This window comes from Urtica dioica, chromosome 3 (genome assembly GCF_054948205.1).
Source record: "Urtica dioica subsp. dioica isolate 48M chromosome 3, U.dioica_male_clone48M_v1_H2, whole genome shotgun sequence".
NCBI lineage: Eukaryota > Viridiplantae > Streptophyta > Magnoliopsida > Rosales > Urticaceae > Urtica > Urtica dioica.
The window spans coordinates 7,054,785-7,126,873 of record NC_142758.1 but is presented as its reverse complement, the minus strand read 5'-3'; the positions used below and the strand labels follow the sequence as shown (position 1 = coordinate 7,126,873).

The window sequence follows — 72,089 nt, the reverse complement described above, 5'->3', positions numbered from 1 at the left end:
TTTCGAGTGATTTAGTGATAGAAACTATCGTGGTTGCTCGAGTTGCCGAGAAAAGAAAGAGAGACGTGCTGCGAGGGGAGACGAGCGTTGCAAACTTTCCAAAAGCTTCTTCAAAGTTCAAGCTTCAAGAAAGGTTAGTAAACTTCTTAGCTCATATTATTTTTTAATTACATGTACTTGCTCTTTGTCTAGGTTAGTAAAAAACCGTTTTTACTTGAAAAGAAAATTTTTAAAATTCCGCCGCTTTGCGAAGCGTTAAACTTTTTCTTAAGCCCTAGATCGTTTCCAACAGCAAGCATATCGACACTCGCTTCCACTTCATCCGTAAGTGTGTGGAGAAGGATCAGATCGTCGTTAAACACGTCCGCACTGAAGAGCAGAGAGCTGACATTCTAACAAGGCATTAGCAAGAGTCAAGTTCAGTGAAATGCGTGCACTGTTAGGTGTCAAAGAACTCAACAGTAATCAAGTCTAGATTAGGGGGGAATTTGTTATATTTAATCAAGACTTGGTATGTTGCTTTACTTAATTATTGCGTTTTGACCGTTTATTATGATGTTGTGGGTAGTCAAATAACGTTGGAGTATTTGTAGGATCGTAGACTTGGTGATAAGTAGATGAGTAATTATAGGATCCGAGCTTATTACGTTTTGTTATAAAAGGCACACCAAGTGTTTGTGTAATTGCCCAACTCCGGAAGAAATAAAAAAAAATGACAAATTTAGTCCCTCAACTATGTAGCTTTTAACGACTTGCACCCCGAACAAAAAAAACGGAGAAATCAATCCTCTGTGTGAGTCATTACTATGAATTTGGTCATTCTGTTAAAGTGGGCGTCAAAAATGCCGGAATTGGACCACGTGTATATCACGTGTTGGGCATGAAATGGTTAATTATTGTTTTGCCCTTCGTACTTATCAAATAAAATCCCCAAAACGAGTAAGTTAGGGTTGAAACGAATAAAATCCCAAATCGAGTTAGTGCTGAAACGAAGATGGCGATTTGAAGTTTCTTTTGTTTGTTTAGGGCTGAAGACGAAGATAGAATCCCAAGTAGAAGATGGAATCTAGTAACATATCAGCAAGAAAATCGCGCACACAAGTGAGCTACGTCGGCGAGTCGACAAGTGTGCGGCGACGAGCTCCGGAGTGTTGTTGCGGGCTTAGTGGGGTGGAACGCACGTCATGGACGATAGATAATCCGGGTCGAAGATTTTTTGGATGCCCTGAGTTTAAGGTACGTCTAATTTTTCAAATAAGAAGTTAAATTTCTTTAAAATAATCGGTTAAGAAAATCCTGGTTGTACCAGAACAAGGACATGCCAGGATGTGGATTTCATGAGTGGCTGGACCCCCCAATGTGCTCAAGATCTAAGGCGATAATACCTGGATTGTTGAAGAGGATTAATGCGTTTGATGGAACGATGTCGGAGTCGATCACTGAAGAAATTCGCGACACCGAACGCATGGCAATAAATGCGTCAACCGATTTGAAACATATAAAATTGATGCTATGTGTTGTATTAGTTATTGTTTTTGTACTGTTGGTCAGGTAGAAGATGGTGTGATTTACAATCATGGTTTTGTTGTGTGTTATTGTATTAGTTGTACTTTTGGTCGGGTAGAAGATGGTGTTGATTTACAAATTGTTGTAAACTCTTTTGTGAACCTTGATTGTGAACTAAATGAAGTAGTTTATTGGACTTGTGAAGTGTATTTGTGAAAGCAATGACAATGACAATTCTTACAAAATTGGACGTTGACACTTGAGACACCATAAATGAGAATATGGTCTTTGATTGTGTCTAAGTTTAGAATACATAATAGTTACATAATACACATTACCGTGCAAAGTACATACCGAAAATTCCAAAATGAGAATATGATCCTTGATTGTGTCTAAACATGGCTACAGGTGAACCGAGCAAAATACATATTACTGTGCAAAGCATCGAGTACATAATAGTTACAATGTATTAGCCTTTTTACAAAACAACCTTGTCCATAAGCAAAGCAGTAAACCAAAAGTGTTACAAAATGAAGACGTCAGACAGGCTTGATCTTAGTCCTTGATTGTGTCTAAGTGTTTCTGAATAAAACCCGGGGTTGCATCACGTCCTTCCTTGTGCTTTGAGTCCTAAATCTAGGGCTTCTCTGTACAAAACAAAATAAGTATATTATCTTCTACACTTCTATCTTCTAACTTGGCAGTAAATTAAGTGTACCAATTTATACCCTTAATGGCTGCATAGGCTGCGATGTTTGTGTATGCTGTGATGCTGGAGGTGGTTGTGTAGACTGTGCTCCTGGAGGTGGTTGTGTAGACTGTGCTCCTGGAGGTGGTTGTGTGTTTTGTGATGCTCGAGATGGTCTTCCATGCCTCTGTTTGACTCAACAAACGTGTACCATTCAGAATACATTACATGAAAATGTGTCATACATAATAAACTGAAATGAACCTTACCTGGTTTTCTTGCTCCCGTCTGAAACATGTTTTGATATTGTGCCCGTCTTGACCACACTTAGAGCACTTTGAGATGACATATTTCCTTGTCATTTATGTTGCTCGCCTAGGACACTACCAGAAATATGGGATACAACTACAGTTTTTTTTTAACTCCAGTTTAGCCTTTTAATGGAGTCTTTCAATACAGACTACGGTCACCTTTTTTTAGGCCTATATTAGACTCCAGTCGAATATAAAACTGTAGAGAATGGTCTATTTTTCTCTACAGCTAATATAAAAAAGTAGTGGTAATACTCAAAAAATTAAAAATGATCAAAATTTCACCATTTTTAAATGGAGGGAAATTTCCCACAAAATTTTGGCACATTTACACTACAGTCAAAGATAAAGAAGGAGTTGTAATACTTAAAATATAAAAAATTAACAAAATTTTAGTATTTGAGTATAAGTGGGAAATTTCCCGTAACAAAATTGGTTTCCCACCAATATGAAAATTAAGAAGAAATGACTAAGTATTCTTTCCCTCTCTCTCATCTTCGTATATCTCTCTCTCTCCTTCTCTAAAAAAAATGTTTCTCTCTCTCCATCTCTTCGTATACACTCACCTCCGATCTACAGAACTACAATCCTCACCTCCGACCTCCCCTCTCAAATACCTCATTCAGTCCTCCAAATCCTAACCAAGAAATATGAATCACAAACATTACATTCAGATGCTCTCTCTCATCTCGTATCTCTCTTTCACCCAGAGTCGCTGGCAACCATCGTCTCCTCTTCGGCGCGCCTTCGCCATCTTGTCGCTTGACCGGAGAAGGTGATGAAGATGATAATATTATTTCCTCTAATTTTTCGATTTTCTCCTAGAAAATCTAGGGTTTGATTTTCTGTTTCTCTTTTACTTTCGATTTCAAAGTTCCAGCGAGTGTTTCCGCCGAGAAGAAGGGGTGATTCGCGTGGTCAGGTGAGGATTCAAATATTTTTTTTTCCTAATTCTCTATGAAATTAGGGTTTTAAAACTCCGGAATTGGGGCTTTTGTTCCTCTGTTGTACTCCGTGGATTTCGTGTTAATTTGAGACTCGAATTGGCTTGTTTTTGGTACTAATTATGTTATTTCCAATTATCTTTATAAAATTTTGTTACTCAGTTGCTGTGATATTTATGGAAAGTCCTTTACGATGATGTGCACACTGAAGAGTCCAGTTTTGCTGAAGGTTCGGGAGGAGATCAGGTACTTAATTGTAATTCTTCTTCTACTTTAACGTAATTTTTGGTTTCTAGGGTGATTAGAGTTTTTACTTGAATCAGAATACAGAGAAGAGTATTTTGAGACTATTACTTCCCTCGTTCGGTCATGTAGAAGGTTCTTGCACGTGAAATATGGTCCGAGTTTAGGTCAGTTCTTTAAGGGCTTAATTTCCCTGTTTTGTGCATCTCCAAGAACTAGGTTATTGAATCTGAGTTCTCTTTGATTCAATAAAAGTATCTAGATCTATAAATTTACAGCAACGGGTTCTTAGCCTTTTGCATCTTTCTACCCATCTCTTACACACACACACACACACACACACACACACACACACACACACACACACACACACACACACACACACACACACACACACACATATGTAGGCTTTCTTGCAATACTTAGATAAGCATATTTTAAATTGTTACAGTAGTGATGATGGTTTGATTCAATTTTTTGGATAATATTTTTATGATGTGCGTGTGTGTGTTGCCTAACTCTGCGGGTGTGTGTTTATGTGATGTGCGTGTGTGTGTTGCCTAACTCTGCGGGTGTGTGTATTAGTTTTTTTTTTTTTTCAGACCCTTTGTCCCGCGATCGAGCCACTGTCCCGCGATCGAGCCACTGTCCCTGCTACCAAGCGCAAGGAAGCTGCTCAGAAGTCTGGTTTGGTCATGCAATGAGAAAGTCTGGTCAGTTAAGGACGCCGTTCAAAGGACAGATCAGTTGTTTGTGGTAATTTTCAACATGGTTATTACTTTTTATTATTGGTGGTGGCAATCTGTTGTGGTAAAATAGGACAGATCAGTTGTAGTAAAACAGGGATGAGCATCTTAGACCTTAATCTGTCCGAGAATAAGCAGCGGGGTAAAGTGGCTATTTGGCCTCATAATGTTCTTTTGCGAGGTGACAGATCTGACTCACAAGAATTCAACCTGGTTTAGAGCAGCAGGTTCTTATTCTAAGGTTATTATTTTTACTTAGTTCATTGCACATTTTCATCTGTCTGATGTCGGAAAAATAATTCAATTATTCGTAGTTAAACTTTACTTGTTCTCCAATTTAATAGCGCTTGCTATACAATTCAGTTGTTTCTTTGGAAAAGTTGTTGGTATAACTTGATGATATAATTCTCGTAGCTAGTATATCTGATACGTGGATCAGGTCGCCCAGATTTTGCAGTACCACTCGGGCCTTGGCGCACCCCTCCTAAAAAAAAATTATTTTCGTAGCTAGTTCTCAACCGATGAGAGCAACTATGCTGTGCGCATGGTATATCTCATGTTTTGCGTTTCAAAGTTGGTCTATTTACTTTCTTCTCTGTATTTCTTCTGCAATGGAGTGGTCATAGCTGAAGGAATTCTGAGTGATAACCATGTCTTTCATAATGGTATGTCTTGAAACTTTTACAATTTTATCATGTGTGGATGAATTAATGCACGTTTTTTTAGTGATGTGGTACTGTTATGTTGAAACTGGACATTGTCAAATGTATTTTTAATAATGAATGATTTATTTTGACTCTGTACTCTATATATTATGTTATTGTTAAGAAGACTAAACGGTATTTTTATTTATTATAAATATTCTATCCTTTGTAAATGAGGTCATTCAGTTTCTTTTGTTAATCTTGTTTGTTGAAAAGGACATTGTAGAATGTATCATCTGTCAACAACTCAGGTGTTTAATACTTTATGTAACTGATTAAAAAGAAAGAAGAATGATATAATTATTTTTTCTTCCCAAAGAATTTCGTCTGATCGTTATGCACTTGAAATTGGGTTTATTTTTAGAAGAATAAATCTATGATGTCAAGTGAAACATCAATGTAATTAGGGATTCAGGTTTGAAGAACACCCTATTTTTGTTGTTGTTTATCATATCCATGTACCTTTAAGGGGATATGATCTTGTCCATAATGTTGGGGCATTTTTTGGGTTCCCTGTGTAAATAGGTCTATGCCGATAGTAGTGGCTGATGTTTCGTTTGTGGTTTGTTTTCTGGGGTTCGCGTGCTGGATTGACGTTGGATCCTAAGGATAGGCATCTATCAACTCATCTTTATGTGTAAATCAGGCTGTTGCCTCTTAATATAATAAAGTTATTGTTTCAAAAAAAGAAAAAAGAAAAGTGTAACATCCATTTTTTGTCTGTCTTTAAAATTATTCAAGTATCTTTCAAATAGTATCCATCTGTATAGATACAATGATAAAAACACTCGTATTTTTATTGTTTCAGGAGCTTCATGGACCTACTTAGTCCTTCTCTACGTTTATGTGCAAGTGACTCGAGTAATTGTTGTTGGAGTTTCATTCCCATTTCTGAAATACTTTGGCTATGGCTTGGACTGGAAAGAGGCTCTTGTTCTCATATGGTCAGGTTTGAGAGGGGCTGTTGCATTAGCGCTTTCCTTATCTGTCAAGGCAAGATATTTTGTATAACCTCACTTCTGTTGTCTTAATTTATCAACTGCCTACTAATAAGGAGATTTTTATTTTTTTTCTTCAGCGTACAAGCGACAACTTGAACTCTCCACACCTAAGTTCTGAAACTGGAACAACGGTATGTCTGTTTTAAAATATCTCTTGGTCATACATTTGAGAGTTTTACAATAAAGATCAGTCCTTAATCAATAAGAGCTGCTAATTTTGGTGATGTTCAATGGGATGGGAAATCTAAATATGGCTGATTGTGTTTTGCGAAATTCCAATAGTGATACGCTAATTAAAGACCCAAAAGAAGTAATCTACTAATCTTGTATTGCAAGTCTGTTAAATCAATGTCATTTGGTACTGGATTTTGTGAAGGCTTGTTTTGGTTTCTTTGTTTTGGGTCTTGTGTTTGTGTGAAGGTCTAGGCTCCGCAATGAGGTTGTTGCGCGGCATAGGCGGGCTCCACAGAGCTCACAACGATTCTGGAAAGCGGAGGCGCTGTGAGAAACGGCGGAGGCTCTGAGCAACGTGGTGGCATTGGCTTGGAAGGTTCGGGCCCCGGATCGGTACAAGTTATGCTTTGTCCCCCCCTCTGCCGGTAAATGACTTGGTCTTTGTTTGAATGATAGCTCTGCAAGTCCTACTTGAAAATATAAGAGTATAACTGTTATGATTGGTCATGCTTATTATGGAGTTCACTTTCCAGTACTAATTTTGGGTGTATTTCTTATATTCCAAAAACTTGTAATGCCATATTTATGTAAATGATATTTATTATTGATTGAATGAAATATGAGATTTTTGGATATTATTATTATGTGTTTTATTGGATATTTATATATTATAAATGTATTTAAATATATATTTTTATTAAAAAAAATGCTCTACAGAAATAAGATGTAGTCTATATTGTAAAAATATAATTTCATAAATATAAACTACAGCTAAACAATGTAGTCTTCAACAGAAAAGAATAGAGTTATAGGCAAAGAGATAAGACTCCAGTGCAATAGATGCCACAAAAACGCCGTAGTCTGTCCAACTCAATTAATTATAACTACTCTTTAAAGCTGTAGTGTTTATTGACTCAAAATTTGAACAACTACATTATAAAAATGTAGTCTTCAACAGAAAACACTGGAGTCATAGACAAAAAGATAAGACTCGAGTCAATAGATGCCACAAAAACGTCGTAGTCTGTCTAATTGACTCAATTAAGACTACTTGTTAAAACTGTAGTTTTTTTTTTATCGTATGTAATTGAGTTCTATATAACTACAGCATAACGTTGTAGTAATTATAGATGCCACTAGTAAGACTACATCTAAACAATGTAGTTATATATTTTAACTACATTCTTATAAAACAGATACACTACGGCCAAACACTGTAGTCATAATCAAAGAGATAAGACTCCAGTGCAATAGATGACAGTCAGTAAACTGTAGTGGATTTAAAATGACTACAGCTTTCGGCAGTAGTTAGAGGCCAAATTTCTGGTAGTGGGAACAATTTCATCATGTTGGAGTCGTCTGAGCTTCTTTGGACGTCCAGGTTTGACTCTGTCTGGTGGCATGGACATAGGTGCCAAACCAGTTCGTGGCCATTGTTCTAACGGGTTAATTGGAATAATCTTGTGAGCGTACGTGTTCTGGTTAGCTGGCTTCTTGTACCAATCAGACACATAACTCACCGGGTCGGCCTTATTGAACCAAATGCAACTAATTGCATGAGAACATGGTATGCCTATACATAATTTAAACTAAAAAAGATTACTTGAAAGCTATATAATGTATTGTACAAACAGAGTTTATCAAAGCTAAAAGATTACCTGAAAGATCCCATCTATGGCAAGAGCATGTCTACCTTGTCAAATTGACCGCGTACTGCGATCCATACATGTTGGAGACTTGGAAATCAGCGTCACCGGCCCACGTAGGTATATTTTGTGCACTTAGCACTTTGTTCACTTCCAGGATCTTGTAAATGCGTGGTCCTATATCAGCTTTCCATTTATCTGCAGCCAGTCTTTGTTTGGTGAATCTCTGAAGGAGATACATCCGTATGCGCTCCAACATGGACAAGATCGGTTTCTGTCTTGCCATTAGCATTGCCCTAGTACCATTGAAGCTTTCGCAGAGATTATTCAGAAGAATCTCACACTTTGGTCCCGTCCTAAAATTACACCTTGCCCAATGTTGAGGACGTTTTCAATTAGCCATTTATAAGCGTCTTCGTCTTCAGCCTTGATAAGCTCTAGTTCTGCCTCACACCGAGGTCTTGAGAACGCCATAGCCGCGGCCATCATTTTAGTCTTCAAAAATTGGCCTTTAAAAACCTGTTACATTTCAGCGACATTACTTAATCATTCCACTGACATTGTAGAAGACATGAGTTTACTTACCTTGGTGAAATTTTGTTGAAGATGGCGTGCGCAATGCCGGTGTTCACCTTGAACTGAACCCTCATCCCAGATATCATTCAAAGCCTCTTGCAAACCCTTTTATTTATCGGAGATGAAGGTCCAATGGTGTTCGTTGTTGATTTTCAGATCTTCCTTCAAGAACTTGAAAAACCAATTCCAGGATGACTTTCCTTCTGACTCGACCACAACATAGGCAATAGGGAACATAGAATTGTTAGCATCTATCCCTATTGCCGAAAGTAACTGCCCAGTATGGTGACCTTTGATATGGCAACCATCAACACCAATCACTGGTCGGCAGTGTGCAAACCCTTGTTTGCAAGCCTCAAAACAGATGTATATCCTCTTAAAAACTAGTTTACCTTCGGGGCCTGCTTCTGTTTCTATTTCAATTGTTGAACCCGGGTTTGACCGCTTCAGTTCCGCTGCGTAGTCCCATAGAGCCGCGTACTGCTCTTTGTTAGACCCTTCAATAGCCTTAGTAGTAATCCTTTTTGCCCTGTATGCTTTCACGACATTACACTCTAGGACATAGTCCTTTAGTACACGATTCATGAAATCCGGTGCTGACCAAGATTCTTGGTCTTTGAATGATTGCATATAAGTCTTGGCCAGCCATGCCGATGTAGCAAATCTGTTGCAATTCACTCTGGGACAAGAGTGGACATGATTGTACGTCTTGATAATGAATACACCACTGGTTCCCAAAGTAGACGCGTAACAAACCCACGAGCATGCTTTATCCTTACACTCGGCCCTTACACGTGTCTTGTCATTTTTCGTAATAGATGTCTTTGCCTTCTCGAATAGCGTATTCTCTTATTACGTCTTTAAAAGCTTTAGAACTAGGGAAAGATAACCCTAATTTAAAGCTCAAAAGTCTCATATCCGTGTCTGGTCTAAACTCTTGAAACCGGGGAAGCTTTTTCTTTGGGTTTCTCTTGTTCCTATACTTTTCATCTTCAGCTTCAATTTCATCGTCTGTTTCAGTGTCATAACCTCCAACGTCTTGGTCGATGTCGTAGTCACCATCACTGTCATCTTCAGAATCATTGTCACTGAGAATACGCTTGCCCTTATCACGAAGCACTACAAGCGCATCTTCAACACCTGGCATGTCCACGTCGATTTCCTCGTCACTCAACTCGAACCCAAAATCTTCCTCAGTTGGTTGACTTTGGTACGCTGCCCATGTATCAGAATCCATGTCTGACATGTTATGCTCATCATCATGTTGATCGAGCTCAATAGGCTGTTCTTGCTCACTAGGCTTCCCAAGCTGTTCTTGCTCACTCGGCCCTTCATGTTGTTCTTGCTCACTCGGCTCTTCATGTTGTTCTTGCTCACTAGGTTTCCCATGCTCACTCGGCTCTTCATGTTGTTCTTGCTCACTAGGTTTCCCATGCTCACTAGGCTCTTCACACTGATGTAGCTCACTCGGCTCTCCATCTCGTTGTTGCTCACTAGGCTCATCACTAGGCTCTTCAAGTTGCTGTTGCTCACTATGCTCATCACTAGGCTCTCCACGATGATGTTGCTCACTGCCAACTGGATACTCATCTTGTGCACCATCAACAAGAACGATGCGCTCATTGCTATAATATTCTCTACTTCTCGGACAACCAAGCGGATGATTACAGAAGACATCTACCTCCCACTTTGTCTTCAGAATCTCAGCAATGTCGTCAATCAAATCCTTGTCACTTTCATATGACAGCTTCATCGAGCCAGTACCCGATTTCAAGAAGTAGCTAGCACCACTTGTATAACCCAACTGCTTGGTCAACAACTTGTTTAGCACCACAATAGACATCTTGTCGACGTCCACAAACTGAAAATGGCTAACAGTACCGCCAACGTATTTGACTCTGTCACCATCAAAATCCAAACATCCACCATGGTGCATATTGATTTTGAAAGAGTTAAGCAACTCCTCTTGAAAAATCAAAACGAATATACACCAAAAAAACATATTAAATACAGTCACAACCACCGACCTAAACACATTAATAAACATCGAGACCCCACACATTAATAAACATCGACACAAAAAAAAAACGACGGGACCACAAAACCCATTAACAAACACCACCCTCGACAAAAACAAAACTCAGTGGTCCCAAGTCCAACCCATTCACTCTTCTATTCTTTCTTTTGTTCGACAAAAACAAAACGCAGTGGTCCCAAGTCCAACCCATTCACTCTTCTATTCTTTCTTTTGTTCGACAAAAACAAAACGCAGTGGTCACAAGTCCAACCCATTCATTCTTTATTCTTTCTTTTGTTCGACAAAAACAAAATATTGAAAACTCACCATATCCCCCAGTTTGCATCGGTGTTTGATTACTTTTGGAAGCAGATTTCTTTTTCGCCATCGATTTCCTCGCTCCCACGGACTGAACTGATCTACGCGGCGCCTTCTTTGCCGGAGATTTTCCCTTCGTTTTCGCCATTATGAAATTAGGGGTTTTTTTCCGGGAATTTAAACTTTGTTTTCCTTTCTATTAGTTTAGAATTTTATCAGAGCATTTCATTCAAGATTATCAAATTGCCAAATTACCCATTTCATGCCCAACACGTGATATACACGTGGTCCAATTCCGGCATTTTTGACGCCCACTTTAACAGAAGGACCAAATTCATAGTAATGACTCACACGGAGGATTGATTTCTCCGTTTTTTTTGTTCGGGGTGCAAGCGTTAAAAGCTACATAGTTGAGGGACTAAATATGTCATTTATTTAAAAAAATATATATATATTTCCCAGACTTGTCTTTTATTTCTCAGCAAAGTTCTCTTTCTCTATTTCTGTTTTTGGTGTTTTTGATTCAGGGGCTAAAACCAACAATATTTACAGTGTGGTTGGAGAAAAATTGCCTAAAATAAAGCTGCATTCCGGTAGGTGACTCAGTCAACACAACCTTAGCCTTCTATGGAGCTGAGTTTCGAGTGATGAATCTGAAGGCAAAGTTTCGGTTCTGCACTAAGAAGACGGAGTGAATAAGTCTAGTACTATAAAAAGGCAATAAAATAATGAATTAGAAGAGGTCCCAGAAAAAGATATCAGGAGAGTTGTCTTTTGTACAGAGAGAATTACGTTTTGAGAGTTAATGAGGATTAGGGGAATATTTTCTCTTGATAAATCTCAGAATTTGGGCATTTCTTGTATTGAGGAGAGACTCGAGTGTGAAATATTTCTTCTGATTTAGTGCATATCCGAGGGTACCGAAGGAGGAACTCGGCGGGGAGTAGGTCGTTCTCTTACCGAACATCGTAAACAATTTCTGTGTGGTCTTTTATTTTTAGCTGTCTTTGAGTGTTGTGTTGTTTTTCTGAGTGTTGTGGTAATTGAAAGTTAAGGAATTTGTCAACAATTACTGACATACACACGGATCTCAAAGGCGAGGTGTGGACAAGTTTAGGCTACTTGGGCAAGGTGACTGGCGACCGGCGGCTGTGGAAAAATGCAGGAACATGACGACACGACAGTGTGGTGGCTGTTCTTTGTTTAATAAAAAAAACGTGGTACGCCTTCTCTGTTTATTTGAATCTACGTAAAATTTATCGTCTTGTGCCTGATTCTACACATTGCTGCCTAATTGTTTCTTTGCCGTCATATTGGTCTCTAAACTTTTAATTTAGTTTATGCCTTGTATAAATCATGCTTTATTCTTATTGCCGTGTAGTTTAGAGAATGTCTGCATCTGAATAAAGCAGACTACTTCTGAGTCGGATGGGTCAATTTCTTTAGGTCCTGCAATTTTTATAAACAACCCATATTGCATCAATTAATCAACTCTTTTTTTTTTTTTTTTTTTGCTTTTGCTTTTGCTTCCGATTATTATCTAAATTCTGCAAGGCTTACGTACGTACTCCATGAACGTGACATAGTGGGTCAGAGATTATAGACAACGGCTGTGGAAATGTGTTGAATTATTTTCCAAACATAGCTTAGTTTGCATCACTTATTTCTTGTTGCACATAAGATACTAACAGAAAGAGAGATTATTTATTGGTGTTGAAAATAAAAGACTGGATACAGAAATATGTTACGTACTGAGAAACGAGAAAAGGAAGAAAAATAGTGATGTTCAAGCGTAGAGGTGTGGATCAGAGAGCCTTGGAGTGGGAATAGCGATTAAAGTGTGGCGTTTCTTGAGAACACTCCCAAACTTGTCGGAGAGATCGAGTGTAGAATCCGCAGGGAGTTTCCAATGAAACATGTGCAGGAATGAAGCCAAAACGTGAATGGTGAACCTCTCAGCCAGAGGCAGTCCGGGGCAGATTCTCCTGCCCGACCCAAACGGGATGTAGTTGAAATTGCTGGTAGAGTTGAAACGCATTTTCTCAGCATCCCCCGAGAGAAACCTTTCTGGCCTGAACTCACAAGGGCTTTCCCAGCTCCTTGGGTCTCTGTGGATCGCCCATGCATTCACAATGATCTTGGCGCCTTGAGGAATGTCGTACCCGGCCACGGTGGTGGATTTCCCGGGGAACCGGGGTAACAGGAAAGGTAGCGGTGGGTGTAGCCGGAGTATCTCTTTGATCACCGCGTTTAGATAAGTGAGTTTCGACAAGTGAGACTCTTCGACTATGTTGTTAAGCCCAACCACTCGTGTGAGTTCTTCGCAGACTTTCGCCATCGCTTCCGGGCAGTTGAGAAGCTCCGTCATCGACCATTCCACTGTTGTCGAAGTAGTGTCAGTTGCCCCGAACACGGTGTCCTATATTATATTTAAAAAATGTTAGAGACCAAAATAGCGCTATCATATAATTCATATATCAACGTACGGTGATCATCGCTTTGAGTTCATCGTCGCTGATTGGAATGGAGGACTGTTGCTGCTGGTTGAGATCCACTAGGAACTGCAAAAAGTCCTTCCTCGAGCTCGTATCAGTCTCTCTCGACGTCATATTCTTCTTTCTCTCCCGAATCGCTGCATCGAACATCTCCTCGAAAACCCGGTTGACCTTCCTTGTGTCCCTGGCGATGCCCTGGAGATCGAACCTTGCGAGCCAAGGGAAGAGGTCGGACAAATTGGGAGTGACTAACAGCCTCACCATCTCTTCCGCCGACTTTTTGAAGGCCGCAGCGTCCTCCACGGACGAGCTGCAGGACATTCTCAGCACTGCGTTCATGGCTGTCAGGAATGCCACATGTCCCATGTCCACCGCCTCCCCCGCCCGCCCATGTATCTCTTTCACGGACTTCCTCACCTCTTCGCGCCTGATATAAACAAGATTACTTATGTGCAAATTTTTTTGGGGCCTTGGACAAAAAGGCCCTCTCTAGTAATTGTCATATAAACTAATTAAAAAACTACATGTACGTAAATGCTAGAAATATATACGTGTATTTGGAGATATATATTTACGTAAAGTATACTAGCTTGTGGTAAAATTTCAGTTAAAAGTTAAAACTATAATAATTTTAGATATAGAAATATATTTTGAGAAACAATGATCCTTTGTTCGGGAGAGGGGATGGGAATTGGGGAATGACCCACTTGCCCTCTCCTTAGCCGGCCTTGGCTGACGAACATTAATACTCATGAAGATATATAAAGATGATGGAGAATTGAATGCCTGAGAGCGTAGAGAGTGTCGAGGATGGAGTTGTTGAGCATCTCTCGGACGAAGATCTTCCTGAGCTTCTTCCAGCCGGGGCCGTAGGAGGCCAACGCGATGTCGTTGCCGCCGTAGGACATGATGGTGCCGGCCACGGTGGAGTCGCGGTTGGCGAACACCGTGTCCTGCTCCCGCAGCACCTCCTCCGCCATCTCCGGCGATGATATCACCACGCACAGCTTGTTCCCCAGCCACATCTTCAATATCGGCCCATACCGCTCCGCCATGTCACCAAACTCGCGGTGCAGGTCCGGCCCAAGGAACGGCAGGTACCCCAGCAGTGGCACCCCACGCGGGCCCGGAGGGAGCCTCCCGGGCCGCTTCTTCCGGGCCCACAAGAGGGCGCCCAGGGCGAGGACCAGGCCGATGATGCTGACGTGGTCTACATGATTCGACCACATTGCGCTAACGGTGTTCATTGAAATCTCACTCACCATCGTCTCTATATTTAGAGTATGTATAAGAAATATGAGCAATATCTGGCACGGATTTTATACATGCCCTTTGTCAACTTATCGATTTTATCTCACCATCGTTCTTCTGGTCTTACTATATGTACCATCCAACGTTGATTTCTAAGGAGTACAATTCGTTGTGTGTTTGTCGTGCCAATTATGACTTATTAAATAAGAAAGTTGATTGTCAAATTTAAACACTTTCTTCTACCACTTGATATTTAAGTATTCGGTTGCAAGATCAATACGAACATATTATTATTTTATAAGAAAACATAAAGCCCTTCGCCTATATTTACCCTTATAAGTTCTTATAATCCTATGTATGTTGAAAACATATTTAGTCAACTATTACGAAATGTACGTATATGCTTGTGCGAGTTATAAAAACTACATGCTTACGGACCCTAACGATTCCGAAATCATTTAATTAAAAAAAGAGATTCGTAAGGGGTTAGCCACTTTTTGAGAGGTTAATTAAAATTATGGCCCAATTTTTATTTAAGAGAATAGTCAATATTATATATGTTCACATATTACCATTTTCAATTAGTATTTGAAATAATAGTTAATTTTATTAATTGTAACAATAATAGTATTTAATCTTGTTAACGATAGCAATAATAATTATTGTTATTATTGTTAACAATAACAATAACAATTGCTAGTCTTATTAACGGTAAAAATAACAATTGTTAACTTTATTAACAATAACAAGAACAATTGTTAACCTTATTAACAATATAACAAAATAAATAGTTAATCTTATTATTGATAATAATAATAATAATAATAATAATAATAATAATAGTTATTCTTATTGACGGTAACAATAACAATAGTTAATCTCATAGTTAATCTTATTAAAGGTATCAATAACAATAGCTAATATTGTTCACGGTAACAATAATAATATTTAATCTTATTAACGAATAACAAGAACAATAATTAATCTTATTAACGGTAACAAAAATAGCAGTTAATCTCATAGCTGATCTTATTAATGGTAAAAATAACAATAATTATTCTTATAAGCGATAACAATTACAATTGGTAATCTTTTTAACGAAAACAATAACAGGTAATCTGTAGCAAAATAGCCAAAATAAAACTATGAAATTTATTTTTAGCCTATGTTTGACAATATTTAGGGATATAGCCAAATGACTTATGTGGCAATAATTAAGGTCTGATTTGCCTTTATTTATTAACAAATTCGTCACTTTCTCTCTCCTACTTTTTTTCAAATAATATTTTTTTGCATCAAAACTTCAAAAATTCGTATCTTTCTCTTACGAACTTGAAATTAAGTGATTCCAAATCCTAGGGATTCATGACGTCGAGATCTTCAAAAATAGATCCATTGTGTTTGATGCAAAATCATGTTTAATACCATAGATGTAGAAAAATCACGTTACTACCTTAAATATGGAAATAACTGAAATTTATCAAAAAAAATAAATGGAAACGTAAATATGATGCGTTAAACATAATTTTTCATCAAACATTTTTTTTAATGGTCTATTTTTGAAGATCTCGACGCCACGAATTTGTAGGATCTGAAATCACTCAATTTCGAGTTCGTATGAGAAAGATACGAAATTTTGAAGTTTTGATGCAAAAAAATATTATTTGAAAAAAAATAGGAGAGAGAAAGTGACGAATTTGTTAATAAATAAGGGCAAATCAGCCATTTATTACATAGGCGAATTTGATGCGAAAAAAATAGTGACGAATTTGATGCGACATAAGCCATTTGGCTATATCCCTAAAATTTTTCAAACATAGACTATATCCAAAATCACATGTTTAAAGTGGTCTAGTTAATTACAAATCTCTAATCTTATTTATGAAAATAATACCAACAAATTATCTTATTTATGAAAACAATGTCAACAAATTATCTTATTTATGAAAACAATGTCAACAATGAATCTTATTAACAAAGTAAATTACCACAGTCAATCTTATTAAAAATAGAAATTAATTGACAAGTTAATCTTATAAACTTTTGTCGCATGAAAATGAACAACGATTTAAACCTTCGGGTGGTTCGACCCAATGCTAGACCAAGTGGCCGCACCCGAGCCAAGGGTGTGAACTCAAAAGTCTCAAGTTGAGGTACCTCCAGTAAGAGACGTTCTCTTAAGGAGAGAAGAGGGTGAATGGAGGGTGTGACTGTGCTTCTTCTGAGCTTCCTACGTACCTGTGTTGCGAGATTAAGTCATAACGTAGTTCAAGGCTTCTGTATACAGTGTGTGAGGCGCGGAGCCTAGATGGTGTGCCCGAGAGAGTAGACGAGCGCGGAGGAGTCCTCGGCAACGTCTCGGGACTCTAGGATCGATTGACCCGAGAGAGAATGCGTGTTTTCTCTCTTTGGAGACGTAGGAGATTTTCATTGGAAAATTCTGGGCGCAGTTTATGCATTGGCGACATAGGAGATTTTCAGTAGAAAATCTCGAATGCAGCATGTGCGCTAGATTAAGCGCTCAATCAGAGGAAATTGTACGCAAAAACTCTTTGGCAGCTTTTCAGAACTCTGAGAACGAGTACTCTTGGAGAGGAATGAATGTCTCTCTCCCCCTCACTCGGAAGGATATTTATAGTGGATGAGGAGGCCTAGGAGGGCTTCTGGACGTACCTCGGGGAGCGGGCCACCAGTTTTCGGACGCTCGTGGTGGTTTCAGGGCGAGCACGCAGCACGCGAGCGCACTGCGCGGACGTGCGGGGCGCTGGTTGGCTGGCGCGGCACGCCAGGAGCTCTGCGCGCCGCACGCGCGCTCTTTTGAGGAGTGCGCCGAGCGCGCGCTCTTTTTGAGGAGCGCGCGATGGAGAATCCCTGCTCCGTGTGGGAGCTTGGGCTTAGACTTTCGGACCGTTTGAATGGGCCTTTTCCGTCTATGGACCTTGGTGGATTTTTTTAGTGACCCGACTCGTTGGGATTTTAGAGTTTGGGGTTTCACGCAATTCGCGTGAAGTTTAATGTTTCGGATTTTTCTAGAACGACTGACAACATTAGCCCCCCCAGTTCTTCGCTCGGGAGGCCCGGTCAATGAACTTTAGTTGTTTTACGCCGGGTGTTGGAGGCAAATTGATCTCCTCGGGCTTCACCGTCGCGAACCTTTTTTTAGGGGAACGTCGTGCGTGTGCAATTAGTCTTGCGCGCGTGTGGCGTGGTCGGCCCAGAGAGGATTTTTTCCCGTTTTTCTTTGTTCCTTTTCCCTCCCTTGTTGGAATAGGATTAGGATTCCTACTTTTTGGAATTCAAATTTTCCACCCCCTATGTGCCTATAAAAAGACCACAGCTCTACATATTTTTTACAACTGCACGTGCTTTTTCACACTTTTCCGTCTCTCTCTACACTAGTGCATAATGGAAATTCCATTCCCCTTTTCGACCAAAGATCCCTCATTGGATTTCCTCTCACTTGCTCAGGACTCTGAGCATGCAGAGAGCGATCTATTTTCAGGATTGGAGAAGATTCTTGTGACGTGGAAAATGATCCAAGTGGAGTCGAGCAGTGGCTCGAAGTGGGCGAGGCGGGAGCGACTGCGTCTGTCACTCAGCCTATGGAGCGGGAGGAGGTGCACGCGCTGACTTGGTGTAGCACGGACGGGGGAGCAGGTCGGCGTGGTGCGCCGGGAGAAGTTGCTGTTGGAATTGATCTAGGGTTAAGAAAAGATTTAACGATTCTAGCAAGAGGCGGAAAATAAAATTTCTTCGAGGTTCGCACGATTGTAGGGTCTCGAAGATTTAACGATTCTAGCAAGAGGCGGAAAAGATTTAATAAAATTTATTCTCTCTCGCCGGCACGCCACTAGATTCCTCGAGCTCGACCCTTCCTCTCTTAGAGGTTCCTCGCGCTCGGCTTTCTTCTTGGGGGCCCGCACGATTGTAGGGTCTCGAAGCTCCCCTCTTTGCGCGACCCAGGTGTGGACGGGACTTCACCACTCGATCGGGCTTCTTCTTGCTTGGATCTGTGTTGTGTGGAGGGGCGGCGCTCAGAGACGTCTCTGTCTCTCGGACCGCGCGGCGAGGATCGGCGAGATCCGACTTTGGACGTCTCTCTCCGGGTCTGTGAAGCTTCTCGGGTTCGCGAAGCTCTCTCCGGCGGTCTTCGTGACCTATGCTTCCCAGATCTGCAAATGCGCTTGCCAGTGGAACCTAATATTGGCATGTCTGATTTTGATATTGCTATATTCTGTATTGAAATCCTGGGTTTGATTTTATAGGTCATTTCTAGGTTTAGTCTTATATATGAAGTGTGTTCTTATTTGGTTGAGTTACAGGGTTCAAGAGGATTGTTATTGTTTGGCATACGTGGGTTTGATAATACTGTATTTTGATGGAAGGAAAAAACGCAGAGAAGAAAAGAAGAAGAAAGGAAACAGAGAAAGAGAGAGCCGAGAGAGAGAGATGATAGAGAGAATAATAGAAATATTTAATTATTTAATAACAATTAATATATCTGATAACAATATTTAAATATGAAAAATATTTAGAATAATAGAAAATATTCTTATATCCTTTAAAATCTTGCCACGTCATAAAAAAGTTAAACTTAACGTCCAAATACTGACGGAAGTGGGACTTTGTAACACGTGTTTGAGTTGTGAGATGAGTTTTGCAACATTTTCGAGTCCAGGGGGCGAAATGTAACCGAGGTACGAGTCCAAGTGGTAAAAATGAGATTTATTCAAAACAAATAAAAAACGAAATTACCACTCAAACCTATAAAAAAGGAAAAGCAATCACGTAACAAATTATTTGAATGAAAAAACAATAAAAAAGGAAAATAACCACGTAACAGAAAAAAAAGAAAATCTCAAACGCATTTTCAAATTAAAATCGTTAAAAAGAGGAAAGATAAAATTGAGATTTCAATATACCAAAATCAATGACACGTATGCGTAATGACTATTTTTCAAAAAAATCTCAAACGTGTGGCAAGTTGAAATTGATAAGTTTTAACTCGTTTAGTAAGTTAGAAATCTCTTAAAAAAATGAGTAAAACTGCTAACTTTAATAATCGATCCTTTATTCTTGGAATTATGACATAGACATCAACACTCAGCAACTTACTTCCAATAATTATGTGTTAACTTATTTTTCTTATTCAGTTTTATTATTTTTATTTATTTATTCATTCTTGGAATTATGACATAGACATCAACACTCAGCAACTTACTTCCAACAATTATGTGTTAAACTTATTTTTCTTATTCATGTTTTCTTATTTTTATTTATTTTTATATAGCCCATGAGAAGTTTCTTTAAAAATCTAAATTAGGCCTCAAATTTTCCCTCTTTGATAATAATAATAGTAATCCAGAGAAAAAAAAAGGAAAACAATTTTTTTATAGAATTATATTCGTACTGCCAGCAAAAATAAAAGTAATACTATATTCGTGCACGAACGAACAAACATTAGGATTCTAAATTAAACAGGTGCAGGAGCTAAAACCCTTTCTTACTTGAAAACATAAATTACCGCTTAATATTCATATTTCATACACAAAACAAAACGGCGATTCGGTTAAATTGACGAGCGACGAACCTCGGAAAACACATCAACGGCTTTCCGATAGAGAATACATTTCAGCTCCGATGCGTTTTCCGTTCAGCGGAGTCGGAAATCAGAGACGATGTTTGAAGGTTTCGTACGTCAGTTGATATTGGGGTATTTAGGCCGCTTCGTCAAAGATATCCAGAAAGAACAGCTCAAAATCACTCTCTGGAACGGTGATTTCTCTCGAAAAATCCTCCAACCAAACATTACTTCTTCGACTTCCATTTTTTTCTTCTTGTTGAAAATCGATTGCGAAATCATGTGCAGAGGAGGTTCTGTTGGAAAATGTGGAGCTCAGTCTCGAAGCCTTCGACTATCTTCAGTTGCCGTTTGCCTTGAAGCAAGGTAGTTGACTATACTTGTTTTTGCAGTCATTTTTTTCGTGATTACATATATTTGTATACACTTAGATTAGAATCTGCATTTAATTTGATGATTTTGCTTGGGCATAGGCCGTGTTGGAAAATTGAGCATCAAAATTCCGTGGAAAAAGCTTGGGTGGGATCCAATTGTTATTATATTAGAAGATGTCTTTGTTTGTGCATCCCGACGAGACGATCAAGAGGTATTGTAATGAACGCTGATGTTTAACTTGGTTACTCTGTACACTGGTGTTGGCTTATATTATTGCTCATGGAGTTGTTGAAGCGGATATGAAACCTGTTTTTTATTTTTATTTTTAGTGGAGTGCGGAGGCGGTTGAAAAGCGAGAGTCTGCCGGGAAAAAGGCCAAACTTGCAGCGGCAGAGCTTGCGAAATTGTCAAAACGAGTCTGTGGTAAGCGTTTTGACTTCAGTCTTGGGGTGGTTCATAGTATCAGAATAGTACAGCTGATTTACTTTTTCGAGCCACTCCATGGGGGCATTTGACTACAAAGGGAAAAATAAATGTTGAAGGCACTAAAGGTTCTTTCGATTCAAACTAGTAGGAAATAAAAGTACTTGTCTTTAAAGGTTGACGACTTTAAACGTTTCTTGTTCTCTGACCTAATCCAAATTCGTCAGAAGGTTTGTTGCGATTCCTTTTTTTATTTTTTCTTCTTTTCTTTCTATAAAGAAAATATTCTCGCCTCTTCGAAAATCGATGACGGAAATGCTTGTGGATTGCTTGGTTGATGCGTTATTGGGCACATGCCTTTATCGTAGCATTACCAGTGCCGTTATAAGTTATCATAATGGTTACTTTCCTTATATTTCGTTTTCAGATGTAATCATTATGGTTCCGCGTTTTATCTTTTTGAATTAATCTAGATTCCTTTGGGTATCTGGTTGGAGAAAGTTTTTGTATTCTTTTTTACAGGTTATAATTATTCACAATACCAGTATTGAATGATACTTTTGTTATATGCATTCTGCAAGTTTTTCTATGATCGTTCCATGAATTCTTTCCTAAACTTCGTGCTGTAGCAGACAATCGAGCTGGCCGATTATTTACATCCTACATCTCTGCCAAGGTGACTAGTGAGCAACAATTTACATCTTAGATGACTGCAGTATGCAGGGAAGCATATAAAATCAATAATGTTCTTCATTTTCTTTACAGATTCTTGATAGCATACAAGTATCAATGAGGACTCTCCATGTGGTATACCATGATCTGCAGGGAGACTCGGTAAGGCTACTTATTGTTGTCCCTGCTTTGCTGACTATGTTCTGTTCTTGTAGTTACTTTTTCTCAATCGTCCTTATATATAAAGTGAGAAATCTCATGATTCTCTTCATTGTTATGTTTTAGAGAGGAATATTAGGCCTTTGTATTTCTCATAAAAAATAATAATGAAGAGATCCACCATGATCTTTTATTCGACCACAACCCATTAGCATCCCTCTGCGATAAAAAAAATTCTGAAAATTCGCTTGTATTATAATTATTATTATATATTTTTATTTATTTGTTGATGTAAAATGGCCTAAAAGAATTCTGCACAATCACCTTACAGCTCTTCTCTCTCTCTCTCTCTATCTCTCGCTCTCTCTCTCTCTCTCTCTCTCTCTATCTCTCTCTCTCTCTCTCTCTCTCTTGATATATATATATATATATATGTACATATATGTACGTATGCCAAGTAGAGAAAAACGATTTTTTTATTTATTTCTAAGCCTGATACTTGTTGGATATCGTTAATGTGTAGTTGATACAACCCAATGGTCTGTATGTGCTTCAATATGCAAATAAATCTACTCTGCAAGAAAAACCACTCTTAAGGAATAAATTCATAAGGCCAAGTAGAGATAAACGTTTTTTTTATTATTATTATTTTTTTATCCCTGAAAGCTTTGATTGCATCCTAAAACTATTTAACTGCCCTAAATTTGTCAAAAACCCTCCCCCCCCCCCCCCCAAAAAAAAAACTAAAAACCAAATCCGAAAGTACTTCTTAAAATATTTAAAAACAAGTAAAATAGGTAATTTAAATAAACTTAATAAACCAATAATCTTTTAGACCGTATTAGTTTAATGTTGGTTTACTGAAATAATTTTTACTCTCTTCAAATTCTTGATAGGTGCACACCATATTTGGTTTAAAATTTTCCAGCTTGACAATAATGAAGCAAAATCTTCTCAGGTAATTACACCTCTTCTACTATTTTTTTTTTTGAAACGGGACTCTTTATATAAACAAGGCAGTAAGCCTAATTACACCTCTTCTACTATTTTGTTTGGGCAATAATATATATTCTACTATTTGGTTAGATGGTTTTGTGCATTTTTTTTTATAACTGTGGTTTCCCGGTTAGACTGGACTAAAATGCACGAGGCTCTGTCATTATCGACTGATAGTCTACCCTAGATAGGTGTCCAGGGGTAGTCAAACCAGGGACTGATAAGGTCCAACAATTTCCTTCATTAGACCAACCCCTTGGGATATAGATGGTTAGAAGCTTTTAGATAGGTGTTACCGCTCAATTACTTGTTGAATTTTGGAGCTTTATTCTTTTTAAAAAAAAAAAAAGAAACAAGGGACTTTTTTATTTTTTTGTTTTTTATTTTATTTTTTTATTGATAACGGCAAACCGAAAAGATACAGAACACAACAACGAGAATAGTTTCAGAAAGACAGAGTACACGCAAACCAGCACGCAACCCCAACTCTCCAAAACCAAAAACACTTGGCCAAACAGAAAAAACCACAAACAACCCAAAGAAATACAATGTTACAGCACGCTAGACCAATGCCTGGGGAAATCCGCTAAAGAGTACGAAGCAAAAATCTTGCAAGAGGAGGAGAGCCAAAGGGCGATACAATGGTTTATACTATCAATCAACCCACAGATTCCACGACCCATTGTTGAAGAGAACGGTGTTCCGTGTATTCCATATGCACCACAACCCGGCTAACACACCTGTCTTGGCTGCTCGTGAATCTGGAAGAGATCCTCAATGGAATTAGGAACTGACCCGATGGTTCTAAGTTAGAGAACAGCCAACTCCACACTCCTGAAGCAGAACAACAATGGAGAAAAAGGTGATCTGGATCTTCTCCCGCAGGAAGGCAGAGCACACAACAGCTCGGCAACAGAGAATAATGCGGATTCAGTCCCTGAACACGATCTGCTGTATTAACTCTCTTAAGAGCCAATAACCACGAGAAAATCTGGACTTTGGTCGGGACTGGACATCTCCACACAGCTTCAAAATTGGATCTTCTTTATTCTAGTTGGTTGAGGAATCCTCAAACTCATCTTGTTATAGTATGTTTTGAGGTTGAGGAATTACTTTTCCATGAAAATGGTTTCGTATTTGATGATTTCATGGTCCATAGTAAGTTGTATAGTTGGTGTTTGAGTTTTATAATTTTTTCCTATTTCTCAGCTCATCGAGTGCGAGGACAAAGGGTGGCCAAGTGAATAAAACTTTGGAAATGACAGGACTGGAACTTTACTGTACTACATATCAGGGACATCTCAACATTTTGAGCTCTGACAATGCGATGTCATACAGGAAAAATTGTGACTCTGTCCTTGCACCATGTGATGTTTACATGTCCCTTTTGGTATGGAAGTTCAGTTGACACATCTTTAATTTATTTTATTGATTATGAGCGTAGATTTGGTTCTGTTTGTTATAAAAATTGACTTCCAATCTCATGCATAATTTCTGTTTATTTTTTTTGTATAGATCAACAGAGCAGGAGAGTTTGATAAGAACAACCCACAACACTTCTTCAACACCAGGATATCAGCTTTGGTTTGTTATCGTAACTTTAATTAAAAGCTTTGGGGCCGTGTATTATATTACGTTGCGCTTAATTTTCACATAATGCTCAAAATAGGAGGTATCTTTGGATGAAGTCCAGTTGCACCAAATATTAGTTCTCTGGGATTATATATGCACATCTCAGCTTAGAGAGAAGTAAGTATATTTTTATTGTTATTATTTTTTTTCCTGTCCAACACTATTTCCAGAAAACATTTAAGCATGCACTAAATTTATTTTCAGTAAAGGTTTTTTAGTTCATGCGAACCACTTCTCTCTCTCTCTCTCTCTCTTAATATATATATATATATATATATATATATATATATATCAGAAAGAACTGGGGATCTTCCGGCTTTGCCGCGGTTTTAATAAAGTCAGCTGTTTCTTTTAAAAAAAATATCAGAAAGAACTGAAAAAGAAAGCATTGTCTATCTGGCACCGGAAGTGACATTCTTCATTGAATCATAACAATGTTAATTCCTAAAGCATCTCTTCCTTGCATTTTCCAGCTTTACAAATTATATAATTTTACTTTTCCTCTTGAACAAAATGTTAGTTCCTAAAGCTGGAATGAGTTATAAGAAGTTTAGTTTTTGTTTGTTGTACTGTGTAGGTATGGACGCTATCGTCCTTGGTGCAGTCCGTTATCAAATAAGTTGGATGGCTGGAAAAAATTGTGGTGGCGCTATGCACAAGAATCCGTCCTCTCAGATGTTCGAAAGAAGCTAAAGAAAACATCATGGAGATATTTTGGAGAGCGATTGTAAGTGTATTTTATTGAAGTATCTGTCCTCAGTATTTTCACAGCTTAATGGGTGGTAAAGTGCAGCATGTTAAGAGATCAGTTTCTTCAAGCTCTTTGTCAATTTTTCTCATTCTGCTGCGATTAGAGACTGGTCTACTATTTTATTGTAATCAAAGATTTCTCATCCGTTCGTAGATTTTCTATTTTCTTGGACCAAATCGAGAGTGTTTAAAATTTTTGAGATCCATAATTCAACAAAAAATAAAGTGAGTACGACCGATTTTCTACCAGGATTATGATTCATTGACATATTAGGATTATTTATATAAATCATAGATGTGTAAATGTTGAGTTTTAAATAGTAGTATTATCATTTTATTTTATCCCACTGTTTCAAATAACTTTTCCATTTTCAGAAGTTACCGCCGCAGATATGTAAATCTGTACAAGGATAAGCTGTATTCTATTCGGCAAGACCAGGTAAAATGATTCTTCTAGATCACCGAACTTTTATAAAATAAGCATCAAAGAAGTGAAAATGTGTTTTTTTTAGTAATTTTCTCATATGTATATGCATATATATCAATGTTAATCGAATTCGGTCTCAGCCTATCGATGGAAATGTTCTTGGTGAACTGGAGCAAATGGAGAAGGAATTGGACATAGAGGATATCTTAAGATATCGGTCTTCTGCTGAATGTAGGCTTCAGGTAAGTTAACCTTCCTTTATAAAGGATGATCAATAAAGTACTGGCACAGACATATTAGTTTGCCCTCTTACTAAGAAGGGTTTGTTTATGTATTTTTTTTCTTTTGCACCCAACATTCCAATCAGTGTAACTCCTGTAGGAAACTTTGTCGAATGCTTCAGCTGTCAGCACAAGTGAAGTCAAACAGTCACTAGTCCGCTCAAGCAGTGTTGGTGTTTTGCTCGATAAATCGAAGAATGATGAAAATTTGTCTGGTAAATCCCGTGGATGGCTGAACTGGCTCTCCCTTGGCATGCTTGGTGCTGGAGGAACAGATGACTCTAGCCAATTTTCTGGTGTCGTATCAGATGAAGTCATAAAGGTATCTCTGCTCCATTTACTTGCATGGAAAAGAAGGATGCTGTTTCTTGGGGTATTGACAAATATTCATTAAAAGGAAGCTTAAGTGCTGTTTTATTGGGCAGGACATATATGAGGCAACAGAGTTCCATCCCATGAATACATCTGATGTCAATGCTGCCGTGAATGAAGAGATCTATTTCTATGTTGTCAAAATCAGTATTTATCGTATTTCAACAATGCTGCGTAGCATGTAAGACTATCCCTATTGATTCCAACCATAATCCTTCATAGCTCTGCTTATTATTCTCATCCGCTGCATCCGCCATGTATTATTTTACAATGTTATCTACTGTTTACTTTGATTTTTGTGGTGTTTTCTCTAGAAAGCGCAACCAGGAAATTGCTCAGTTTGTTTTAGCTGGGTCAGTTATTGAGTGCAAACTGTGGGAAAACTCTGTAACTATTGTCACCGCAATAAATTCAGGAGAGATAATCTATCCAAGTACCAAGAAAGTAGTGCTACAGATGAGAAGGGTATGCGCTTTATTTTGTTTCAGTGAGGATTTCCAAACTTTCTTTTTCTTGCTATTACTTTTAAGAGCTTGAGATTGCTTCTTATGGTAAAAAAAAAAGGTTTCAATGGTTTTTGATTTTTCTGTTTTTTTTTTTATTTTTTATTTTTTATTTTTTATTTTACTTTCACTTGAATACTGCCCCCATGAAAGATAATTTAGATCTCCCAACTGTCGTTTTTGGTGAGAGTTTCCATCATCTTTATATTGCTCTGTAATCTAGCAGCAAAGTGTTTTTTAGCCTCTGATGACGAGCAATTCTGGTAAGTATTATTGTTTGAGGAGAATGGGATGAAGTTTGGTTGTGGCTAGAGTAAGAAAACTTGGACTACAAACTTTGAAGTGTGTCTGGCATGCTTTTTTTATTTGTTATTTTTTATTCTATAAGAATTCAAGCGTAAATATCATCTGATACTAGTTCATCCCTTCTATTTCTGGTCTGAAACTTTGGTCCTTTCAGCCACCCATGGAGAACAAGTTGATGGAGTCTGAGCATCCTTCTTTAAAATTGCAAGTGGAGGCCTCCTCAAACAGTGAGGTTGATTTATTGATAAAGGTATTCTTCTCATGATTTCTGTTTGATTAAATGGTGTTGCGTATTGTATCTACCTGATTCAGGATTATGTGTGTAGTTGCTAATACTGCTGCAACTTTTTACTCAGGGCTTGCTTGAACCGGTTGAAGTTACTTATGATGCAGATTTATATATGAATTTCATGGAGTTTTTGGGTGTATTTAATTCTTTTGAATCTCAACATGAAAGGGTAGGTGTTGTATCTCGCTCTATCTCCAAATAAGGGTCTTCACATGCAAGTTAGGTTTTTTTTTTTAAATTTTTTTTTTTTAACTAGGATTTTATAATTCTCTCTTTGGTGTAACTTGATCTCTCGTTCTTGCTTCAGCTTACAATCCTGTATAGATGATGCATAAATCTTTGTCGTGCAGGTCTTGTCGTCACTGAATGGGATTAGTGATGCTAATAGTCGGCTGCTCTTAAAAGCTGAGTAAGTTAAATTGTAAGCATTTTGGAAGCTTAATCATTGTAGATTGTCTAAGACTGGTTGAAGTTAAAGACTCGAAATGTCCATTTTCATTGCCAATAAAATTTATTTGCTTTTGCAGGTACATTTTATCCAGTTATCAGAAAGTGATTTGGGATATCGGTATCAATAGTATTCTCGTAAATATTCCATGGGAAAATGAAGTGACCGGGGACTGTAATATGGTAATTCCCTTGTTAAGGACAGCTAGCATTATGTTCTATCTTTTTCAGCTACGTATTGATGTTCAAGTTACCTTTATTGAGTTTTATATTGCCCCGCTAAAATTTCCAGGTAGCCGAAATTGCATCATTTGCTTTTATGACTAAAAGTGTTCTGGGAACTCTTTTCGTAGAGGATGGGAAACAATCTTGCCATCCAGAAAAATTAATTGTGGACAGCACTACACATTTTGAAATTGAAGATTTCAGCGATCAACTTGAGGTCAAAATTGATGATATGGAGGTCAGGTTATTTGGCTCTGATATGCCCATTTCTTTCCTTTGCCATGCAATCTCCAAGTTTAGATGACATATCGAACCTTTTTTTTTTTTTTTTTTGCAGGTCGTGATAAGATTGCCTTCCCATTGCGAACCAATCTCGATCTTTGAGAAATTTAACACATCTGTTGTGTTGACATACTGCGTTGTCCCAGATGAATCAATACCAAGACAATTGGAGGTGATATGAATCATTGTAGGGGAACACATGTAATGTCATTAATTAGATCGTTAAGTTGTATTAGCGTGCGGTTTGAATCTGATGGGGAAAACGAATACTTCCTTTTGTATCTATGCCCTGGACCTTATCCAGGCATTTTGTAGCTTTTTATTTTTTTATTTTTTTATTTTTAACAGGGACCAGCTTATTTATGTCTGGATAAGATGCTATATATATGTATATTATATTTATGTATTTTATATATCGGCTTGAGGCTTATGTATTATTACGTATTGAGGCACACCCCTCATGTACTAAGACCTCTCGCCTCGATACCCATTTACATACATTAAAACCCTGGTGTTGAGTAGAAATATTAATGTTAGTCTTTATGCAGTTAGCCACGTATCTTTTATTAAAACTTCTTTTTATTCCAATATCAGGTTTTTGTTAATGTATCGTCACTACATGCGCACCTTTCACCATCAGTATATGGTGCAGTTCTGGAGTTGAGTTCACAGCTTCGCACAATGCAACAGCAAGCTTTATTTTCAAATATGGATTCACCCGCTGTCAAATCAAATCAAGAGATTGTTGCTGATTTTCGTTTTGCTGTTACTGCTAAATTTGAGCGAGTCAAATTACTGGTGGACCTTGCCAATGATGGAGAAAGCAGCTTGGCCCTTATTTTTGTTCTTCAAGACTTGGATATCTGGTACGCTTGCTTGAACATCCTGTTCTACTCTCTTTGATTATAATTAGAGTGCCTTTTTAGTTTTTAAATTGAAAGCTTTCCCTTTAAAGCCAATCTTAGTGAGCTCTTGTTTACGCAGCTATGCTCTTGAATCATTTGAGAAGTGCTGGATCGCCCTGAAAACATTGAATGTAACATTGTCATCATTGAGAGGTGAAACCGTGAACCAGATCTTGTATTCATCTGGGAATCATATTCCCATGCATTCTCAGGATGGAAACATTAATGATAAGCTCGATGACAGGAAATTATGTAACGAAGGATCCTTTAGCCTGTATTATGATATGCAGAGTACAGAGCTAGCTTGTCGCAAATACACAATATGCTTGAGTGATGCTGAAATCCACTGCTACCCGTTTGTTATCAGATTGATCACTGAGTTTTTGGAAAGTCTATCTGCACTTAATACTTCTGCAGATGTTAAAAACTCATTTAGCTCTGTACGTGCTGGTGATAGAAAAAAGGTTCCAGGTTTTGGCTTTCAAAGATTTGGATGTTCAAACTATTTTGAAGCTGGATTTCCCGAGTGGTCAAGCATCCCCACAAACCATTTTCCTTTTGTTACAATCTCAAATGGTAGTACTGTGGATACTCTTGAAAATGCATGTTTTTATTCTAGTTCTGACTGGAGAAAATACTTCAATTTAAGAGACAGAAGAATCAGAACGCAACAGTTCAGTAAAGCAAAGGAATTTAAAGATGTTCATGGTCATGGTCATGCTGAGGCATCCAAATTTAGTGCCGGAGAAGGATCAGTTTGCTTAGCAAAGTGTGTGGATGAGGTTGTTGCATCTTTATTTGAGTTGAGCATATGTGGTATCAGTCTTCATTTTCACGATTCTTCATCCATCATTGGAACTCTTACCCTGCCTAGCTCAAGTAGTTCGGTGTCTGTTACTGAAGATGGTATAGACGCATTATTTTCTTTGGAGGGTGTTGTTCTTACCTCACCTTGGTGGACCACAAACTTTCATGAGTTTTTATGGGGTCCCTCATTTCCAAATATATCCCCTATTATAAATGTGCGCGTACGGGATAAAGAAAATAAATCATCAAGCTCCCACTTGGAAGTAGGGGTTAGCATGCAGCACATATACTGCATTTTGCCTCCCGAATATCTGGCCATAATAATTGGTTATTTTTCTTTGCCTGATTGGACTTCAAATTCAAATGAGAACAAGAAAGCTGAAAGTATTGGCAGTGTTGCTGAAAATGAAAATTTAGTTGTGTATAAGTTTGAGATCCTTGACTCAATTCTAGTGCTTCCTGTGGAAAGCGTGGAACCCCTGTTTCTTAAGGTTGATATCCCACAATTGTACATCAGTTTCATTCCTAACTGCAGTTCAGATTTTGCTCTCAAGGGAATTCCAAAGGAATATTGTGTTCTGGCACATAAGCTTGCGATGAAAAGTGATTGTTTGAATATATGTGGAAGGGACATTGTCCTATCAGTCTTGTCATGCAAGGATGATCCATTGGATTGCTCAAGATTAGAAAAAGATGCCATCGCTCTGATAGCACCCTTAAGTGCCGATGTTTGGGTGAGGCTGCCCTGTGGAAATGAAATTTATCCAGAAAGTACATTATCAACCAGATGTATTATGACAAGACTTGTAGATTGTCAAATAATCACCGACGGTATGGATTTAATTTAACAATATTCTTTGAACTCATCATTTTATTTTTATTTTTTGTACGTAACTCTTGTATTCTTAACAGATTGTCATATTTCTCTTGGAGCTGAGGCACTGTGGGGTGTTATTAGCCAGTTCTCTCTTGTATCTGAGCTAGCACAATGTTTCAAATCTGATGTTGTACACTTTCTTCAATTGAAAAGGTGCTTTGAGGAGAATATCTCAGCTTCACCTATTGCCTCAAGCATTGTACTCACAGAAGTTAGATGCCACACTGATTCATTGTCGATAAAGTTGAGTCACTCAGGAAAGAGCTCAACTGAGCTATCTGCGATGGTTAATATAAGGTTTACACTTACAGCAATTCTAAAAAATGACAGCATTTCGAGTTTAGATCTCAGCTTCACTACCCTGGAGTTCCTCTCATTACCTGATTCCATTATGTTAGCAAGATTCACCTCCCCATCCTCACCCTCACATGTTCTTGATTTCTCTCTAGTAGAAGGGCGGAGAGGTAGAATTGAAGTCTGTATTTCTTTCCCATCTCTTGACATTTGGATACATTTTTCCAAATGGATTAAGATCATCGATACAGCTGTTTCTAATGCCAAAGAATTGTCCAAAGTATCACCCTTAAATTCCTCATCGAAGATTTTGATACTTAAAAAGGTCGACATGCATGATGACACCCTAACTACCGCGTCTTGTGTGTCAGCCTCAGCAGAGAATTCGAAGCAGGAGAATGGTGACCTGTCCGTGAAGTTGGAAAATATTGGTATAATGTTTCGTATTCCCTTGTGCTCCACTAGCAAGGCATATGAGATGGAGAGTTCTTCCGTTAGTTCATCGGATGCAATGGGAGCAAGTGACTCGAATTATGTTTCTGTTGCTATGCAGAGTAAAGCTAGTGAGTTACTTATTGACGGAAATAGTGCAAGATTTAAGACTAAAATGGAAAAATGGAATGGCACTATAGAAGTTTCTGAGGAAAAAAATGTTCTTTCATGGCCATTTTTTCAGATTTCTCATGTTTTTATGGAGATTGAGGTTGACATGATGGAACAACCATATATCAAAGTTGAGCTTCGGTTGGATCACCTGAAAGTGTGGCTGTCTCATCACTTTTTTTATTTTTGCCGAGGTGTGACTTTCTTAATTTCTGAAGCAGGGTCTTCTCAGTTCCCTTTCAGCGGTATTGATATTGACATCAAGGCTCGGAAAGTTTCTTTTCTTCTTAGTGATGGAAGGGTAAATATTCAAATTCGTAAGGAGAGATGATATAAATTTAATAAATACAAAAGGAAATATTCCTCGATCATCACAATGAGCTATATAATCTTTATTTTTTAAGCAAATGAAATTTCATTGCCAGTCTCAGTCCACAGCAATTGATGCTAATAATATGCTTTTATTATCTGATGCAATGTGAACAATTCTTTTTCTTTGATGCAGTGGAGTTGCAGTGGACCCCTATTTGAATTTATTGTGAGGAATACCATCATGCACGTTAATATGACCGAAAACTACTTAGATAGCTTGTTTTCTGGCTGTATTCAAGTGAGCTACAATAACATTCACAAGGTTTGCTGTTTACAGTAAATACCAACCATTCTTAAATATGAATTTCATTACTATCTTATACACTGTTTACTTGGCAAAGGTCTTTTGGGAGCCTTTTATCGAGCCGTGGCAGTTGGAGATTGGCATGACAAGGAAACAAGAACTGAGTCTGAATAGCTCAATTGTGACAGATCTCCATCTCAAATCTATTGAGCAACTTAATTTGGATTTCACAGAACCTCTCATCGAGGTATTGCATAACATCTTATATCACAATCCTTGAGCTCTAGTAGAAAGACTTTACCAAAAAGTATTCTAATAGAATCTCCTAGTACAGATATATATATTTTTTGGTAATGTCTGCAGTCTCTTAAAAAGACTGAAACATGAGCAAGTTTGGGATTTACAATATAGTAACAAATAGTCATATCACCGATCAAATTCTTGTACACCCAAGCTGTAAGTATTTAGAGCTCATTGATATCGGCTAGATTCATATGTTGCGTCAATTCTAAATTGGTTGTATTTGTAGGCTAATTTGACAAATTCCATTAGAATACATTGGGTTATGTTTGATAGATCTTGCAATTAGTATTTTAAGTGTGCTACTAATTTAAATTATATGACTCTAAATGATACTACTATCGGATTTATTTTCCTGACAGTGTGTTCTCAGAACGCAAGAGATGATAAATGATTCTTTGGGTACAAGTGAAGCAAGTGACGCTTCAGAAACCAAGAAATTGTGGAATTCTCCCTGGAAACATATGTATGCTGGAAGATATGCTCCTTATGTTCTTCAGAACTTGACATCTGTACCTCTGGTGTACCATGTATACAAAGGATTACCTGATGAGCTTGATCTAGTTGAATTGATTGGTAGACATGCTGTGGAACCAGGTGCTTCAGTTCCATTACATCTCAATGACACTCCTGAGGAACAGCTTTTTGATGTTTGGCCAGCCCACTCTTCAGATAGACTAAATGAGAAAAAGTTAAGTAACACTGCTCATCATTTTATCTCCATTCAACTTGATGGGATATCGGTGCCTTCTACTCCTATTTCTATGGATCGTGTAGGGCTTACCTACCTTGAGGTTGACATTTCCAAGTCATATAGCAATGATGACAGTATCATGAACACCAGAAACGGTTTTGTAGTTCCTGTTGTGTTTGATGTGTCAGTGCAGCGTTATAGCAAGCTAATACGGTTATACTCAACGGTATGTACATTCTTGAATTTATAGATGATGAATAAAGTTGAATGTCCACTAATATTTCAAATTCCAGGTTATACTTTCAAATGCTACCTCCTTCCCGTTGGAGCTGCGGTTCGATATACCATTTGGTGTAGCCCCAATGGTATAAACGGAAAACCTTAGTGAATCTTGTAACTCTTTAGCAATAACTTCGATGTAATATTTGATATTCTGTTTCAGATATTAGATCCAATATATCCTGGCCAGGAGTTTCCTCTTCCCTTGCATTTGGCAGAAGCTGGTCGGATCAGGTGGCGTCCATTTGGGAGTTCACACCTCTGGAGTGAAGTCTATAACCTATCAAACCTGCTTCTGCAGGAGACTAAAGTTGGCTTTCTCAAATCTTCTGTTTGCTATCCAGCTCTCCCAAGTGATTATCCATTTCGCTGTTGTTTATCAGTTAGAAATATCAGCATGCCTTTCTATGGTCGGCCCAGCAGTAGCACTTATACTAATAGTAGTACTAGTACCACTGTTAAAACTCGTGAAAATCTGAGCAAACCCGATGACTCTAACAAGCGTCTCATTCATCACCTGACTCTGCATACTCCGCTGGTGGTGAAAAACTACCTTCCGAAGGAAGTATCATTGACAATTGAAAGTGGCGGGGCTACCCATACTTCATGTCTTTTAGAGGTTCGGCAACCTATTAGGCGATCTCTTTACTAACATCTTTACTTTTTATTTTTCCTTACTTTTTTTTGGGTTTGGTAGCTACATCATTCTGAAATAATCTTTTTACCATCTTTGACAGGTAGAGACTTTCTTTCACAGCGTTGATCCTTTGCATGATCTAGGACTGGAGATTCATATGCAAGGATATAAGCCAGCTACTCTGAAGTTCCCACGTGCAGAAACATTCTGTACGATAGCCAAGTTCAATGGATCAAAATTCAGTCTATCTGAGAACATCAATTTTGATCCGTATTCAAACGGTAACTGATCTTCTGTTGAATAATTTGTTTAGATTTTCTTGATGTGTTTGTCCTCAATGCTTGATTTATTCATGGTCTATTGCTTTTCCAGGCCCAATATGTATTACGGTTGAAAAAATGATGGACGCACTCTCGGGTGTCAGGGAAATTTCCATTTATGTTCCTGTTCTGCTATATAATTGCACTGGTTTTCCCTTGGCGATTTCGGAATCTGGAAATGAAGTAAATAGTGTTAGCTGCATCATTCGTTCCTCGTATAATTTAAGTGAGCAAGAATTTTATCAAGCAGTGGATGATGGTCTGGGTATGGCCTCTGTTATTCACGAATCACATTCTGCAGATCTGAGCCGGATAAAATCTTCGTCTTTTGGTCATGTATTCTCAAAGAGAGACATCAGGTTTCAGTCTAGTCTTTTAGACTCGGAGAATTCAAAAGAAAGAAGTCAATCACAATTGAGAAAAAGTAACTATTCCTCGGATACTTCGAAGAACAGATTCTCATTTTCATCTGCTGAATTGAACACATGGACTTCCAACTTTGTGGGCTATGAACGAGAAAAAGTGGGGCCTTGCATGTTCTCACCTGTTGCTGTGTCTTCCGATAATGAACTAAGCATTACTGTTAGTAGAGCCCAGTCTGACAACGATGACACAAATACGTCAAATTTGTTGTGGTCAAGCCCATTTCTTGTTCCACTGAGTGGTTCAACAACGGTTCTTGTTCCCCAATCATCACCAAATTCTGCATATATGATATCTGTGACATCGAGTGCAGTTACTGGGCCATTAACTGGCAGGTCGAGTGCTATCATTTTTCAGCCTAGGTAAGGTTTCTAGACAGTCTGCTTTTAGTGCTCTTTAGGTTTTAATAAAAAAAAAAACAAAAAAAACAAAACAAAACAATGGACTATTTTATTAACAACGGTGAAGCCGTCAAGATACAGCTGTTATTGCAGTTTAATTGCCTCAGAGATGTTTACTTTTTGCAAATTAAAATTCGTTGTTTTACAGATATGTCATTAGTAATGCATGTAGCAAGGACTTGTGCTATAAGCAAAAGGGTAGTAATCATGTTTTCCGCCTGTGCATTGGAGATCATTCTCATCTTCACTGGATGGATATTACGAGGTAACTTCCCGTGCATAATTTGCTTGCTACTCGTTATGATTTTGTGTTTAAATTGCTTCCCTTCTGTAATTCTGTGCCCTGGCTTCTGTGGTGTCTGGTTTTATCTATTTATTATTTTTTTTTATATAAATAAATATAGTTCCACTTGAAATAATTAAGTGAATTAAATTGCTCCCGTAAGTTTTTTTTTTTTTTTTTTTTTTTTTTTTTTTTTTTTTTTTTTTTTTTTTTTCGGCTGGGGGTAAATTGCCGAGTAATAATAGCATAATTTATATTGAACTGATTGATATGAATTACACATCTGGAGCAGGGTAATTAAATATCTAATTTTAGTTAAAAAAAAAAGTAAGAAATGACGTGTTTGGCCCATCTTGCATAGTGAATCACACCAGTGGTTTACCACTATCCGAAGGGGTTTGTATATGTATATTTTCAACCTACCGAACATCCTTACAGGGATTAGGCCTCAGCGATGTGTGAGGAGAGGATGAATTGTGTGTAGGCTAGGGTTATGGCTGCAATCGGATCGACTAGTTTGATAGAGGGTTCTTTTTAATATTTCGTTAAAACCGTTTGAAAAATTAGTTTTTGCCACAACGAGCTTACTCCAGATAAGATGAAATCAAGCCTTCTCAAGGTGTGACATTTCCTCACATACATTTATCCATGGGGTGTTAAAATACAGCATGGCGCTTGGGCATTTCTAGGAAGCCTAGGGAACTCAAATTTCCACATGTTTTGATTTCTGTTGTGCGCAGGATTAGTGTGTTCTTTTTTTTTTTTTTTTTTTTTTTGCTGTAGTTTAGGATTCTTTCACCCGTTCTGCAAGACTTTAATTTTTTTTATTCTATGTTTTTTTGCAGGGAGTTACTTGTTTCGATTCGTTATGATGAACCTGGATGGCAATGGTCGGGAAGCTTCTTACCCGATCACCTTGGTGACACTCAAGTGAAAATGCAGAATTATGTGTCGGGTTCATCCAGTATAATACGAGTTGAAGTGCAAAATGCTGATGTATCTGTAAGCGATGAGAAGGTTGTTGGGAGTCTTCGTGGTAATTCTGGAACAATATTGATCCTCTTGTCTGATGATGATACAGGATATATGCCTTACAGAATTGAAAATTTCTCCAAAGAGGTTTGTATGCTGCTTAACTATTCTATTACTAAGTTTCAGATTCTATATGGTGGGTATATATGTTCAGATTCTTGTTTCTTTACGTTGTTGTAAGCTGGTATCAGCTTTTTGCTGTTATACTGACAGCATTTTGGTTCGTTTGATCATTCCCAGTTCTGTACTATATACATGTCTGGGTTGTGTAAATAATACTGTATTTTAGAAAACCTAATTATTATACCAATGCACAAAGGACTTATTTTCACCACTCTAAAACTATCTGAAAAATGCTAATTATTAGATTGTATTCTGTTGTTCAATTTCCTTTCTTCTGTCACTTCATGAGCTCAAAATTAATTATATGATAAGAAAAACTTATTGGTAAGAGCACCAGTAATGGTGAAAAAGTTAAAAGACCGAGGACCAGGATTCCTCAACAACAGAGAATACATGGAACATTAGCTCAAATTTTCAAAATTCATGATTAAGCATTGTGTTACATGTAACTAAATTCATCAAAATTATTTCTTTCTGAGTTCAGTAATGATTCATAAGTGTGTGATTGACCTATTTTGATGGTACATCTGGCACATTGTAGAAGCTAAGGATCTTCCAACAAAAGTGTGAAACTTTCGAGACTCTGATTCACCCTTACACCTTCTGTTCTTATGCGTGGGATGAGCCATGCTATCCCCATCGCCTCACCGTGGAGGTACGTGTGCTTTTTAATGTTTTATGACTGCCTGAATGTTATTTTTAAGACTTGTATATGTTTTTGGATCTATAAGGTACCTGGCGAGCGTATTCTAGGCTCATATTCCCTTGATGACGTCAAAGTCTACACTCCTATTGACCTACCGTCATCTTCGGAGGTATGAAATTTTGTTTTCAAGTAATTTACCATCTGTAATATCTTCTTGAATACACTAAAGGCTGGGCGGCCGCCTTGTAACGAATTTTCGCTCCCCTAGTTTCTTTCGGGCTGGCGTGTTGGTTTGCACGTAGTTCTTCTTTCTAGGGGTCCCTTGCTTTTTAATCCCAGATCAATGTGATTCTCTTGGTTGTATTCCTGGCTATTGCTAGTTTCGTGAAATGAGTAAGATCCTTTCTTTTAACAGAAAAATATCTTTAAGAAAAAAAAAGTCACGCTAGCACTTTTATTGATAAAAAGGCAACAGCTTATGAAAAATTACTAACAGAAAAAAAAAAATTGATCAATTAATCAGCTTAAGTTTATTTTTTATTTATTTATTTATTTCTATCCTTGTTCATGGTCATTTAACTTAAGCTTTATTTGTAATATTATATTAATACAAAGAACTAACTTTGTCTTCAGAAACCAGAGAGAAAATTAATCTTATCAGTGCATGCGGAAGGGGCGACGAAGGTTAGACTGCTTATACCATTGATGAATGTGAGAGCACTTAGTAAACTAGCTTAAAGATTGATTTTTCTCTGTAACAGGTCCTTAGTGTTATTGATTCAAACAATCACGTCTTGGAAGACCTGGAAAATTCAAATCTCCCACATTTGAGAGACATAAAGAAGCATCAATCGCAACAGGAGAAGGTTTTCCATTATACAGAAAAAATCTCCCTTGTGATTCCATATCTTGGCATCTCCTTGATCAATATTCACTCTCAGGTGAGTATAGATGAATTTTTCAATTTTTAATTGGGTCTAGTGGCTATCTAGCCACATGAAACTTTAGAAATTTTGAAATAGCCAACGTTTCGTTAATTTTTTATGAATAGCCACATAAATCTATTTACGCTATCAAAATAACAAAAAATACTAAGTAAATTTCTAGTAAATATGGCTATTTATGAAACATTTACAAAACGTTGGCTAAAACGCAAACGCTTATGTTTATGTGGCTTATTTTGCTAAATTTTTGTTTCTAATTTTATTTAAAAAAAAAAAAAACTATTTTGTAAGTTTTCAATTTTATGTCTACTCGTGAGAGAACTTTCCAAAAATTTAAGTTTTTAAGAAAGCATCATTGTTTTGCATTTGCAGGAATTGATTTTTGCATGTGCAAGGAACATAACAGTTGATTTGCAACAGAGTTTGGATCAACAAAAGCTTTCCTTTCAAATCTCGTCATTACAGATAGATAACCAGTTGCGGTCTTCACAATATCCCATCATGTTGTGTTTTGATAACGAATGCAAAAGTATCCAATTGGATAAAAAATTGCATAGATCTCTACATGTCACTTGTGAACCAGCAGTGTATATTGGTGTTTCAAAGTGGAGGAAGAAAGATTTATCATTGGTTTCGTTCGAATATATAAGCTTAAGGTATTCACTGCCTCATTTATTTGAGACTCGTTAAGTAAACAAGTAGTCATGATCACGTTCTCCCATCTGCTTGTAGGATTGCAGATTTCCACCTTGAGCTTGAGCAAGAGATGATTCTAAGCTTGTTTGACTTCGTAAAGAATGTAACATCACGGTTTCACAGTGGAGTCATACAGCTATCAGATCCGTTGTCTCTTATGTCAGACTCGGCTTCGGTGGAGTCCTCTACACAATCTTCGGCTTCTCAGTATTGTCAGAAATCAAGGGGCGACAAGAACCATCCAACGAATGTTTCTGTTGTTAATGACTTAAACAAACATTATAAATCATTACTTTCAGTCGTTCCAATTGGCGCTCCTTGGCAGCAAATCTACCTTTTGGCTAGAAGGCACAAAAAGATATACATAGAGGCATTTGAGATTAGCTCCATCAAATTGACTTTAAGGTGGTTCGCTGGTCTTTGCTTTGTTGAACTTAAGCGCTAAGTACAGTACTTAAATGACAAAAATTTTACTTGTTGCAGCTTTTCAAGTGCTCCTTGGATTCTTAGAAATGGGGTCCTTACATCAGGAGAGTCTCTCATCCATGTAAGTTCCTCACCAAGCTGTCAAAGAAACAATTGTACACTAAAAAAAACGGATGCCGTTAGTTGTGTACTTTTCTTAATAAAACAGTGACAAAGGAAGGCGGCATTAGACTTAATTGATCTTTCCATGTGTGTACGATAATGCCTATGCGTAAAGTGTCATCTAGCTTAATTTATGAAATTTTAATATTTGAATTTAAGATCATATTTGGTTTCTTAAATGAAATTTAAAAAAGGACAAGCGAATTCCATAAGATGTCTTCATTTAGTTTTTCTATGATCTAACATGGTCGACGTGCATCTACCACAGAGAGGTCTTATGGCTCTTGCTGATGTTGAGGGGGCACAAGTTCATCTTAAGCAACTGAGCATTGCGCATCACATTTCTAGCTGGGAAGCCGTACAAGAAATTCTTGTCAGACATTTTAGTCGGCAGCTTCTTCATGAGATATACAAGGTATATACGTACTAGGACACGGACTTGCTTATTAAACTGAAACTGAATATAATATACCCAGACAGTCCTTCCCCATTGGCTTCTGCTTGATGGTTTAGCTATGTATTTCTTGATAAATATTATCCCACAAACACACATGCAGATTTTTCTGTAGACGTATAAACTCTTGTACTAACAAATTTTCAACTTGTAGGTTTTTGGGTCTGCTGGTGTCATAGGCAACCCAATGGGATTCGCTCGAACGGTATCGCTTGGTCTAAGAGATTTTCTTTCAGTACCAGCAAGGACAATTTTTGAGGTATTCTTTATTTAATCAGACAGCCTTTCCTCTTGATATTTGTAAGCATATCAATAACGATTATTCCATTTTATAAAGAGCCCTACTGGATTGATTACTGGCATGGCACAAGGCACCACCAGTCTTGTAAGTAATACTGTCTATGCTATTAGCGACGCTGCTACACAATTTAGCAAAGCTGCACATAAGGTATGTATATCTTTTCAAGTATCCATTCCATCCATAGATCGATTCCTGGAGATCTATATCAATTTGATTGTTTCCTTGTAGGGCATTGTTGCATTCACCTTTGATGGCCATGCAGCCTCAAGACTGGAACAGCAACAGCTTGGTGGAGCGTCGCACTCCAAGGGGGTGATAAATGCAGTCTTAGAGGTACATTATAGCAATAGCAATAATTAAGCTGTTGGTAGAGAAAAAAAGGATATAATCTTTTATTCTACTGCTATGAAGTCTGAAAACCGTTGTTCACTCTCGACAAGAGGGGTTATGATCAGTGGTAGGCACTTTCTTCCTCACCACAGAAGTAAAGGTCGTGGGTTCTAGTCATGAAAAAATTGCTCTTAAAAAAATTGTTGTCCCCATTTTTTTTTTATCAGGGTCACGTCCCCTGGGGCAATGATGTGTTTCATGTCATAAGCACTTTGCAGGGCTGGACTAGGCCAGTTCTCAAACTTGAGCATGCTTATGTCTACTTAGTAGATTTATTGGTACAACTACAGAAATTGAATCGGGGAAATCTTGCCACTATTATAATTAGGATGTTAATACATCGATAGAAGGCATTTATTAGATGGTTTGTTGGATTCGGTGATCATATACACTCTACGCATACTTATTGAGCACTTGGTCTCATGGATAGTTTTCATATTTGGCTGCAGGGACTCACTGGTCTTCTCCAATTGCCAATTGAAGGAGCCGAGAAACACGGGCTCCCAGGTGTAGTCTCAGGTAATTGCTGGAAAACAGATTGTATATATCATTTTTCCATTGGAAGTTATAATTGTTATATGGCTGTTAATAATATGCATTTACTTATATCCATATTTGTTGATGCAGGCATAGCATTAGGTGTTACAGGCCTTGTAGCTAAACCAGCAGCTAGTATTCTCCAAGTTACCGGAAAAACTGCTCAAAGTATCAGAAACCGTAGTAAGATATACCAGATGAGACGGAAAAGTTATAGGACCCGTCTTCCAAGACCTCTGAGCAGGGAAGCTCCTCTGAGACCCTACTCATGGGAAGAGGCTATTGGGCAATCCGCACTTTCCGAAGCCGGTGATGGATTGAGACTGAGAGACGAGATCTTGGTGACTTGCAAGGCACTCAAACAAGCTGGAAAATTTGTCGTCATCACCGAGAGGCTCATGTTAACTGCGAGCTGCTCAAGCTTAGCAGACCTGGGAAAACCTGAGTTTCGCGGCGTTCCTGCTGATTTGGAGTGGGTAATCGAGGCTGAAATCGGGCTGGAAAGTGTGATACACGCTGATTCAGACCAAGGAGTGGTTCACATAGTTGGAAGCAGTTCAAACACCTTGTTGCGGGGAAACCAGAGGGCCAAAGTGCGTTGGAACAGTCCGACCATTCCACTGGTTCAGACTAACTTGGAATTCTTACAAACCCAAGATGCTGAGAACTTGCTACAGGTCTTGCTATCGACGATTGAACGAGGAAAGGATCAAGGTTGGGGCTGTACACATCTTCTACGCCGGAGCTGTATCAAGCACATCAGTGGTGGAGTGTGATTTGCTCGAGCACCATTTTTGTAGACACAACTTTGATTATCCCATTAAGATTCAAAGTAGAACATCGCCAGGGCTTTTCAAGAAGCGAATTTCTATTCAAGGTCCTGGGTCTGATAAGTCCCCCCCACAACCAGAGCAAGTTGGTGTTATTTATATATTTATTGATTTTGTTCTTTTGTTCCTCTTGCTTAAAATTATATTAGCTATTTATAGAAGGAAACCAGTTTGTACAGCTTCCCTTTGTGGTTACCAGTTTCACACAGAAAGCCACTGTGTACAGTACACAAGTGGGGTGGTTTTAATTAGTTGAGTTTTGCTAGCAACAGCCTTCGATTATGATTGTGTTGGTTTACATATTTATTTATTGTACAACAATACATTGGAAGGTTGTTTTTCAAAAGAAAATAAAATCGCCCTGTTATTCTTTTTCAGTTTAAATATATCAGTTAAACTTAGTGTGTACAAGTGTTTGGTTGAAAGGATCACAAGAAACTCCGAAGTTGTCTGTATGATTGAATGATTTGTTGGATAATTTGATGTTATTCAATAAAATGTGACTTCAGGAGAAAAGTAGCTATCTAGGGAGATGTTTCGGTTGTATACTACATCCTGATTTTCTATACGCTGTATGTATTGCTATAATTTAAGATTCCCTCAATACCACGTTTAAGATATTAATATCATGTATCAGATAAGTGTTACTAGCCCCTTTAATGCATGTTCTTGTAACTTCTAATTAACGGTTCACCTTGAAACATGGTATTTTCATAACGTTATCAATGCTGACAATTGGCCAAGCGAATAAGTTAACCTCAAAGTGATGCACGTATCAAAGTCACTATGATGGTGATATAAAAGTTAATCTTAATTGCACAAAGATTTACGCTTTTTCAAGAGAGTTGGGTATCCGAGCATCTTTAATGGTAAGCAAATACCATATTTGCTTAACTTATCATATAAGCAATTTAAACTACAACTAATTTAAGGAAATTTGTTCTCTATTGGTAAGCTAAATCACTCTCCTAACTTAATGCTATCCCACATGTCAATAATTAATATTTTATTATTATTTTCTATTCAATTCCCACTTATTAAATAAAAATAATAAATAATTGGTCCATTTAATTTACTAAGCTAGTAGCTTAGTTAAGCAAAATAGCTTAGTTAAGCTAATAGGTAAAGTGCAAAATAACGATAAGCAACTAGCTTATAACTTTAAGGCTAAATTCTAGAACCGAAAGTGCATATTTTCTTGAGGAGAGCGTGATTGATTTGCTCGAAGGAGAGTCAATGGTACTTTAATTCTTAAATTTATCGCGAAAGGTATAACGGCAAAGTACGCTATATATACCTATCGCGTAATGACTACAGTTGATATTAAAAAAAAAAAATACAAATTAAGCAATTGGCTTTTATCTGTATTTATTAAGCAATTTTTTTTATTATTATTCGTGGTCATTAAGATATTTTGGTCACACGAGTCACAGTTTTCAAATTTGATACTATTTAGTTAAAAGAAAAAAAAAATCCAATATTACGACTCTCAGTCATAGTTCTTTTTTTATTATTTTATTTTTTATTTTAAAATTTCTCTTAGAGATTTTAAGTTGAACTAACAAGAGATGACAGGACAGTCCGGATAGACAAACGCCTTGCCTCATAGACAAGAAACGATAGAAGACTTAAGGATCCTTGCAAAGACATTGTTGATTTTGCAGGGACCTCTAAGAGTAACCGACGGTGGTCACAAGATCTCGAGAACGTCTCATCGATCTTGTGTGGTCTCGACACTTATGTTTTTATTAGTAAGGAGTATCATTAAGGCAAAGCAGTTTCACTGCGGAACATTGCATGTTTTCTCAACTACATGCTACACCTCTTTAAAACCCTTACACAAATGGCAGAGATTTCATCAACATTATGAACTTGTTCATATCTTCCTCTTAAAGGTCTGTGATATGTGTTTGCTTATAAGCTAGTTAAAGTATCAGTCATGGTTTTATTGAACACACTCAAAAGTATCAGCCGTGATCTCTATAGGGTATACCGTGGACACCAAATAATAGTGCCAGGGGTTCTGCAATATCTTTCCATAAATTCAACTATACAATCTACTCGATCAAATACGAGGGCGACATCTTCATCACCCTTCCGTACTCAGGCCGTCTCACCATTGATTTCATCAGAATCGGACAAGGGTTTTACTCCGATGCCCCATTCAGCGGACGGATCAGACGATGTCACAGAAGAACCGTCTACCCTGCTACCAACCATAACGAAGACCAAGGAAAAAGAGGACAAGAAGAAGAAAGTGAAGGAGACGAAGAAGTTGGCATTGAAATCCACCGCCACACCGCGTCGATCTAGTCGAATCAAAACATTTCCATGTGTTGCACGAGGGAAGCCAGCACCATCGGTGACTGCTGAAGGTGGTGCATCCAAACGCAAGACCAAACGGCAAGATTCTGATTGGACGTCGTCTAAGAAATCGAAGACAGACTCTGAGACACAGTCGGAACCATTGCGGGTAGAATCTCTTTTCGAGGACTCATCCAGAAGCAATGTGGACCTTCATATTGGGAAGACAGCTGTGGATTGAAAAGGTAACCACAATTGATCGCCTTACAGCACTCGGTGTATTTGACCTTCTTAACCGCTCTGGACTTACTCGGTCAGTTATTGATAGGTGCGTTAATCACGCGTAAAACTCCTATTTCCCGAACCAAAAACCGACGAGTCCTCAAGTATTTTAATGGTTTTTAGTAGGTTTTTGAGTAGTTTCAGGTTCCGAGGAGTAATAGAGCGTCTACAATCAATTTCGTGGAAAGAGGACGGGATTTTGAGACAAAACGGTCGAAATAGAGTAAAAAAGAGACAAGCAAGAAATTGGCGACAACCGCGTGCCGCGCGATGGCAGACTTCGAGACCGCGCGCCGCGCATCGGCAATCGCGCGCCGCGCATACTGGGAGCGCAAATCGTGAAAATGCACAGAGTCTTATGCGCGCTCCGCGCATAACCTGGAGTTCGGACCGCGTGCCGCGCATAGTCGACCGCGCACCGCGCCCTCCTTCGGGTTTTGACGGACTTACTTTCCGTTTTTGATGTTTTTGGGCGAATTAAACCATTCCAAAGGCCCAATATGCTCCGAAAATCACCCATTGACCTATATATTAGACTCTAAGCTCTGAAAAACATATCTTCCCTTTTGTTTTTAGTTTCTATTTTATTGTTTGGTTGTTCTAGAGAGCTTTTGAAAGAGGAAAACGGCGTTCTTCAACGGAATTAACAACCCGACGAGTTCTCCTTCTCCGAATTCAATCGTTCTTCTTTCTTCCCTTTCTTTTATTTATTTTATTGCTCTAAATTACTGTTGAACATCAATTTTATTTAATATGAATTATGTGTTGGTTTCAATCTTTATTTTAGTGCTTTTAATTATTCTGTTATGTTTAGCGTTGATTATGAATTCCATTAGAGGCTAAGTTTCTTTTGGGGTTGCGATGTAGCCGGGATTGATAATTGTTGGGGGGCTCGTTAGGGTTAGATAATCATTGTTTGCTTCATTATTATGGATTGCTTGATATGAATTGTTCGTTATGCTTTCTAGTGCTTGATCACCATTAGAACTGTTATCTAGGATTGTTTAGCTACTCGAGAGAGAGTAAATAATCGTGCTTTTGTTCATGTCATCATAGTTGATCCTAGGTTAGAAAATCTAGGCAATTTATGTAATCGTTTGAACTCTTGTTTCATTGCGTGTGATTGTTTTAATAGGATTAGATGCCGAGAGGATAATAATCAGTCAATTACATAGGTTTGTTAGAACACTCGAGAGAGGCTAGTGAATAAGTTTGATAGAGTGAGATTAGCATCCATAGGAGTAGATTTTGTTGTTCGAGCCTGAAACCCCCGTCCTAGTTAGTTCCGGTGAAATCGTGACCCCTACTTTCTCTTCTTGCAAAACTCGTATTTAACTCTCTGCTTTAGTTTTATTATTGCTTTTGTTACAACCGTCTTCTTAATTTTACTTGGAATTAATTAGCATCAAGTTTTAGAAAATCGCTAGAGTAACTAGTCTCTGTGGGATCGATATCCGTTACTTACGTAACACTATTACTTGTTCGATATGTCCACTTGCGTGCTAGTTATAAAAATATCGCAACAGTTACGAAGGCAACTGATTTCTTTCCTCCCTTGGTGTATGAGTTTTACGCCAATTTATCTAAGAAGATGACGCATGAGAGCACTGGACTGCCTTACGGCGTATATGTTCGAGGAGTTCACTACGTGTTCAATCATCAAGCCATAGCCAACGCGCTACACTGTCCTCTTGAAGATGAAGCAACTGAGGCTTCTATGGATGAGGTTATTGCTGAAATCACAGATGGAATGCACACGGCGTGGCCATCAGCTATAGAATTTGCTGCTTCGGATGTGTCACGAGTCCATGCGGTCCTCCACAAACTGGCATTCCAAAACTGGATCCCCACAACCCACACAACAGCCGTAAACAAACCTATGGCGGTGGTTCTGTTCAAGGTCGGGCGTGGCAAATCGATTGGACTGCCTGCTCTCATGTTTAAACAAATCCTCAAACATGCTGAGGTGAAGTCGAGGTTTGGGTCTTTGCACTTTCCTTCCTTAATCTGCAGCGTACTCCTCTCTCAGAATCAGGAGCTGAAGGATCCGTCTTGGCCAGTCAAGTCACCAAAGGAGTTCAACATAAGTCTGAAATTCACGCCGCTGCATGTTCATCCTGAACGCTCTCTACCATTACAAACCGCACTAGATGCTGATCCTACTGACGCCACCACTACACGACACGACGAGGTAACAATATCGTCGTCCTTGACTCCGAGATTCGCTTCCTTTACAGACACCGCACCGCTGTGACCGATAGGATCAAAGTGTTAGAGTGATGCCCATGAAAAGATGATTATTGTAATTATCTCACATAAGCTAATTATGATAATAATAGTATATTAACTGATTGAGAATAGAATGCGTAAATCTTAATTGATTTGTACAAATATTTGCAAATATCCTTAGTACTTAGCATCAACCTTAGTTGACTATTCACATGAGGATGTGAGATACCATCTTTGGGCTAAGTCACTAAAACATAAGTGGTCGGTGATTTATCGAGTTGTAGGATAGCTCGGTGGAAATCATATATATTCAGCATTGGGATGAGATGACAATGGGGGTATTCTGTATAAAGGGTTTATACACGACCTGGACCGTATCCGATATCAATGAGAAGTCAAATATCCGTTACATCTCACGTGTCGAATACACAACGATAGCCATATGAGATTTGATCTTAATCCTGACGCTGTCCTAGACTCTGCGGTGGTGTTCTCGGGTTCTTTGATTTGCTCGTTAAGGGGGGATCGAATATGCCAGCCCGAATACTTTCATTTTGGGAATTCGAGGCATTGCCAGAGGGGAATGGGATAGACAGATACGGAATCCAGCTCTCAATAAAGGGAGTTAATATTGGTTCCCTTGTCATGTCAATTCTGGTACTGAATGATTGTGCACACTTTTATGATATGATCATAATTGAATCTTCGCTAGTGAATTGATGGTATGCAAGGAATAGTTAAGAGGTGAACCGATAGGTCTGACGGGTTAAACCTATGCGAGACACGAACCAATCTGGAGGGCCGAAACTCATGTAATGGCACTTATCAATGGACAACACTGATCGTGTAAACGCGTAACAGCTATATTTGATAATATGTTGAGTGCAACTTTGTGTCTATAGTGGAGTCACGCAAAGTTAACAAGACGTTTGATATTCGAGAGAGTCAACGGATATCGAACGTGCTTGTTGGAGCAACAGTTATCGGGTCCATGGTCCCCGTTCCGGCTTCGACCAAGCTTTTAGAGATACTCGTAATTAATTGGATTAATTATCTCACACAATTATATATTTGATTAAGTGTTAATCAAATTTTAAGTTTCACGGTAAAAATAGTTTTTACCGCACGGTAAAAATAGTTTTTACCGCACGGTAAAAATAGTTTTTACCGCACGGTAAAAATAGTTTTTACCGCACGGTAAAAATAGTTTTTACCGCACGGTAAAAATAGTTTTTACCGTAAGAGGTTAATTAAAGAGTTAATTAATTTAAGACATTAATCTTATGTCAATCACTCACAAAGTGACATGTGGCGATATGAGATATGCGCCTAGTCACTATAAATAAGGAAGCTGAAAAACTAGCTAGATTTTACACTCGATGACATGTCGATTTTTCATTGGATGAAAATTAATTATATTGTATAATTAATTGGCGCCAATTAATAGATAAAGATATGATTTTTATCTAGAGATTTTACCTCAAGTTAGTTGAGGAAAAATCTCCGGTTAGTTGTGCAATTGCCACGTGTCGACAAGAGAGAAAAAATCTCAACACCCTCCCTTGAATAAAGATGGCGCCAACTACATGAGAAAATCTCTCATGTTTGTTGAAATCTTATCTGATAAGATTATGCCACGTGTCAGCAAGAGAGGAAATATCTCAACCTAATTCGGTTGAGAAATTTGAGGCTTCAGGATGGCTATAAATAGAGACCTAGAGTCTCATAATTTCACATGGTTTTTGTGAGACAATAACACACGTTTTTTCACAATACCACACGGTATTATAGCCATAATACCACACGGTTTTCTCCTTGAAAAACTGTGTGGATTCTAGGGTTTCTAATCCTAGAATAAGTGAGTGAAAGAAACTTAGTGAAAGACGAGTTTGCCCAACCAAGTGTCTCTATCAGCTTGAAGAACGGTTCGGAAGAGCAGGGTATCGATCAAGATAGTGTTGGCCGATAAGAACATCGTATCAGACTCAGCGAGGTGTGACCGGTAAGCTCGTTCCCGAGTGTTTCCTCTAGCTCAGACTTGGCGACTCGGAACGCACGGTGGTCAAAGAAAAGAAGAAGTTCAAGAATCAAAGTAAGTTTGTATTTTGAATCCGCACTTTCTTATTAGCATTTTAGAAATTGCATGTTAGGTCAATTGTATGTTTAAAGTATTAGGAATATGACATGCTCTACAGTTTATTAGAATAGTTCTAATTATTTGAAAAGGGTCATAACCTTTGTTTGCTAATTGAATAAATTAGATAAGGGTCATAACCTTTGTTTATGAATTTAGTAGATTAATATATATTCCGCGTAGAGCCAAGTTCGTAATTAGATTGCGAATTTATTTATATCTAAAATTTTTTGTAGTCGATCCAACAACTGGTATCAGAGCCAGGTTCTCTAATACTAGGAGATTGTTGGTTTAATCACCGACATCTCTATATAATTAACTAACATGCACTAATCCATTTAAATCCTATTAAATGACTTTGTTGAATTTATTCAAGTGTTGAGTAAGTTCATTTTGAATTTAGAATTTTAAAGTGTTTAAAAAGAGGTTCGGATTTTTGAAAATTGTTTTTGAAAATTAAAAATGAATTGAGAATTTGATTCTCGTAAAAATGCAATTTTAAAATTTAAAATTGGGTCACGGTCGGAATTGGATTCAACCGGATATAAGGCACGGTGGTTCTCGGCATTACACGACGAAGTTGGACTCCTGAAGTCACTCCATGCGGCAGCAGCCCTTCACGGTCGGGACATGGCGGCTGCAGGCGGACGGGTTCGGTCGCAGGCGAGCGGTCTTCGGCAACCATCAGCATGGGAGCTTCGGTCGGCATCGGGACGTCTTCGGACGTCTTCGGCAGGATGGCGCGCAGGACTCGGCGACGTCTTCGGCAGCCCAAGCGTGCGCAGGATCCGGGTGAACATCTTCAGCGTCTTCTCGGCAGGTTCGGCAGCAGGTGCGCAATACTCGGCTGCAGCAGGATTCTTCGCGGCAGCTGGGAGTGGATTTCGGCAGGCAGGTGCGAGCGGGCAGGAGGTTGGCGATGTGCAGCATTTTCCGGAAGCAATTGGGCGCTGGAATCGGGCAGACAGCTGGGCTGTTGCGGATTTTGTGGCTGCAGCAGGTGATTTTCACGGCTAGGGCTGCATACTGGAGTTTTGGCGCGGACAACACGATCGGGCAGGACTGCGATGCGGCGGCGATTAGCTGCTCACGGCGGAGACCGGCTGCAAGTGGCGGAGGAGTGGCGGAGATAGAACCCAATGGCCGGAATAGTTCCGGGTGTGCCGAGATTAATTAAAATTAGATTTTAATTAAATAACCGAAAATAATTAAAGGAAAAATGGTATGAACTAGCCAATCCCAAACTATTGCTTTTGCAAAATAGCCATAGTTTCATTTCTTTGGTAAAATAGCCATCTCTCAAAAACTTTAATCAGGATTGAATCAGACTTAGGGTACCTGTGCTTCCACGTCCGCCCCGTGCGGCTGTAGAACTCCTCCGCCCCGCCGAACGCCTCGAGGTCCTCCACGATCTCGCGCTTCATCACCGGGTCCATCCCCAGCGTGTCGAAGCTCGCCGGGTGCTGGAACGCCACGTGGCTCCAGTAGGCCCCGCCCCCGCCGTTGGTGTAGAGCCGCCGCTGCCGGCCCTGAAGGCGATCCGGTTCCGCCGCCGCCGTCGGAGCGATCGGGAACATCGCGAGCATCGAGGATGCAAGAATCGCGTCGCCGAAGATGGAGATGTTTCGGTTCTGCTTCAGATCCTCGTTTCGGTTCTGCTTCAGATCTGTTGGATTTCCAGATTGTCATTAAATTTAATCATGCCTCGATTAATTTTAATCCAGCCATCATAAACCTTACATTCTGTCTTTATAGTTCGTTGAGATTAAATTTAATCCAACCTAAATTAAGTTGGCTAGTTTGCTTATAGTTGACAAACTATGACTATTTTGCAAAAGCTTAAGTTCTATTTGGCTATATAACCGCTTCACCCATAATTAAATTGCATAATTCATTTTTATAGAATATTTTATTAATTTATTTTTCAAAATAGTTTTGTTTAAATAAATTGAATAAAATAAAATTTGATAAAATAAAATATTTTTTTGGTTAGGATTTTATTTTTTTTGGAAAATATATTCCAATTTATTTTTATAAAATATTTTAAATCCGATTTGAGTAAATTATTTTTAAAATCGAATTTATTTAATTTTCAAAAATAAAATGGAATTTAGTTCCGATTTTATTTTATTTTTAAAACCGGTTTTTATTAAAAATAAATTGCAATTTTAAAAACCGAAAAATTATTAAATTAATATTTTAAAATTAAGAGTTGATTTTAAAATTATTTTATCAAAGATATTATTTCTAAATTAAAGAGTTTAATTTATTAATAAATAAGAACCTCTTCTAAATTCAATATTTAAATAAAAGAGTTTATCTTAAAATTAATTATGTGAAGTGTTCATATAATTAAAGTCATTTATTTAAAAATAGGATTATACTTACATCAAGTTTGTTTCAATGAGATTAAAATAATGCAATGATGGTAATTTTGACTTTTTGATAAAAAAAAAAGTTTTATTAAATTATAATTCAATGTTTTAATGTATAAATTAATTTTAAAATTTATAATTCTAATGAGATTGGAATTATTTAAAATTAAGGATTAGAATAATTCAAGAGTTGAATTTAAGATAATTGATTTAAGAGTTAAATTAAATTTTAAGTGCGGAAAATAATAATATTAAGAGTTAATATTAAAGCGTCTTTTCTCTAAGTGCTCATCACACTTAGTACTAATTTTTCACATTGTTTTAAAATTATTATAAACAATGATTAGTACATTGTGAATTGACGAGGGTCCCATTATGAGTAAGTTTTAATTAACAACTCGGGACTAACATAGAAGTCTATTATAGATTAAGAGTTAATCGTTCTAGAATTCTATTCCTAGCTAATAGTTAACTAGAAAGATTAAACGCTAACAAATAGTGAGTTCCACTTTGGTGGATGGCCTCGAGTCGTAAAGTCGGCCCCCTTCGGATGGTATGTTCCACATTGCAATATCAGGGTTAGATTTCATTGCGATAGGTGCGGAAGGTTTGACCGCTCCTACGACGGCACTCCGGACGCGTCGTAATCATACAATGACTCACAAGGATGGTAGCATTCTTGATGATCCATCTGGACCAAAAATTTAAAAGCTCGGCAGTTAGTAAATGTTGAGATAAGAGTTATCTTGGTAGCATTTATTAATCCAGAATAGTTCTCGGTTTTACTAAGTGGTTAGCTGACCGCTCCTACGACGGCACCTAATCATGGCTAGTCGAATTGCAAGGCCTTGGTTATGCATGGCGGAATCGCACGTGAACAGTACCGCGTGAATCCATGCATGGCCCTATAGACTTGGCACTTCGATGATAGTGTAGTTGCAGAACCTAGAACCTGGAATAAACACAAAAATATACGTACAGTGTAGTATATGGATATATGTGTATATAACAACAAGAGTTTGGTGCCGTAAAACGTCATAGCTTTTCTGGCTTTTTTACTGCTATTTATAAAGGAAATACAGCGTACAAAGAAGAAATAAAAAACATGGTGTTAGTGGCCTACATTCTTGGCCATGATCCTAAATACTTGGTCAAAAGCAACGTTCACAGTTGAACGTGTATTATTTGCTGAAACAAATAAAATTAATGAATAAAAAACATCCACGTGTACGAGATTAACTAACAAATCACCCCCTTAAGCTCGCTACACCGTGTTAATTTGCTTAACGCCGAGCTTTTGACGCATCTCGATGAATTTGTTCCGTGCTAATGCCTTCGTCAGAATGTCTGCTAGCTGGCCATCAGTTCCGACGTGATCAACGTCCATCTTTCCGGTCTCGATGCACTCCCGGATATAATGAAATTTGGTGTCGATGTGCTTGCTCCTCTCATGATGCACCGGGTTTTTGCAAAGAGCAATAGCCGACTTGTTATCCACCAGCAAATTAAACTTCCGTTCTTCTCGCCCGACTGGCTCGCCGATGAGACGGCCGAGCCAAACGCCTTGGCACGCCGCGGTCGCCGCTGCGACGTACTCTGCCTCGCAGGAAGACAGAGCAACGATCTTCTGCTTCTGCGAGGTCCATGACACGATGCTGCTCCCGACGAAGAAAACTATCCAGGAAGTGCTCTTTCGGTCGTCGACATCGCCGGCGAGGTCACTGTCGCTGTAGCCGATCAAAACAGCTTCTCCTCCTCCCGACTTGTAACAACACCCATAGCTCAGCGTACCTTGTATGTACCTGAGTATTTGCTTGATCGCAGCCCAATGTTGCGTACTTGGCGCCTCCATGTATCGGCTGGAAATGCTCACCGTGTGAGCAATATCTGGCCGTGTGTTGACCAGGTAGCGGAGGCTGCCGATCACGCTCCGGTACTTTGTTGTGTCCACAGTCGCGCTCCCGTCTTGTTTGCTTAAACGAAGTCGATTCTCCATCGGCATGTGACATGGGTTGCAGCCACCCATGCCAGCATGCTCCAAGATCTTTGCCGCGTATGCTCCCTGGCACATCGTGATTTCTCCATCTCCTTGACACACCTCGATCCCCAAGTAATAACTAAGGAGACCGAGGTCGCTCATCTTGAACATTTGCTGCATCTGTGCTTTGAACTTGACAATGTCTTGAACACTTGTGCCCGTAATGATTAAATCGTCCACATAAACACCCACAAGCAAAAAAGAATGAGAATCACCTCTCCGATAGACGGCGTGCTTGACCAGGCTTCTTGTGAACCCGAGGGAGGCAAGGGATGTGTCCAGCTTCGAGTTCCACGTGTGTGGTGCTTGTCGAAGCCCGTATAATGCCTTGCGCAGCTTGAGAACTTTGTATTCGTTGGTGGTGTCGATGAAGCCCGGTGGTTGCTGGACGTAGACTTCCTCCGCGAGATCGCCGTTCAAGAACGCAGACTTCACGTCCATGTGGTGCACCTCCCACTTGCCATGCACGGCGAGTGCGAGCAGCAAGCGCACCATCTCCATCCTCACCACAGGAGCGAAAACTTCCTCGAAGTCCACCCCCTGGCGCTGCGCATAGCCTTTGGCGACTAGTCTCGCTTTGTGCTTCACGATGTTGCCGGCGGGATCTTTTCTAACCTTGAACACCCACTTGAGCCCGATGGCGCGGTGGCTGGCTGGAAGTGACGCGAACTCCCATGTCTTGTTGTCGATGATCGCCTTCATCTCGTCCTCCATGGAATTTCTCCAAGATGCGTAGGCGAGCGCGTCTCCGACACTTGTCGGCTCTTCAGCGGCCAAGAAACATAGGCCGCTTTCTTCGACGTCGGTGCTTTCACTAGTGGCGTCATCGTGCGTGGGCGGCGTAGCCCACTGACTCTGCACTGGCATGGGTGCAGGTGTTCGCGGCTCGACTTCCGGCGTGACGAGCTCGGGAGTTGGAGAAGTTGTCGCCGTGCTGGTCTCCGTGGTGTGGGCCACCGTGAACGAGGTCGGGGCTGATGTTGTCTCTGCTCTGCCCGATGTCTCCCAGCTCCAAGCGCGGCCTTCCTCGAAGGTGATGTCCCTTGTCACGTATAACCGCTTTCCTATCGGATCGTATACTGGATAAGCTTTCGCACCCTCCTCATAGCCCACGAACACCCCTGACGTTGAGCGATCTGCAAGCTTATGCATGCCCGGCTCGAGATTCTTGACGTGTACAATGCATCCGAAAGTTCGCAGATGGTGCGCGCTTGGCTTCTTCTTGTGCCACGCCTCGTAAGGTGTCATGCCTTCCACGCTCCTCATCGGTGCGCGATTGAGGAGATAAACAGCTGTCTTCACCGCCTCTCCCCAGAACATCCCCGGCACAACCATCGACTTCATGAGACAGCGCGCCATCTCGACCACCGTCTAGTTGCGCCTCTCTACCACGCCGTTTTTCTGCGGCGAATAAGGCGCCGTAGTGTTGTGCTTGATGCCGTTCTCCTCGCAGAACTCTACGAATTCACGGGAGTTGAACTCGCCGCCACGGTCAGAGCGGAACGCGAGCAATTTGCATTCCCGCTCTGCCTCGGCTACCGCCTTGATCTTCTTGAAATAACGAAACGCCTCGTCCTTTGTCCTGAGCATCTCGAGCCACATAAATCGACTAAAGTCATCGACTATGAGTAAGAAATACCTCTTGCCTCCTGCGGTGGTCGGTGTGATCGGGCCGCATAGATCGATGTGCACCAATTCCAGCGGCCGTCGTGCTCGAAATGTCGTAGCTTACGGAAACGGCTTTCGGTGTTGCTTCCCGAGCGCACACCCATCACAAAATTCCTCCACGTGCTCGAAATTGGGAATGCCTCGTGCCATCTCTTTGTGTGAGACGTTTCGTAGAGCACGAAAGTGTAGATGCCCGAAGCGGACGGCCACAGCCAAGCGACGTCGTCCTTCTGAGTCAGCAAACTCACCGGTACCGCAAGACTCAAATTCAGTGTGTAGAGCCGGTTGCGATTGTGTGAAACCCGAGCGAGTAACTTGCGTGCACGATCAAGGATGCAGAGCATCCCTCCTTCGATGACGATCTTGCAGCCATTCTCGTCAAGCTGCCCAAGCGAGATGATGTTGCTTCGCAGGCTTGGGATGTAATACTCGTCGGAGAGGATGCGGTGGTCACCGGTGGGGCACTGGAAGATGACTGTGCCTCTTTCGCGTATCGTCACCACCGAGTTGTCGCCGAAACGTACTTTTCCATGTACTATCTTGTCGAGGACCGTGAACGTTTTCTCGTCGCCGGTCATGTGACTACTCGCGCCGGTGTCGAGATACCATACGCCATCGGCCGCATTCACGGGCACCACCTTCTCCTCGTTCAAGTACACCGCCTCGGACTCGTCGTCGGCAGCCTTTTTGAGTGCACAGATCTGCGTCATGAGGAGAGCTGGCTCCTCGTCTTCTCCCGACTCGGCGCGCGCGAGGTTGGCTTGTTGTTGCTGCTCTCGATCGCGCTTCGCCTTGCAACACTCCTTAGCCCAATGTCCGTCTTTGCCGCAATAGCGACAATTTCCCTTCTTGCGTTCGCCGTTGCCGCCGCCGCTACTCGATGAAGACTTTGCCTTGTCCCAACCGGACGACCTTGTTTTTGCCGGAGCCTTGCCCTTCTTGTCGCTGCCTCCGGAGGAGCCTTGCCCACTCTCGCGTTGTCGCTGTCGGGCTTGCCATTCTTCCTCCGTGAGGAGTAGACGGCTGCCGGAAGGTGGGGGGTCGTTGAGTTCACCGCGCTCCTCCACGACTAGGAGCCGACCCGTGAGCTCTTTGATGGATAAAGTATTGAGATCCACAAGCGAGTCGATCGCCATGGCCATTTGTTTGTATGCACGTGGCACGCTCCGAAAGAATTTGAGCACTGCCTTGTGCTCGGTCACCGGATCGCCCAACACCTCGAGGTCGTTGACGATCGCCGTGAGCCGAATGCCGAAAGACTCCACCCCCTCTCCGTCCTTGAATGCGAGGTTCTCGAACTCTGTCCAGTGTGTTTGCGCCTTGGCCTCCCCGACACGCTCGACACCGACCCGCATGATTTTGAGCGTGTCCCAAGCCTCCTTCGCTGTGTCTTTAGCGCCGAGGGTTCAGATCAGCTCTGGTGGTACTGCCCGGAGCACCACCGACATGGCTCGCCGGTCTTCAAGGAGATCACTGGGGCCATCTTCGACAACATCCCAAAAGCCTTGCGCTTGTAGTTGCACCTTCATGAGGATCGCCCAGTCCGCGTAGTTGGTCCGCGCGAGGGCCGAAAAGTGAGCTGCACCGTCGCTCTCCCTGACGACTCGCTCCACGATGCGCAGTTCGCCGCTGCCACCGCTGCTCAGCCGTGCCTTCGGCGGAGATGAAACCGCCGCCTTGCTGTTGCTGCCTTCCTCTCCTTGTCCTGCCATTGCCGAAACATATCGAACACCGAACAGCTACAAAGTCTTGGATCGAACACCAAATGCTCTGATACCACTTGTAGTTGCAGAACCTGGAATAAACACAAAAATATACGTACCGAGTAGTATATGGATATATGTGTATATAACAACAAGAGTTTGGTGTTGTGAAACGTCACAGCTTTTCTGGCTTTTTTACTGCTATTTATAAAGGAAATACAACGTACAAAGAAGAAATAAAAAACATGGTGTTAGTGGCCTACATTCTTGGCCATGATCCTAAATACTTGGTCAAAAGCAACGTTCACATTTGAACTTGTATTATTTGCTGAAACAAATAAAAATAATGAATAAAAAACATCCACGTGTACGAGATTAACTAACAGATAGACCTGGTTATCATCAAGGTCTGATGTAGAGTTTGTTTATGGAGAAAGGCTCTGGAAAGCCTTCCCTCTGATTCGAGGTGTCTGGCCTCACTATCCTTGGGTCGAACATCATTGAGGTCGAAGTCGTCTTGGCCATGTCGCCCTCGATGTTCGTGACGTTACCGACTCTTATCGACGAGGCTACTAGGTCGTTGAAGTCAGTCTTCGACTTTGTCGAGGTCGAAGTTGCCTTCGACCCTTACTGCTCATGTAGTACTCGACATCCTCGAAGTCAAGGTCGAGGGGTCTTTGAGGTTGCTTCTGTCCTCGAAGTACTTTTGACCTTGACGTTATTGAAGTTGTAGTCACTTTGACTACAACATCGTCGAAGCTGATGCCCTCGAAGTCGTGGTCGCTGCCATCATCAAGGCCAAGGGGTCTTCGAGGTTGCTCCGCCCTCGAAGTTGCTGTCGTTTCATCACTTCAAAGTCGTGAAGGCACTTCTTGTCCTCGAAGCTGTTCCTCCGCTTCAAACTTGCAAGGACACTCCCTGTCCTCGAAGTCGTTCCTCGTGTCGCTGCTGTTGTTCTCTCCTCGAACACGCGAGAACACCTTTTTGTCTTACTCTCGATGAGGTGATGTGAATTCGTCGGAGAGATTCGTCGGAGTTCAATTTGAGCGGACCATCTATCGGAAGGTTTGGATATAGACGAAGCTTTCGTGCTCGAAACCTTCGAATTAGGATGGATCGAATGATGCCACGATGGGTTGCAAAATTCCCGTCGATAAATCGGACGAACGCCACAAGAATTTTGAGCACAAATTCTTGATAAGTTCTAGACTAAGAGAATCCTCACTAAACACACAAACACACTTTTTTTCATATATATTCCAAGATGCTCATACTAGAGCTTACACACACATATATATATAGTCTAGATAATAACCTCTAGACACCAAGGATTGAAATACCGTTACCGTTACCGTTCCGAGCTTTCAAATTTACTAGTAACCCCCCGTACCGTAAAGGAATACCGGGGGAAGCAGGAAAAAAAGGGAACCGGTACCGTTGAACTTACCGTTACCGTAGAGGAATACCGTCAAATACCGTTTTTACCGATGAGAATTCAGAAAAGAAATATACAAAAAAACATACAACGTACGTATGATGAAATTCATAAAATTAAAAATAGTGTAGACTGTTTCAACACAGTATCAAATTAAAAACACAACAAAAAGTAAGTTCAATAGTACAAACCAAAATGATAGAGTTCAACACAATCCACCAAATACTATAGTTCAACAAATTCAACAAAGGAGGAATACAAATGACTACTCAAAGCGACCGTATGCACCGGTCATACAGTAATCATACCAAGTCATATAATGAGCACATGCACGAAAGTACCTGTCCAAGTGATAGTCGTACTCATACGGAGATGAACCAATAGACATGGAGTAGATGGGATAACCTGGATATGGTCGCACCGTTTCGGGAGCGTGAGTTGATGCATAGGCGTCCTGGTTGTAACTGGAAGATCCGTCATCATAAGATGACTCTGTGCCTTGAGGACCAATTGATACCGATCCGAAGTTGTAGGACAAGTCATCAACGTCATTGCTAGACGTAAATGACATGGCATCATTCATACCTCCGCCCTGACCTTCGCGCCCGTATCCTGAATAAAAAAAGGCAGGGTGATGAAGACGATCAAAATCTTCTTGCGATGGTGCGTATCCAAGTTGAGCACCGCCGTCATCACCAAATGAGGTGCCTCCAGCAGTAAAGGAACCCCCAGACCGATAGGAACCTCCATCACCTCCCCCTGATCCACCGTCACCTGCACCTCCACCTGCTCCGCTTGATCTACGGCTTGAACCTCCGCCATCTGAATCCGAACTGTCTCCGGATCCGCTTTGAGGTTGGACGTCCTCGTTCAGCACTCGCTCCGGATCAACTCCATGCTCTCGAGCCGCTTTAGCTACTGCCGGATCCGGGTTCTGGTTGACGTCGTCCATGTGAACTTCGTCAATCCAGCGGAGCATTTTGTCGTCTCCCTCATTGTCATTCCCCGAGCGTTCGAAAGCTCGTTCGATGATATCCAAAGGATCCAGGGGGTTGAGGTTGTTGTCGTGAATCGGAGTTGCTTCACGGAGTTGCAACTTCATGTTGTATGAGAAGAAAACAAGCTTCTCGAGTCTGCTGTACGCTAGACGGTTCCTTTGTTTTGTGTGGACGAGGGCAAATGTACTCCAATTCCTCTCACAAGCGGAGGCGGATGAAGTTTGTGACAAAATTCGAATGGCCAACGTCTGTAAAGTCGGGGTCCAATTTCCGTAAAGCTCCCACCACTCACCTGCAATCATGTGACATAAATCATATCATGTCATTTCTTACCATTCCATGACATAGTTAATGCATACAATTCATCTCACAAGCTTACTTGCACAAAGGGTGCCTCGTGCCGAAACAACACTTCTTTGTGAGAAGTCCCCTCGAGCGTCTCGAAATGCGATTAACTGTAATTAGAAAATCAAATAAGACTCATATATTCATAATGTGATATAGCTTGTAACAATTTATAGTTTTATACCTCTCTCCCAAGAGTTGACCCATCAAGATCCGGATGCAAGAAGTCGAACACCCTTGTGACAGCGGCCATGTGGGTATTGTCCATGTGGATATCCGGGTTAAACAGCAACTTTGGATTTAGGAAGAAAGCTGCAATGTGTAGTGGATGTTCCATTTGAGTACTCTATCTGTGGTTCACAATGTCGACAACCCATTTCTTCCCACTCATCGCTTCCAACTTCTTTTTCATCTCGTGGAAGACGTAGTATAGTAATCCCATCGTGGGATGCACCTCAGTGTCCACTAATCGAAGAGTGGTGTACATCGGCTCGAATATGGCACACACTTCGTCCACTGAATGCCAGAATCTGGGATTTAAACAAGTCTCGGATATGGATGTACCTGTAGGAGTTGCACTCAATTTGGAATCATCCCACCATTGACTACTGAACATCGTCCTCAACGCAGCTCTCTTCTCTCGGAGACTTCTGAGAGCTAGATAGTTCGTGGCAAATCTTGTTGCGCCGGGACGGATGATTTCACCTGGGGATGTCTCCCGTAACTTGGACAACACAGTACCGTGGTTGTAGATGAACTTAATCGCACCCCTCGCAGCTTTGATAGTTTGCTTAACACTATCTCTCTTCCCAATATCTTCAAACATCAGATCTAGACAATGTGCGGCGCAAGGTGTCCAGTACACATGGTACTTGCGTTGTAATTTCAACCTGGCGCTCCTGTAGTTCGAACCGTTGTCGGTCACAACTTGGACGACATTCTGTTTTCCGATTTCTTTGAGTGCTGACCTCAATATTCTGTAGATGTACTCCCCTGTTTTCGTATGCTTTGATGCATCAACGGACTTTAAGAACACCGTTGCACCAACACAATAAACCATAATGTTTATGATGCTCAGTCTGGTCGGCCCCGTCCAACCATCAGTGAGTATGGTGCAGCCGTATTTTACCCACCGCTTCTTTTGTTCTTCAAGGTAGTTCTCCGCGTCTGCAACCTCCATATCGAGGTACTTGTTATGAATTTCATACGGAGTTGGTATAGGAACGCCTGGACCTGCAATATGCCAATATACATCATGTTAACATTTCAAGAACACATGCGATTCGACAATATGAAAATAAAATTACTTATCACGAATTGAGGAATACCTAGGTCATGAGCGGACGCTATCATGTTTTTGAACTCATGCGAGGCGGCCTTACTCGCCGGCACATGTTGGTGAACAAAGAATTTTGTTATGTGTCTTCCGAGCCACGTTCTCTTCTTCGGATCCACGATCTCATCAATTTTTGTTTGCTTCGCACTCGCTGACTTATATAATGACGGAGCAGCTGGTGGAGATTTTGCCGTAGAACCACTGCCGGGCCCCGACATCATCCGAGCCTCCCATTCCGTCTGCGCCGCCTCTTGTCTTGACCTCTTCATAACTGCTCGTAATTGCGCTTCGTAGTCTTCTTCGTTTGATTCTTCCACGCCAAAATTTTTAGCCAATGTCTTGCAAAGCGTAGATTCCAACGACTGTTTGTTCTTCTATTTTACGACATTGCCTTGAAGTAAAGCTTGCATCTCTGTTTCCACTTCAGGAGGGACTTTCTCACAGAATTTGACACTCCTCGTTGGGTCTACATGGGCTAGGTGGTTTTTCACTCTCGTGATGCCACCACCTCCCATAATGTGCTCGCAAAATATGCACTGGTGGCCGCTACTTTTTCCGGGAATGGGTGTGCAATACTTCCTAGCTGGGTCGGGGGTCGACATTCTTGCAAGTCGTAATCTACAAATTAACAAATTAAAAACAAGTCATAACAATTTCTTCATAAATCAATAAACAAGTTAACATAACCTTAATCATCACTAACTAATCACAAAATTAATAAATAATTCGGATTAAATACAAATAAATTACAAACATCAACACAAACTCTAAAATTAAAAACAAGTCACAAAATATCTTCATAAATCAATAAACATGTTCATCATAACCTTAATTATCACTAACTAATAAAAAAATTACCAAATAATTCGGATTAAATAAAAAAAAAATTAGAATCATGAACAAAAACTCTAAAATTAAAAACAAGTCACAAAATTTCTTCATAAATCAATAAACATGTTCATCATAACCTTAATTATCACTAACTAATCAAAAAATTACCAAATAATTCGGATTAAATAAAAAAAATTAGAATCATGAACAAAAACTCTAAAATTAAAAACAAGTCAAAAAATTTCTTCATAAATCAATAAACAAATTCATCATAACCTTAATCATGACTAATTAATCACAAAATTACCAAATAATTCGGATTAAATTCAAAAAAATTACAAACATCAACACAAAATTAAATCAACACTACATCAATGATCACAACTATCAATTTATACTTAATCTTCAAAAATTATCAAGAAATTTCAAGTTTTAAACTCAAAATCATCAAAAAATAAAATTTGGCCGGGAAGTGGACCGGGAAAGGGATTACCGGCGGGATCTAGGAAGATTTGGCCTCAAATCAAATTGTCTTTTCCTTTATTTTTTTTTTTAATTTTTTTTTATTATTATTACCTCACTGTCTTGGCACATTTGTTGTTGGTCTTTGAAAATTTCTTTCGGAGAAAGTGGTGACAAAGTGATGTCCCGGTGGTTGTGGCGGAGAGTGTACTTGTTGGTGAAGCCGTTGTGAGATACCTTCCGGTCGAATTGCCATGGCCGTCCGAGTAGTAAATGTCCGGCCTTCATTGGAACCACGTCGCAAAGAACCTTGTCTTCATATATTCCGATTTTAAATGGAACGACAACTTGTTGAACAACTTTCACACCTCCATTATCGTTGAGCCAATGGAGCTTGTATGGTCGTGGGTGGTTGGTCATCGATAAATCAAGCTTGTCGACCAAGGTAGTACTAGCCACGTTGGTACAACTACCACCATCAATGATCAAACTACATACCTTGTCCTTGATGAAGCACCGTGTTTGGAAGATTGTTTTTCGTTGAGCGTCGTCATCTTCCTTAGCGAGCACACTTAAGGACCGACGATTCACAAGTGTGAGACTTTTTGGGATGTCATTGGCCGGATCTTCTTCGTTCTCTTCTTGTTCTTCCGTCGACTCTTCATCGGTGGCGTACTCTACATTTTCCGTCAAGATCATGGTGCGCTTGTTTGGACATTGGCTAGCGATGTGCCCTCGACCTTGGCATTTGAAGCACCTTATGTCACTATTTCTTGACATGTTGATGCCGGTCTTGTCTTGAACATCATGAGTGAGTGACGTGAGCGATGGTGGAATCACTATTTTGGAGGAGCTTGATCCTTTATCTTCTCGTTGTTGGTAGGGCGTCTTCCAAGGAGTCTTTTCGGCGGTCTTGAAGGATCGATTGCTTCCTCCGCTTAATTGTTTCTCTATGATATTTGCCATGTGGACCATTTCTTCAAGCTCTACGTAGTGGTGGAGCTCTACTTCGTTGGCGATGTCGATATTGAGCCCGGCTAGAAATCGAGCCATTGTTTGTTCTCGGTCCTCCTCGATGTCGACGCGGCTCATCAACATTTCCATCTCTTGGTAGTATTGTTCCACACTTCGGCTTCCTTGGTTGAGTCGTTGAAGTTTGGTATAAATTCCTCGGTAGTAATGGCTTGGCACAAATCTTTTTCTCATGATTGACTTCATTTGCTCCCATGTGTCGATGGCGGGTTCGCGATTTTTTTCTTCTATTTAATACCATTTGATCCCACCAAACCAAAGCATAGTCATAAAACTCAAGGGACGCGAGTTTGACTTTGCTTACCTCGAAACAACGTCGATCGCCAAAAATCATATCGACTTTTCTCTCCCAATCAAGATAGGCTTCGGGATCATTTTTCCCATAGAAGGGAGGAACCTTCATTCGGACGTTGGCTAGTTCATCTCGATTGTGATTTCGATATCGGTCGTAACTTCTTTCCGACCCCCGTTCATCGTCTTGGATGCCATTTTGGTGTGGCGATTGTATTCACCGATGTCTTCGACGTTGATAGTCTTGTCGATGGAGTCGGTATTCGCCTTGGTCATCGCTCTCGGATTCGTCAGGATATTGACGGAGTGCATACCTTGGTTGTCTTCTCGCGGCCGGTGGGTTAGGACTTCGTGGTGGTGGAAGTTGCGGTGGTGGAACTTGTGGTGGTGTGGGAGGTCGTAGTATGGCTTCTTCGAGGATGGTGAATCTCCTATTCATATCTTCAATCAAACCTTGGAGCAATTCAAAATTCCTCGGCATGTCATTGTTGTTTCCATCGTAAGACATTTTTTTTTCTCTTTTTTTTTGTTATTTTTTTTTGTTTTTTTTTGTTTTTTTTTCTATTCTTTTTTTTTTGCTTCTTTTTTTCGTTTTTTTTTTTGAAGTTGCAATTGCATATACAAAACTAGGAGGAGAAAGAAGAAGAAAAAAAATAATAAATAAAAAAATGGACACCTTTGATAGAAATTGGCTCTGATACCACTTGATGTGAATTCGTCGGAGAGATTCGTCGGAGTTCAATTTGAGCGGACCGTCTATCGGAAGGTTTGGATATAGACGAAGCTTTCGTGCTCGAAACCTTCGAATTAGGATGGATCGAATGATGCCACGATGGGTTGCGAAATTCCCGTCGATAAATCGGACGAACGCCACAAGAATTTTGAGCACAAATTCTTGATAAGTTCTAGACTAAGAGAATCCTCACTAAACACACAAACACACTTTTTTTCATATATCTTCCAAGATGCCCATACTAGAGCTCACACACACATATATATAATCTAGATAATAACCTCTAGACACAAACCATACATATTCTAATTCAATGGTTATAAAACCAAATGAATGAAAAAAAAAACATAACCACAAAAATAAATAACCATAACCTCTAAGAAAATAAAAACCACCAAGTAATGAAAATTAAAAGCTAGAGGTTACAAACAAGTAAAAAAAAATCCAAATTTGTTGATGAGTCCATTGGTCTTTCTTCACATTGATGCTTGAGATGTCCTCATCACGAGGTCGCCCCTTCGGATCGTGAGGACACCTTTTATCCTTGAAGTCGCGAGAACAGAATATCGCAAGGACCTCAACCTTGAGATTGCAAGGTCATCTCCCACGACCTGCGAAGTTCTCGACTTCTCATTCGATCCGACACTTAGTGAAACTATCACGACAGTTTCACTTCACGAAATGTTCCTATGTGCCAAAAAGGCCTTTGCAAGTCAAACTCAACTCGCGAGCAGGGAGCTTATTGTCACGACCTGATCCGACCAGCGGCCGCGATCTGACTCGCCGACGACGGTGGAGGGCTGCGACCGTTCATTCATTCTATTTCCTTGTACCTGATACGCGCTTTGTTTCATCTTATTAATATTATACAATTAAAGTTCTTTGTTTACATATACGGTCATAATGTTGCTGTAGTAAAAATCTACTTACTAGTATAGATATACTTTTGTTTAAAAGAATACACTTTGCGGAAAATAAACAAAAGCAAGAACGCACTTTATATTCATATATTGAAAAGAGAGTTACGAATCTGGGGCACATTACATATCCAAAAAAATACGTTTAAACTTTTTCTTTTCCTTTACATATATAAAATACAACTTCCCATTGAATTTATACAAAATAACAGTGCGTTCGTGGGCTCCTACACTTGACTTATCCTGACTTGCTGACCCTTCTAACAGGTCGTCATCTACCACGCACCCGCAACTACGTCCTACTTGCTTGCTAGTACTCCACCTTGCCTTTTCCCTTGTCTACACCAACAAGGTATAATTGTGAGTCATAATGACTCAGTAAGTGGATTCTAAGGTAACGCTTAACTGGTGTATTACATGCATTTTCCAGATGACGTGCTAGCATGAACTGCTGATGTATGACAATCTTAAACCTGAACATTCTATGGTGTCTGACCACCTATGATGACGACATGACAGACTTGAATTTCATTTGACTGGAAGAAACCTATCATTCATGACATATCGCCTCAACCCTGCATTTGTGGTTATCTTGGCGCTTGACATACTTGTCACGATCACTCAGCCGGTGTACTTGGGTGAGCAACGGATAGACAAGGCTGATCTGAAGCCCGCTTGTATGTCCTATGTGAACTGACATGCTGTGACAGAACGTTATCTGAATGTCTATCCTTGCTTGATGTGTCTGGGATCCACTGGTGAACCTATCTATGTTTTAGGCCTGGTTGTGAGTTGTAAAAAATCTCTGGCGAGCATCTCGCAAGCCTGTGACTCCTCTGGTCGTACTACATCTTCCCACACTTTTCCACAGTCAGCTAGGAGTCTGGGGTCTAGGGGACCGCGGTTCACTGACACTGAACATTTTAAGCTGAAATATCTTTTAATGTGTATCCGGGCCTAACTGACGGCAACCGGATAAGACATGACTTATTAGGAGAATAATGCGCGGGGATTCTGACCCAGCCGGGTAGGATTCGGGTCTTGATCCCTATCGACTACCATTACTTAATTACTGTTTAAGTTTCGTACTTAAGTGTTTTATTAGGAACATAGCAACTGCTTACCGAAATCCTACTAGCTTAGTATAGGTTGGCGGCCCGACATCAAAATCTATCATTTTTATTTGAGTCTCCCAACTCAACTCCATCACAAAGACACAAGACAATTTCATTTCTGGGGGAAAACATTTATAGTAAGGTTGTACTATGTTTTCTACGCTTCCTTGTCAGCTATCATTTCATTTACTTAGTGTTACTTGCTTAACAAGTTATTTGGCCGCCACCTTATCTTCTTACTGTCATTTAAAGTGTTCTGGGTTCGGCCTATTCTTGTTTACTATCGCTACTATGATGCAAGTACGCCGAACTAGCGACTATTTAATATTCCTTGAGTTGTAGGTGCCTCATAAATCCACTTACCTGGATTCCTTATCTCCTTCATTACTTGCAATGTTGTTTCTGTGCTTCGAGAACGCTCCTCGAATTGATTGAATAATTAACTTGTATAAATGAGTTCAATTTTTTAGTATCGAGTTGATTCGAGCATTTGACTTGAGAACTGAGCTTAGAATGGAAACTTCCTATTTTTGGCAAGTGCCTGAAAGTCAACTATCCGAGAGTGGAGCTTGACTTTTCAAATAAATCCCTAAGAAACGAAAACCGCGAAAAAAGATCACTTTAGGGGCTGTAACAAAAGATTGAACGGTTTTCAGGGATTTAAGAGAAATCTGAGAATTGCCTTAGGGTCCCTGACTATGTATGAATGAGAATGCACGTGAACACTGCCATGCATGACCCTGGAGACTGACTCTGGAAAGCATTTCATAACGATTCGAGGTGTCTGACCTTGCAACCTTAAGATCGATCATCATCGAGGTTGAGATTGTATCGACCTTGTTGAGGTCGAAGGGGTCTTCGACCCTTGCTGTCCTTGAGATTGCTTCATCATTGTCGAGGTCGAAGGGGTCTTCGACCATTTCCTCTTCGAGGCTACTGATGTCCTCAACTTGTTTCTTTGTTTCGATCCTGACGTTATCGAGATCGAGGTGTCGTCGATCCTTCAGTACTTATGGTTGCTGAATTCATGGTTTTTGTGAAGATCATCGAGGTTAGGCCATCGAGGTCAGTCTTTGACATTGTCGAGGTCGAAGGGGTCTTCGACCTTTACTGTCCTCGAAGCTGTCTTCAACGTTATCGAGGTCGAAGGGGTCTTCGACCCTTACTCTCCTCGAAGTTGTCTTCGACGTTGTCGAGGTCGAGGGGGTCTTCGACCCTTACTGTCCTCGAAGCTATCTTCGACGTTGTCGAGGTCGAAGGGGTTTTCGTCCCTTACTGTCCTCGAAGCTGTCTTCAACGTTGTCGAGGTTGTTCTCTTCGCGTCACTGTCGTTCAACGCTACCTCGTCGCTTTGAACACTTATGTGGTATAATCGTCGAGGCTCCTCCTCGAACATTTTTGTCACCTTTGTGACGAGGTCATTCTTTTGGATCGTGAGGACATCCTTTGTCCTCAATTTCATAGTCAATTCGATACTTAGCAAAACTACTGCTTCGTCTTCTCTCCACCCTTTCGTCAAGATACCAATCCTGAAATCTTCTGGAACGGATGTTGAGGTCTCCTTGATCCTTCTCGCCACCATCCTCTTTCATGTCCTTTTCTCAGGACTTCGACCTCGGGCTGATGGATCATCATTTCGAGTATCCTAAGAGTTAGAAAACCCATGAGAATAAACACCTCGAGTTAGAAGAGAATTAACCGTTCCTTCCCTTGTAACATATATCATCGTAGATTCATATCTACGAGTGATATTACATATTTAAGTGCGTTGAGTTTGCCCACGCATAGGTCTTTGTATATCAGGAGCCACGGCTTGAAAGAGCAGGGTTTTGAACGACTGGCCGATAAGATCGTTGACGAGTGTTCCTCCTCTGGCCCAGACTTGGCGACTCGTAATGCACGGCGAAAAGACGGAGACATACCTTATCCTTGACACAGAAATGTAAGTTTCGATATCTAACTATTTTATGTGTTCATACATGCATTCACGTTCAATTGTATACGAGTAATTATTATGTTATCGGATTTGACGCTTTAATTATATGAGATATAATTATTAAAATTGAAATAAAATTTAAAAAGTCATCCGCTGCGTTGTCCGGTAATTTTAATCGAATTACGATCCAACAACTGGTATCAGAGCCTAGGTCGTATACTCGTAGTCCATTTAATTATAAAATTTGAGTGGCACAATTTAAATTAAATGCATGTGAATGGTGGTTTTGGATTTGGTCGTGATTTCGGTTGGTTCCTTTGAATTTTTTTTTTTTAATTTATTAGATGAGTTGTTCGCCCATAATTTCGGGTTAGGAATTTTTGTAAATTCTAGAGCATGTTCTAGAATATTTTATTGCAATTTATTTGCAATTTTTATATAACTGTATGTCTACACGGATTCACGGCAGCTTCACGGCAATTCTGGCGAGTCCACGGCGGTTTCTGGCGAGGCAGCAACTCCGGCAGCCAATCAGGTGGTGGCGCAGGCGGTCGGACGATGTAGATGGGCGGCTGGCAGTGTCTTCGGCGGGTCGGCAAGCGGCTGGGCAGGATCGGCATCGGGCAGGAGCTTCGGGCAGGATTTCTCTGGCGCAGGGCAGCGGCGATCCTCGGAAATCGAAGGCTGCAGGTCGGCGACTTCATCAGGCGGAGGCAGCTGCAAGTCTTCGGTCTTGGCGGCAGTTTCACGGTCAGTCGGTAGCAGGTCGAAGTCGAGCTGGGCTCGACTTGACTAGATGCTCCGTAGGCAGCAGGATCCCGCGCTTTGGCGGGATCAGGGTGGCAGCTGGAACCGCCCGCGCTATGCGCGGGGCTGTTCCGCAACTGCCGCGCGCTATACGCGTGCGGGCAGGCTGCAGGTCCGCAATTTTTGCGGACCATGCCTAATACCGCTGGGCGGTTAGGGCTGCAGGCCCAGCCCGAATCTGCTAGGCAGATTCAGATGCAATTTCTGGAATTTTATTTTAATTAAATGATTTTTCAAAATTGTTTTGAATATAAATCATACATTAAATATTTTGGAAATATTTAATAAATTAAAATAAATAACCATGCCTTAATTTTATTTATTTATTTATTTACTTTATTTATTTTAAAGGCTGTAAAATTCAAAGGGAGCCGGTGAAATCCAAAATGTGGTTTTATTTTTTTTTATGTGATGCTTTATGTGCATGTAGGTCATATAGATTTTAGGTTTGCCATTCAAGAGTATGTATAATTACGTCATATTATTTTAATGAGATTAAAATAGAATGAAATATGACGAGTTCGAATTAATTGATAAAAAAGAGTTTTTATTCAATATTCAAATATATCACTAAATTAAATTACTATAAAATACCTGATTGGATTGGGTCGTCATTTATAGTGGACGGATAAATTGAACGTTGTTCATTATTGAAATTAAGAGTTAATTTCGGAAAGCTAGTTCTTCGGAACGAGTAGCTAGGTATGGAAGTCTTTTCGTAAGATAATATTCGTATTAATCTTTCGCTATTAAAATAGTTTTAAAAGCAAAACACGAATTGATACCGAGTCTAATTTATAATTGTTATAAATTAGATAATATTTCTCATTTAATTAAGAATAATTAGTTTGAGTTAAAATCAACTAAAATAAAAAATTAAAATACTAATAAATAGTGAGTTCCACTTCGGTGGGTAATGGTCTGTATGATTAATCTAACAACGTGAGCGGTGTGGATGGCCTCGAGTCGTAAAGCCAGCCCCCTTCGGATGGTATTTTTCACGCTGTAATATCAGGGTTAGATTACATTATGATAGGTGCAAAAGGCCTGGTCGCTCCTACGACAGCACGCCGGACGCGTCGTAATCATGCGTCGACTCACATAAATGGTAACATTCATGATGATCCATTTTGACCAAACTAAAGTTCCGATATTTAATAATTGTTGAGACAAGAGTTTTTTTGGTAGCAACTATTAATCAGAGAGGAGTCTCGGTTTTATTAAGTGATTAGCTCACCGCTCCTACGACGACACCTAATCATAGTAGAATTACCGTGAATTAATAAACGTAGGGTTGTTTTAGTATTTATCACAATGCATAACATGTATACACGTTTATTTTTTTGAAGCTCATGATATATGTTTTTTCTATACTTGTCTGATTATGCAATTATTTATTTAATTTCAGCAATATGTCCATTCCCAATGTAAACCTCTTGCGCTTAATTACTAATGCGAATTTGTGGGATAATGCTTGGGGAATAGATCATATCCAATACATGTATGATCTATTTTTCGAAGCAGACCGACAAGGATTGATGTTCGGCGAGGCAGCTAAGATGAGAATTGCCCTAAATTCCCTTTCTAGCTCATATGGAACATTCTCATCGCATTTTCTCTCGTTCCCGACTGAATATACGATGAGTAATCTCTACGAGCTCTCGGAAGGAAGTGTTTCAACCGTGATAGAGAGAGTAGAACCAGAGACGGTTCCGGAGCTTTTGCCCGTAAAGATTGAAGGTAAAGTACCTCTCATACAGTTAAATGTTTTGGAGGCCTATTATGTCGGGGATTCATCCTATTCCTGGATAGTGGATTCAGGAGCAACAAATCATGTGTGTACATCTTTGTAGGTATTGACTTTGTGGAGGGAGCTCGAGTTCGGTAAACTCACACTTACGTCGGGAATAGACAATCCGTTTATGCCAAAGCTGTGGGAAAGGCTCGCCTCAAATTCGCGGATAAATTTTTGGATTTAGAATCTTTTTATTTTATTCCGAATTTTTGTAGAAACCTTGTCTCTATTTCTGAACTTTGTAAACAATTTTATTCGGTTTCTTTTAATGATAATGTGATTGTTATTGGCAAGAATGGTTCGAATGTTTGCAATGCAGTATTAGAGAATGCGCTTTATTTATTAAGACCTTCTGAATATTACTCTCTGAATACCGAAATGTTCATGGTAGCAATACCCACGAACTCTAACAAGAGGATAAAAGTATCTAATGATGATGAAACCTATAAATGGCACCTAAGATTAGGGCACATTGACATTGATAGGCTAAACCGCTTAGCAAAGGATGGTCCTTTGAGAGAACTAAGAGTTGGTTCTCTTCCTGTTTGCGAATCATGCCTTGAAGGCAAGATAACCAAATGACCTTTCTCATCCAAAGGTCACAGGGCTGAAGTACCACTAGAGCTAATACACTCGGATGTCTGTGGTCCGATGAATACTTAGGCTAGAGGTGGTTTTGAGTACTTCGTCTCGTTCATAGATGACTACTCAAGATACGGATACATCTACTTAATGCGACGGAAATCATAAACTTTTGGAAAGTTTAAAGAATTCCATGCTGTGGTTGAGAACTAATTAAGTAGCAACATCAAAGTATTTCGATCAGATCGAGGAAGAGAATACTTAGATACAGAATTCACCGATCACTTGCTGGAACATGGGATTGTTTCGCAATTATTGGCTCCTGGTAACCCACAATAGAATGGTGTAGCAGAGAGAAGGAACCGAACCTTGTTAGACATGGTAAGATCCATGATCAGTTATTCATCACTACCCATCAACT

General features: G+C 39.8%; 2 protein-coding genes and 1 long non-coding RNA gene across 3 annotated transcripts; 2 read left to right on the top strand and 1 right to left on the bottom strand.

Annotated features, from left to right (window-relative positions):
- Positions 1-12,660: 12,660 nt before the first annotated feature.
- On the bottom strand, positions 12,661-14,634 carry LOC149402278 (cytochrome P450 93A3-like). Its single transcript, XM_089608301.1, has 3 exons — positions 14,156-14,634; positions 13,361-13,796; positions 12,661-13,293 (listed from the first exon to the last, which is right to left on the bottom strand). The coding sequence occupies exons 1-3, from the start codon at positions 14,632-14,634 to the stop codon at positions 12,661-12,663; spliced, it is 1,548 nt and encodes a 515-aa protein (XP_089464427.1).
- A 5,453-nt stretch (positions 14,635-20,087) lies between these two features.
- On the top strand, positions 20,088-42,697 carry LOC149402277 (vacuolar protein sorting-associated protein, putative (DUF1162)). The gene is made up of 47 exons (XM_089609979.1): positions 20,088-20,395; positions 20,490-20,567; positions 20,675-20,787; positions 20,906-20,999; positions 21,632-21,675; positions 21,765-21,833; positions 22,727-22,788; positions 24,036-24,216; positions 24,342-24,410; positions 24,496-24,575; positions 25,036-25,185; positions 25,584-25,647; positions 25,776-25,877; positions 26,017-26,238; positions 26,342-26,469; positions 26,603-26,753; positions 27,252-27,347; positions 27,454-27,555; positions 27,737-27,795; positions 27,914-28,016; positions 28,126-28,296; positions 28,396-28,512; positions 28,935-29,206; positions 29,325-30,883; positions 30,965-32,127; positions 32,332-32,460; positions 32,540-32,689; positions 33,105-33,662; positions 33,730-33,801; positions 33,879-34,334; positions 34,453-34,633; positions 34,725-35,457; positions 35,645-35,761; positions 36,625-36,898; positions 37,476-37,589; positions 37,666-37,749; positions 38,214-38,264; positions 38,342-38,521; positions 38,897-39,180; positions 39,257-39,625; positions 39,704-39,767; positions 40,077-40,223; positions 40,417-40,521; positions 40,600-40,710; positions 40,792-40,896; positions 41,403-41,472; positions 41,581-42,697. The coding sequence occupies exons 1-47, from the start codon at positions 20,299-20,301 to the stop codon at positions 42,264-42,266; spliced, it is 10,386 nt and encodes a 3,461-aa protein (XP_089466105.1). The 5' UTR covers positions 20,088-20,298; the 3' UTR covers positions 42,267-42,697.
- Positions 42,698-48,891: 6,194 nt separating this feature from the next.
- LOC149402276 (uncharacterized) lies at positions 48,892-66,340 on the top strand. Its single transcript, XR_016296232.1, has 3 exons — positions 48,892-49,227; positions 65,701-65,785; positions 65,864-66,340. It is a non-coding gene; the product is annotated as an uncharacterized LOC149402276 (long non-coding RNA).
- Positions 66,341-72,089: the final 5,749 nt, after the last annotated feature.

What these genes read in the sequence shown, in the direction of transcription:
- LOC149402278 (XM_089608301.1), bottom strand. Translation starts at nt 14,634, where the DNA reads ATGGTGAGTGAGATTTCAATGAACACCGTTAGCGCAATGTGGTCGAAT. An exon ending in GACACTCTCTACGCTCTCAG is followed by an intron (nt 13,797 to 14,155) that starts GCATTCAATTCT and finishes TGTTTATATCAG; the next exon opens with GCGCGAAGAGGTGAGGAAGT. An exon ending in AACTCAAAGCGATGATCACC is followed by an intron (nt 13,294 to 13,360) that starts GTACGTTGATAT and finishes AATATAATATAG; the next exon opens with GACACCGTGTTCGGGGCAAC.
- LOC149402277 (XM_089609979.1), top strand. Translation starts at nt 20,299, where the DNA reads ATGTTTGAAGGTTTCGTACGTCAGTTGATATTGGGGTATTTAGGCCGC. An exon ending in ACATCTCAGCTTAGAGAGAA is followed by an intron (nt 24,576 to 25,035) that starts GTAAGTATATTT and finishes TGTACTGTGTAG; the next exon opens with GTATGGACGCTATCGTCCTT. An exon ending in CAATACCAAGACAATTGGAG is followed by an intron (nt 28,513 to 28,934) that starts GTGATATGAATC and finishes TTCCAATATCAG; the next exon opens with GTTTTTGTTAATGTATCGTC.